General features: G+C 36.2%; 1 protein-coding gene and 7 pseudogenes across 1 annotated transcript; 5 read left to right on the forward strand and 3 right to left on the reverse strand.

Moving 5' to 3' along the window:
* Window positions 1–5616: 5616 nt before the first annotated feature.
* On the forward strand, window positions 5617–10146 carry LOC124229091 (olfactory receptor 5D13-like; annotated as a pseudogene).
* Window positions 10147–25489: 15343 nt separating this feature from the next.
* On the forward strand, window positions 25490–26425 carry LOC124229363 (olfactory receptor 5D18-like; annotated as a pseudogene).
* A 7877-nt stretch (window positions 26426–34302) lies between these two features.
* On the forward strand, window positions 34303–35231 carry LOC124229466 (olfactory receptor 5L2-like; annotated as a pseudogene).
* Window positions 35232–35265: 34 nt separating this feature from the next.
* Window positions 35266–36808, forward strand: LOC124229093 (olfactory receptor 5L1-like; annotated as a pseudogene).
* Window positions 36809–44373: 7565 nt separating this feature from the next.
* On the forward strand, window positions 44374–45306 carry LOC124228680 (olfactory receptor 5I1-like). The gene has a single exon (XM_046643284.1). The coding sequence runs from the start codon at window positions 44374–44376 to the stop codon at window positions 45304–45306; it is 933 nt and encodes a 310-aa protein (XP_046499240.1).
* Window positions 45307–46658: 1352 nt separating this feature from the next.
* Window positions 46659–47585, reverse strand: LOC124228403 (olfactory receptor 5W2-like; annotated as a pseudogene).
* Window positions 47586–57506: 9921 nt separating this feature from the next.
* LOC124229094 (olfactory receptor 5W2-like) lies at window positions 57507–58457 on the reverse strand (annotated as a pseudogene).
* An 11600-nt stretch (window positions 58458–70057) lies between these two features.
* Window positions 70058–72089, reverse strand: part of LOC124229095 (olfactory receptor 5W2-like) — a 17298-nt pseudogene continuing 15266 nt past the window's right edge.

Consider the following 72089-nt stretch of genomic DNA (forward strand, 5'->3'; position numbering starts at 1 on the left):
TTGCTCTTACATATGGGGATTTCTTCTGTCAGTGCAATTTGCCACTAATCATTCTATAGATAGGAGATGACAAATAAAAATGGCAAGCAATAGGATATATTGGAGTATATGAGGAAGCCATTTGGTATAAACCTAATTCAGCCTGACTTTGTTTTTCCAAAAGGACCTGACTGTGGCCATTGAGCATGCATTGTATATCTGCTTAGACATTTTGAGATAAATGTGCAACTTCCCTCCCCCTCCCAACGTTGGCATCTCCTTAAAGATTAAGCATCTTTCTTTAGGCTGGGAACTGATTGCAGCACTCATCTGTGACCACCCAGCTCGAGGCAACAGACCTGCCACCCTGCGGGGTTCACTGATATAGCAGGCCTAGCTGCTGTTTCCATTGCTGTGCTGACAGAGCAGCCTCGTGACTATTGTAAAAGGGACATTTCAATCATATGTGAAACATACTCTTTGAGGGTATATAACCACCCTGTATACCCCCACTTCTTTGGAGTGCTCTGTTCCTTTGTGGAAAGACTCTCTCGGGTTATAATCCTCAGATTTAAGCTTGGAATAAACCCACCCAAATTTTCATTTATAGATTGGTTATGGATTATTTTCATCGACAGTGAGATAAGGTGAGATTTTCTTTGAGCTAAGCTGAAGATTATAACCTGGGAAGGCAGTCTCCACAAAGGAAGAAAGCATTCCAGAGAAGCATGGTTTTTAGTACAGTTTTAAACCTTTTTAGAACAAAGAACATACATTAAACATGCCCAGGATACATATTCATCAAATTTTCAAATATGTATTCAGTTGCAAATTAGCAGGACAGCATGACTCTGATGTCCAGGAAAGGGAAAATATCCTGAGGAGTACTGATAAAGGTGTTACCCATACTCATGTTGTAGGAGGGCAAGTATGTATTCTTACCTTCGAAGAGTGCATTATTTTACTTTAGTTATTAAAGCAGATGTACAATATATGTTTAATAGGCCTAAGTCAGGCTTCTATAGTTCAAACTGAATCAGTTTTAAATCAGAATAGCTACCGTATATAACTCAATATGTGAAAATTTCTTGTCTGTCAATTTTGAGTTAATTGTTGTATGTGGTATGTTGTAGGTGTCAAACCTCATTATTTTATATGTTAATATCCAGTTTTCCTGGCACCACTTATTGAAGAAATATTCTTTCCCCATTGAATGTCCTAGGCACACTGTTGAAAACCAATGGTCCATAGATATATAGGTTTATTTCTGGATTCTGAATTCTATTCCCTTAGTTTATATATTTATCCTTTTCCTAGTACTACTCTGTAGTGTTGTGGTTGAGTTGTGAAATCAGGAATTCAGAATCCGCCAAATTTATTCTCTTTCAAGTTTGTTCCAGCTATTCAGGATCCTTGGAATTCCTTATGAATTTGAGGATCAATTTCCACTTCCACATAATTACCTTTGGAATTTTGATAAGGATTGCATACCACCAATTGTGGTACTATGGTCAACTTAACAATATTAAGTCTTACAAGCTATCGTAGGTCAGACAAAACTTTACTGCTATTCATTTTAATTTTTCAGTTGGGGCTTTTAAACAAAAAGACAGATTAGCAAGAGAAAACCAAAGAGATAATTAATGCATACAGTGCTCATTACATGGGAGGAACCTCAATATAGAGAAACTCAAAGAGAGACTTTAGAACTGTGGTTTAGGTAGCATCTTCAACAAAGAAGAATAAATTTAGAGAGAAATGACAGGACCGAGGAAAGAAGTTTTTGGCTTCGTAGGGCAGCAAAATGTGGGAAGGTAAACAGAGGGATGGAAATCTAAGGAGTAAGGTTTGTTTGCAGATTCCTTTGGTGCATTTGAGCTGATAAGAATCTGCTTCGGGTGAAAGGAGAACTTACATCCTGCTTTTTGGCAGACAAAGGGAGAGTAGAGAGAGCTTTTCCTGTGTCTGCTGCTTCCTACTTGCCTTCAGCTCAAATAATTTTTTATGTCTAAAGGGCATATTTTAGGATAACATAGTCTGGTTTCCTTCACTAGGAACACAGAATATCTTTTCACTTATTTAGATGTTCTTTCATTGTTTCAGCAATGTTTTGTAGTTTTAAGTGTACAAGTCTTTCACCTCCTTGTTAAATGTATTTCTAGGTATTTCATTCTGTTAGATGATACTTAAATGGAGTTATTTTCTTAATTTCTTTGAAGATTGCTCATCTCTGCCTTCTAGAAACACCGCTGATTTTTTCCTGTTTATTTTGTACCATGCAACTTTGCTGAATTTGTTTATTAGTGCTAGTCATTTTTTGTTGTTGTTAATTCTTTGAGAGTCATAGATATAGATTAAGATATACATATAGATACATACATATAGATATAAATATAGATATAGATATTGATGTATCCCTTGAATAGAGATAGTTTAACTTTTTTCAAAATTAGATGACTTTTTCTATTTTTAGCCTAAGTACACTGGCTAGAACTTCCAGTGCAAAAGAGCCAGCAGTGGTGAAACCGCACCCTTGTCCTCTTGATGCAGGGTCAGTGAGCCAAGGAGTTGAAAGAAAGATTTCTTTAACGCTCAAGGTCTGGCAGTAGTGCAATTTTATTTAGAGAATAGTGTGGAATAGCATGGGGATGGGACCCATGGGCAGTAAAGATCTGCTACAAACATGGGGACAGGACCCATGGGCAGTCAGAGCTGCTGCTACTGCTACATGGGTTGAGAGTAGGGCTAAATTTAAGGCATAGTTATATGAGTTATCTCTTTACAAGACAAAGAAAAGAATAGGTAAAATAGTTGTTAAAATGGTATCAGTGCAGGTGGGGTCTGGTTATTGGGTGGTCTTATAACTTTTAGACAAGAATCAAACTGGGTTAAGTAAATGGCAGAAGCCACCACCTTAAATGTTATCTTCAGCTACAGACAAAGGAGGATGTTGGTGGTGGGGGGAGGCAGCTACATGAGGTTACCAGGCAAGCACAATAAACAAGACTTAAGTCCTTGCCATCACCATTAAGAGTTTCTGGAGATCAGGTCACCCTCCCTTCCTCCTGGTGCAGAGAGGGAGACACCCCCCACAGATGGAGACTTCCTTCGCAAATGCAAATGTCACTCATCAAAGGGCAAGCAAATTCCACTCCTCAGAGCCTCCTTCTCATCTGCAGTTTTTAACAGTAACCAGCCTAAAATAATCCTCATCACTCTTACAAATCTTAGTAGACAACTTTCGATCTTTAACTGTTTGTTATGCTACTGATGGATTTTTCATAAATGGCCTTTATTAGTTTCATAATAGCATTTGTTAGGTTGATAAAGTACCCTACTAATCCTAGTTTTCTGAATATTTTTTTTTATCATGAAAGAGTGTTTGTATCTGTCAAATGCTTTTTCTGTGTCAATTGAGGTGATCATGTGGTTTTATTCCTCTGTTCTATTAATGTTGGATAATGCACTGATTGGTTATGTTGAACCAGACTTGTATTCCTGGAAAAATCTCACCAGGTCGTATTGTATAATCCTTTTAGTATGCTGTTGTATTCAGTTTTCTAGTCTTTTGTTGAGGATTCTACCAAACATTTAAAGAAGCATTAACATCAGTCCTTCTTAAACTCTTCCAAAAAGTAGAGGTAAAACTTCCAAACTAATTTTATGAGCCCAGCATTACACTGATACCAAAACTGGAAGAAAAATCACAATAAAAGTATAGGCCAATATATCTGATGAACATAGATTCATGCTTTTTATCTGTAGTTCCTCAAGTGTAGTGTTTCTGAGACTGCTGATTATATCTTGAGCTTGTTTTCCCTCTGTGCTGTGTGAGGTCAGCTTCAATGACATCAAGCTTTTCTAAAGAGGTATTTACAGGGTAGTTTTGTGACTGCCTCTTCTTCATTTACAAAAGGGAACCATCACCTCAGAAACACCATAATGATGGTGAACCCTAAGCAGGAAGAAACCTGAGCCCCTATAATATTATAAGCAGCAGAGCTGTCAATGTCTAGGAATGCATTTTTGGCCTTGCTTTGGTGAGAAATAATCATGTAGTGCATCAAGCCACTGGTAAATTTGATTTGTCTTTAAAAGCGTGATGGCTAGAGTTACCAAAATTAGTGAATATATCATCCTTTTCAGAAACTGATATTTTTAGAAAAGATATAATCCAGAATTGTTTCCCAGGTTCAGTAGCAAATATGGACATCTGAGAGCACTTTACTTACATTTAAAAGGCCAACGCAAATTGTTTTCTATTAATACAACCAGTATAAATGAATAGTGTCAATAGAAAATCATGTTTACAATGTATTACTAATTAACAAAGAAAAAATATACAGTGTGACATTGTTTAGGCATCTCCTTACTTAGAAATATAGGAACATAAATATACCTTCATGAGAAAATAGAAAAATAAATTTGACATGAATTAATAATTGATCTCTCTAGCTATTGTTTTATAGATACTTTTTTCACCTTGCACATTTCTGCTTTTTATATTCATGTAAAGATATATAAAGCCTTTTTTATTTTTCTTAAGATTAATTTAGCAAACTTATAATATGCCTAGTAAAGTTATCACATTAAAAAATAATAATAGTGGAGCTGGCCCTGTGGTGTAGTGATTAAGTTAATGCACTCTACTTTGGTGGCCCAGGGTTCAGAGGTTCAGATCCTGGGCATGGACCTAGCACCATTAGTCAAGCCATAGTGTGGCAGCATCACACATAAAAAAATAGAAGATTTGCACAGATGTTAACTCAGTGACAATCTTCCTCAAGCAAAAAAGAGGTAGATTGGCAACAGATATTAGCTCAGGGCCAATCTTCCTCACAAAAAAAGAAAGAAAGTTAAAAGATAATGATCAAGAATCTAGATGAATATGTTGAGAACATCAGTGACACTAAGTGAGAAAAAACTTTAGTAGGAAAGAAAACACAGGAAGGAGAGAACAACACGTCACAAATGAAACTTCCTCATTTGATCAGGTTGCTATATTGTTTTTAAAACACTAAGCTAATTATCGTAGCATCAGGATAAAATCAATGTAAAGCCTGAAGATATACATGGCTATATTCCCTTTAACATTCATATTTGTTTCCAAAACTGAAAAGTTCTTGTGCAGACTCATAAATGCTGCCTTTGTTATGGTCCTCAATTTGAACATTGTAAGTATAGAAATATAGGTCTAATGCTTTACTTCTTATCCTTCCTTTATAAATATTTGTGCCAAATTTATAATTGTTATATTAGTGCTATTAGAAAGCACAGATCTTCAGAATGATAGAACTGTGAAAGACATACGTTTTCTACAACAATGTGGAATAATTTTCCATCTAACCCTGAGCTTAATTCAAATCTGGCACTCAGGAATAACTTCAAAATCCAACTCATCACTAACAAACTGTGAAACCTCTAACCAGTTCCATAATATATATATGCCTCAGTTTCCTTATGTAAAATATGGGGCTACTTGTTTCACAATTCATAGTGGTATTTGAGGATCTAAATTAATATATTTTAATGTTTTAGCCCAAGGCCTGCCACATGGTAAATGTCATATAAATGTACTATCATCATTATCATTGTTACTATTTTTATCATTATTTTAGATTTTCTCCAACAATAATCATGTTGTTAGCTCAAGGAAATCAGAATGTTGGAGCCACATTCAGCCTCTTGAGCTTCTCAGAATATCCAGACCTCTGGGTGCCACTGCTCCTGGCATTCTTCACCATCTACACAGTCACTGTGGTGGGGAACCTGGGCATGATCGCGATCATGAGGATCAGTCCTAAACTCCACAGCCCTGTGTATTTTTTTCTCAGCCACTTGTCCTTTCTTGATTTCTGTTATTTTACTACAGTTACACCCTAAGTGTTGGAGAAGTTGGTTGTGGAAGACAGAATGATCTCTTTGATAGGATGCATCATGCAATTCTTCTTGGCTTGTATATTTGCAGTGGCAGAAACATTCATGTTTGCAGTGATGGCCTCTGACTGATTTGTGGCAATTTGCCTCTCTCTTTACAGTAATCGTGTCCCAAAAGCTCTGTACATCATTAGTGACTGGGCCCTACACATGGAGTATAGTCTCTTCTCTGACACTCACATATTTTCCTCTGGCACTATCTTTCTGTAGGTCTAACATCATAAATAATTTTGGCTATGAGGACTCAGTCATTGTTTCTGTTTCCTGCTTTGATCTCTACATAGCGAGGTGCTCTGTTTTGTCATTTTCATATTCAATGAGATGAGCAGCCTGGTAGTCATCCTCACTGCTAATATTTTCATTTTTGTCACTGTCATGAAAATACCTTCTTCTGGTGGATGCTGAAAAGCCTTCTCCACTTCCCACGTGACCACCATCACCATTTTCCATGGGGTTATCTTGTTCGTTTATTGTGTACCAAACTCCAAAAACTCATGGTTCATAGTCAAAGTAGGTTCTGATGAATCTTCTGACCTATAGTCTCAGGAACAAGGATGTGAAGGAAAATGTCAGGAAAATAATGAATCATTCAATACAATTTTGTTGAAGATTTGTATTTCCAAAGGAATTTGATTTATTATATTAAGGATAGTTCAATGCTTCTAGTAGAGATAATGATTCAAATTATCTACTCAATTTACCAGATTTTTAAATCCACTGTAATAAACTAGCTATTGTATCATTTGTTTTCTATTAAGTTCGATGTTTAATAAAATATCTGTGAACCATACATCAAGTAACATAATTGTTGTGGGTTGAAGTGTCCCCAAAATATCTACATCTATCAAGAAGCTCAGAATGGGAGGTTATTTGGAAATAGGATCTTTGCAGATGTAATAAAGGTAAGGATCAAGGAGAGATCAAAATGGATTATAGTGGGCCCTAAATCCATTGAGTATGTCCTTGCAAGAGACAGTAAAGGACACATAGAGAAAGAAGGCTTTGTGAAGATGGAGGCAGAGATTGGCATTTGCTGCTACCAACAAGGGAACTCTAGGAGCCACCAGAATCTGGAGGACACAAGAAAGGATTCTCCTCTGGCATCTTCAGAGGGGGCATGGTCCTGCCAGTACGTTGGTTTCAGGCTTCTGGTCTTAAGAATTGTGAGGCAAAAAATTTCCATTGTTTTAAGCCACCAAGTTTGTCTTAATTTACTGCAGCGACCCTAGGAAGTTTACTTAACAGTAATATCAGACCATAAAATCCAAATCTGTTGACTAATATATCGGCATGGTAAATCATTTTTTAAAATATTCTTCAATTCCATTTAACCACTGAGAATGTCAGACTTACAGCAGAATTCTGAAAAGCTGTAGCTGACTAGGAGTGTGAATATGGAGGAATTAGCAATGAGAGCCTGGAAACCTTATAAGATCTGCCTAATTTATTTGATACTTTTTCCCCAAGGATTTCTTGTACTTGTATTAGAGTATAGGAAGTGTTGTTAAACATGATGACTCTGAATATCAAATAAAAATGTTTTTATGTGAATTTCTGGAAGGATTACCAAGGGGACTGAAATGAAAACTTATAATTATTAGTCTCACATATCTCACAATCTGACCTGTCAAACTTGATTTTGTAAGTTCTATTTACTAAGACGGTGGATATCATAATGCATTTCAAAAATAGTTTGTATAATCCTTGTTTTGCTTTTAAAGGTTAATGTATCTTTAATTACACATTTTACCTGCATGGTATAGGTTCATCTGTCAGACAAATATGGCCTGTTTGCAACCATTTTGATTGAAATGTCCTCTTTACTGATCATTCATTTGTTAATATTAACCCTGTGACTGACTGAGTTAGGAAGAAAAATCAAAACGTTATCTCTGTTTATCTCTTTCTAATCATGATTTGTATCACAAAAAGTTCTCCAGAGTATGCACTGTGCAGATACCCAATACTCTTGATCCATGTCACTTTAGTGATTAAATAATAATTGCATCTTCCAAACAAATGTGTTGGCCTAAAATAAAACTTTTTAATTTCACCTTGTACTACAAAGGTATACCACAAAACCTTGTCTTATGTGTCTAAGTACCCAATTATAAAACATAAAATAAACAGACATTTTACTCTTAATTTTCCTTAGTTATAAAACAGAGAGTCCAAATAACTTTACCATAATATTCTGACCAATTATTAATATACACTGGGTTTGTATATGGAGAAAGGTTAAATTCTCTTTGGACTTCCTTTGGAAGGAAGATGATAAAAGGCAACATAGAAAAAGACAGAAAAAATATTTGAGTATGTTCATTTATTTCTTCTTAATTTAGTGGAATATCTTGCCAAATCACAAGAATTTCTGTCAAAGCAAAGGTAATCAAACCCAGAGATTTTCAAACTTCATTATTCATGCAAATCATCTCAGGGTGCTATAAAATGCAGATTTGGGTGCAGCGCAGGCCATGATTCTGCATTGTAACAGACTTCCAAGGGATGCTGGTGTTACCAGCCATTGCACCAGACTCTGAGTAGCAAGAATCTAAACAAACATTTTCATTTTGGGACAAAATTCAGCTGGTGTAGACTCATGTCTAGTTGTGCTTGGAGTCATTAAAGAGCCTGTAAAGTGAATTCCTTATTTCTCCTTTCTTCCATTGGCAACAATTCAAATAATAATGAAAATAATCTTAATTTTCATTAAAATAAAAATAATTTAATTATGAAACTTTAATGATTGCACAAATTTTATAACAAACACAGTTTTTTAAAAACATATAAACCATTTAAATTAGAGAAATAAAGTCTTCATAATACTTGTGGTCCTAGTATACTCCTCATTTCTTTCAATTGTTTAAACTTTTGCAGAAAAAGTTTCTGCAAGAGTGAGCCAAGTGGAAAGCAGTAGGACAGGAAGGCTGAAAGGCAGGGGACATGATCAGCCAGAGCTTTTAGCACTTTTTAAGATCTTTGGCCGTTACTTCAACTGAAATGGGGAAACACTGCAGGGTTTTAGAAGAGTGATATGATCTAAGTTAAATTTTAAAAGAAAAACCCTGGCTGATGTTCAGGTTAACCCATGAGAGACCAGAAAGGGTAGAAATTGGAAACTTGTTTAGGGCCCTCTATAGTTTACAAAAGATGATGACTTCTGTTGTTCTCTCTTTCCTGTTAAACCACAGGCAATTCTTTCAAGAAAAAACAAAAATCTGATTCTTAGCAGTGCTGTTCTGTAACCACTTCCTAACTGTTTGTATAATCACTTCCTTTGTTTTACAGGGTTGCCATGTCTCCATCTAGAAGCTGTGCTCCATCCTTCTTGCTGGATGCTACACCTGGACATAGTCTGTAACCTTATTCTCATTCTCTCTTTGTATCTCCTATGGTGAGTTCAACAGTTAATATATTTTGTATGAATACTTTGTTTCCCTTTGGGGTCCTCTTCATTTCATATAGATAGATTTTTTTTAATTTAGCCAATTTTGATGAGATAAGAATACTCATAGTCATCACTTCCTGGGTTTAATTTTCATCACTGCCCTAAAAATACTTTTTACCTGTGGTCATCATGGAATCTTCTCCACACCCGCCTTCCACCTCACCATCATCCTTTCTCTCTACAGTGTTCCCAACTCCAAAAGCTCATGAGTAGTTGTTCAAGTAGGGTCTGTGTTTTATACCATGCTAATCCCTATGCTGAACTCAATGACTTATAGCTTGAGGTACAAAAGTGTGAAAGAGCCTGTGAGTAAGCTAATAGACTCCAAAGTATTTTAGCATTCAATCTAATCTTAATAAATCTATTCCTGTGAATTATTTATGTGACTATTCTAATATCAGCTTCCCAGAGAGTTTTTTCCTGAAAACCTAATATAAATAGACAGTCACTCCTTAACCCCTTACCCTGATTTATGACTTTTCATAGCAATAGATGATATTTTAAATATATGCACTCATTTATTTGTTTGCTGTTTGTTTCTCCCAGTAGAATATAAACTTCAAGAGGGCAGAAATTTCTTGCATTATTTTTGTATCTTGTATCTCTAATGCCTAGAAAAGTGCCTAGAAACACATCAGGCCTTCAATGAATACTTACTGGGGGAATAAAAGAAGCAAAGAAAGAAAAAGTTCCAACTAAATTGGTAATATTTAACATTATGTTCTGTTTATCTAGGTAAAACTTTGGGTGATAAATCCTCAATGAATAAGGCTCGCATTTGAGATCAAAAAGCCCACAGTGCAGGAATAATATACTCAAATATGACCATGTTTATTTATATAAATGTTTCTACTACTGATTATTATACAGGGGAAAATAATTATTTGTCTTAAGTGTTTGGTTTTAGCTGGATATTCTATAGCCACCTACTTATCTAACAGTTGTCAGAACCACAAAATGATACTTCCGTCATCAACAATATCTCTTATAATTGGGCATGAGATTAATTTTTGAAAACTCGTCATGTTCAACTTAGAGTCTTTCTCTTTCAGAGTTTAATTCAAATTTAAGAAAAATTAAAGAGTTTATTCAATATTATAGTTAATATTTCAGGCAATTTTAGTTCATTTGGATTACCTAGACTCAGAAACTCAAACCTGTAGGGTTCTGGATATAATTGATAAACAACAACCCCAGATTGAATGATCCTGGCTCACCATAATGGGAGAAATTTGTTACAATTAAGTGTCAGAATACTTCTAGATCATTCCACATATTTCTGGCTAAATTATTTTTGGGCACCAGCAAAGTGATGAGTTTTGCTTATTGGAATGATTGAAATAGTATATATCACCAGCATTACTCTTCAAGTATCGCACCTCAAAAATGCTTAGGTTTTAGGAATTATGCACAGTTATTATGCACAATTCCCAATAAAAAAGTACTTGAAATATATAAATACACTGCAATATACTGAAATATATACATACACTGCCAAATATCTGTGGAACTATCTCTGTAAACAATGTATATTACATTAATATTTCTGTTAAGAATTCTTATAAAAGTTGGCCTCTCAAGACAAAGGAGAATTTCTTTATGATTTCAGAGAAGGCAAACATTCAGAAAGCAAAATAAATGTTACTAAATTAAAATTAAAGTGTATTTTACTGAAACCCATGGAAATATTGAAAAGAGAATCCTCAGAATGAGCAAAAAATTTTGCCACATATTTAGAAGTCTAAAGATTGATATTCACAATACAGAAATATCTATGACAAATTAATGGGAAAAGACAGTCAATAAAATAGTGATAAAATTGGAAAAATATATAAAACAAATCATCTTCAGTTTATCCTGTGAATCCCTCACATATTATTTTCTGGGTATATCATGACTCGAAAAATTGTGGCAAATCACTAATCTGGAGAAACTCAAGCACATATGCACATAAAGAGATGTACAAAAATGTTCAGTTGCATATTGCCTGTAATCACAAAAATGGAAATAGTCTAAATATACATAAAAGAATGGTTATAATCATACAATTTAACAAGTTAAAATGATTGTACTTAAAAATATACCAGTTATAAATCTCAGTAGTATTGTTCAATATTATTTTTATAGGTCAAGACTGCAATGAACAATATATATTGATTATGGATATTCACATATAATAAATAACATCATGAGAATGAGAATCACCAAATTAAAGATGAAAGTTATCACTGAGGAAGGAGAACAGAATGATATGGCAGAATGTTATGAAAGTTTATTTAATCCACTCTATAATGTAATGTTCCAAAAACAAATTGGCAAATGTTCATTATTTTTCAATTCAGTCTCTAAGTGCTTTAAAGTTGAAAGTGTAGCTTGGAGCATATTTCATTTGCCTTTTGCTGAGGAAAACATGCCCAGAACTTAGTGGCTAAAACAATTTGTTATTTTTCACCATTCTGTGAGCTGACTGACTGCATGATTCTTCTGCCAGTCCCACTTGAGCTCATCACATGGCTGCAATCATTTGGGAGCTCTGTTGGGACTAAAATGATGCCCAATATGGTGTCACCATCTTGTCAGGTGACTTATTGCTGGCTGTTGGATGGAGTGCCTCAGTATTGTCCCCCCGAGTCTCTCATTTGCTGGTAGTTTACACTGTTTCCTTATGTGGTGACCTCAGAACAGTGTTGGAAGAGACTGGAAGTAGAAGCTCTAAGGCATCTTCGTTCCTATACTCCAGAATCTATTTAATATCACTACCACCACTTTTTTTGGTCAAATAAGTCAAAATTCTGGCTTGACATATCTATCACTATATTCCCTAGTGGAAGCATCACTCCTCTAGACTATGAAATCTCTTAGTTTCACTTATGGGAAGCAGAGGTGTAGCTGATGGATCATTAAGGATAACAGGTGGAAGATCCACTCCTATTTCCACCGTGGGCCCATAAATTCTGGGTCTCATAAATTACTGGAGAAAGAACAATGTATACTGGTTTCAGATTTAGAGCATATAGCACATTCTGGAGGTGATTATTCCATCCCTCTAAAGTATTACCAACAGAGCTTTTCCCATAACTGAGTTTTAAAAAGCCCATTCCAATGTTCCAGGCACACTTTTTGAATTTCTGAATACTAGATGAATTTTCCGTTGCCACTGTCTTTCAGGAACACGCTAAGGCAGTATTGTAATGCTACAAATGTCCACTTTTGTGTAGTGCCAGCATTTCATGCAGAATAGTCTGAAAATAAATCCCAAAAGCTTTCTCACGTATTCAGGTTTTCATAGGGAATACCTCATGACAAGTTCAGGCTTTGAAGAATCAAGTTGTTATAGGTAATACCTCATAACAAGTGCAGACTTGGGAGGAGAAAGGATTACAACAAGAGTATGGACTATGGGCATCTGAACGACTTGCTCATACAATTTACTTCCGTCTTCAGGAACAGGAATGCTGTTGACTGCTGTGCATGCCTAATGTTATTGATTAATGAGATAGCACCCAGTTTATGATGAGAAGTGTAGGTTGCATAGGAACTTAGTAACCTATTGTCACTCAGTCTCTATTAGGGTCCCTTAAAAAGTCAGAAGCTTTTCCTCAAAAGATTAATAGGTACATGCAGAGTAATTTATCGTTTTGCCTTAAAATCCTAAAAGTCTGATACGTAATTCACTATGGGGGTTATCCAAAGTTCTATACACCCCTCATCTGCAAATACACTTTAAGGAAAATCATATACATTGGGTCTTATGGCCCAAATAGCACAGTAGTCAGCATGTCAGACAGCAAATGTTAGAGTTTTCTCTTGTTTTGGGATCCACTCAAAATGGACAACCTTCTGGGTCAGTTAATAAATATTTTGGACTAACTTGCCTGAAACTGGTATATGCTGCCCACAAAATTGAATTTTGTTGTAGATGAGACAGGATTTGAGAAATACTGACTTGCCTTAGTTTTATTAATTCCAGAAAGCATTTTAATTATGTGCAGACAAGGCCTGGTAGTGAGTTTCAAGATGCAATTTTTCTGTGTAATTTCAAGGAAATTCCAGTCATTAAAAATGGCACAAAGGATCTGGCCTTTGCCTTAATTACTTGTTTTGATGCATGTGAGGAATAAGTTACCAGCGATTTTCCAGAGTTTGTGTCCCCAGGGCTACAGAGATGGATGGAAGAGCCTCGGAGCCCCAGTGAAACTCAGATTTCAGAGGAACGGGAGGGGGGTGGTCTGTTTCTCTGTATCAGGTAAGTTTATTCAAGTTTTCTATGTGTCTGACTGCACACCCAGTTGGGTGAGCAGTTTGGGATAGGTTGTGGAGAGACCAAGGAAAAGACCCGGAGACTGCAAACAAGACATAAATGTTTATTGCTAGTTACTTACAGCGAGGTCCAATGGGGGCTTGCTGGACAGCAACATGCACCTACAACCACAGGCAGGGAGGGAGTTTTTATATAGGCAGAGGGCACAAAGATTATACGCTTGACAAGAGGCTGTCCTCGGTACGACTGGCGTTCCCAGGAACAGTAGCGCACACGGAGGAGCTCTGTGTCCCTTTAAGACATGATGTTCCTTAAGTGAGATAAGGTAGAATCCAGGCTGGCCAGTCCCTGGATTGTTACAAATCTCAACAGCTGGGCATCTTGCCCAGAAGAGAGCCAGAAGGACACATGGTTGTGCCGGTTTGTGGGCTTTTGCTGAGCAAGCAAGGCCTCACACTATGAAACAGGTAAGATATTATTTTCCTAATATGGTAACTGAGATCTTCTTTTATTTTTCTTTTTATGTTAAGTCATTGTAAATGCTACCCAGTTCTGACTCCAATAATATTAAAGGAAGAAGTTAACACCCATAGAAGTATTTGGCTTCAAGTCCATTGACAACCATTTCACAAAGAATAGACTAAACTCTGCACCTGGAAATGGATATTTATCCACATCGTCTTTGTGGATATAACTTAAATTGGTATATAAACTTTCACAAGATGGAGAATTAATTAGTTCTGAGGGAATTTTTACCTGATAAACCTTGAGACCCTTAAGAGATATCTATTTGATGTCTGGGCTGTAATAAAAGTTAACTCTTAGAACATAAACTCTAATAAAGTGTACACTATACTCAGAAGCCTTGCTCAACCCCTCATTAGCTAACCTATTCAACAAGAGAAGTAGCCTTTACTGAACAAAAGGTGCTATAATGGGATTGATATATTCTTTCCTAGGTTTCTCTGATATTTTTCTTTGTCCTTATAATAGAAACATATTTTCTTGAAGATTTTATTTGTGTATACAGGCAATATACAGTAGAAATACAAAGTCTATGTTCTTTAGGCAAACACTTCATATTTTTTCACAGATGGTTTCACTAGTTTAAGCATTTATGCAAACATTTCCTATCAGTTATGTGCATGTTATGCTACTAACTACTGTGCGGATATACACACCACAATATGCTATTGCTTATGGAAACACAAATTGCAATGGAAATGTAAAGACATTTCAGAGACGCAGCTTGGTTTGGAAATTCAAGACAGTTGTCTTCATGAGACATGTTCTATATGGAAGAAACTAGGACCAATAACTCTTTCCTCTCATTTTCTTTTGTCTACCATAAAAGGTCATGACATGTTTGTTTGCTGACCTCCATAAGATCTATCCTAGAGAATGTTCCAGGTGCACTTGAGAAGAATGTGTATTCAGCTCTTTCAGGGTGGAGTGATCTATGTATGTCTATTAAGTCCAATTGTTTTAGTTTTTCATTCAGCTCCACTATTTCCTTGTTGATTTTCTGTCTGGATGATCTGTCCATTGATGTGAGTGGGGTGTTGAGGTCCCCTACTATTATTGTGTTGTTTTTAACATCTTCCTTTAGGTCTGTTAATAGTTGCTTTATGAATCTTGGTGCTCCTGTGTTGGGTGCATAGTTATTTATAAGCGTTATTTTTTCTTGATGAAGTGTCCCTTTGATCATTATATATTGTCCCTCTGTGTCTCTCTTTACCTGTCTTATTTTGAAATCCACTTGGTCTGATATGAGAATTGCAACACCTGCCTTTTTTTCCTTGCTATTTGCTTGAAGTATTGTCCTCCACCCCTTCACCCTGAGTCTGTGTTTGTCCTTGGGGCTGAGGTGTGTTTCCTGGAGGCAAAAAATTGTTGGATCATGTTCTTTAATCCATTTTGCCACTCTATGTCTTTTTATTGGAGAGTTCAATCCGTTCACATTGAGAGTGATTATTGATGTATGTGGACTTAATGCTGTCAATCTGTCGCTCATTATCTTCTTTTCCTGTGTTTCTTTTCCTGTGTGTTTTAGACTACCCATTTAGTACTGCAATTTCTTATGCTGGGTTTCTTAGATTTTTCCTTATCTATGATTTGTGACTCTGTTCTGTACTTTATTTTAGCGTCTACCTTGAAGTTTGTATTTAGAATCTCGTGTATAATATAGTCTATTCTCTGGTGGTCTCTTACCTACTTGACCAATGCTGATTTAGATCCTTTGCTCTTCCCCTCCTAAATAATTATTTTCATCTTTTATTCCAACTCGTCTTATTAATTTGTAGTTAGAGTGCTAAGATCGTCCTTGTTTTGGTAGTTTTCTTATTTTTACCCTAATGCTATAGTTGAATATTTGCTATCCTGTTCTGGTTCTATCCATCGGTCTCCCTAGTCTGTGGATTGTGTCCCCTTTCTCCCTTTTTTCTTTTTTCAATTATGAGAGCCTTCTTGAGGATTTCTTGTAATGGAGGGCTTTTAGTTACAAATTCCCTTAACTTTTGTTTGTCTGGAAAAGATTTAATTTCTCCCTCATATCTGAAGGAAATTCTTGCTGGATAGAGTATTCTTGGCTGAAGGTTTTTATCCTTTAAAGCTTTGAATATATCACTCCATTCTCTCCTAGCTTGTAGGGCTTCTGTAGAGAAATCCGCTGACAGTCTGATAGGGGCTCCTTTATAGGTTATTCTCTTTTTTTCCCTTACTTCCCTGAGTATTCTCTCCTTATCATTCCTATTTGCCAACTTTACTGCTATGTGCCTTGCAGTAGGTCTTTTTACATTGACAAATCTAGGAGATCTAAAACCCTCCTCTACACACATTTCTCCGTTGATCCCTAGATTTGGGAAGTTCTCTTCAATAATTTCGTTAAGCACACTTTCTGCTCCATTTTCCTTTTCCATATTCTCAGGAATTCCTATAATCCTTATGTTCTTACTCCTCATTGAATCCATTATCTCTCGGAGATTTTCCTCATTTTTTTAAATTCTTAGTTCTCTTTCTTCCTCTGTCTGGCGCCATTCAGCCTGTCTGTCCTCGATTATGCTAATTTTCTCCTCTATGTTGTCTACATGGGCATTCAGGGAATCCGTATTCTGTTTTATCTGGTCCATTGTGTTTTTCATCTCAAGTAATTCTTTATGATTTCAATCTCTTTTGTGAAGTAACTCCAGAACTCGGCTTGTTTCTCTATCTTTCTCTCTACCTCATTGAGTTTTTTGATTATAGCTGCTCTGAATTCATTATCACTTAGTTTACCTAATTCCAAGTCCTCAGGACTTAATTCTATGTTTTTATTGTGTTCCCTCTGGTCTGGGGCTTTTATAAATTGCTGGATGGTAGAGGAGCGGTTTTTTCTCACGGTGGTAGAATTCAGTTGCAGTTACAGCCTGTCACCACTAGATGGGGGTCGAGAGCGGCATGTTATGAGCTCTCCACCTTGGGGCAAGATGGCTGCACCCACTGGCTTCACTGGGGGGGAGGGGCTGTTACTCACATGCGCCGGTCTGGTTCAGATCAATTCTGTTCTCTGGTCTCCCAAGGCCCTTGATTTATAGGGTCCCTGTGGACGGAAACTTCCCCCCCCCCATCAGCGGGTCTCCACCGAATCAGCGGCAGGAGTCCTGGATGATCCCCTGGTAGCACGGCCCCTCCCCCGCTCCTTCCCGACCCGTGCCGCAGCGATTGCAGACTCTAGGGGAGGGAGCGATGTTCTCTCCTACTGTCCAGTGCCTCCGAAGGTGTAAAGCAAGGTTTATGATCTCCGCCTTCTTGGTATTGTAGGTCTCTAACGAGCTGGCATTATGTTTATTCTCTGAAATTCAGTTCTTCCAATCTTTTGTTGTATTTTGGAGGGGAGAGAATCCCGGGTCAGCTCACCCCACCATTTTGCTCTGCCCCCTCTCCCTAAAGGACTTTAAAAACAGCTTTTTGAGTGTGCCTCCTCATTAGGCAATGTTTATTTTAATATAAAGGATATAAGTAATTATTGAAATATTAAACTAAAATTGCAATCATAAAAGAAGAGTTATATTTCTAAAGTAAAAGAAAGTAAGCAAAACCTTTTCATCTTAGTTTGAAATAGAAATTTAGTTTGAAACAATATTTTTCTCTAAAAATAGTACCACTCGTAAGGATGAGATATTAGCAGTGCACCTCCCTATTCTCAAAATTTTCGGTGAAAGTACATTTTTACTCTCTAAACAGAACCAGAACTTTCTGGAGAAATAGCTGTTTTGAAGTCTGAGGTAGAAATGTAATGAGCCTTGAGCAACTTAATTTCCAGAAGGCTAGAATGCTATTAACGTCTTTTTGGATCATTTCAAAGAGACACAGGAGGCAATTTGAAATGGCTCCCACTGGCTTATGATTAACATTAAAAATGAATATTGCTTTCCATTTTGTTCATGGTTTCCTTTGCTCTACAGAAGGTTTTTAGTCTGATGTAGTCCCATTTGTTAACATTTTCTTTTGTTTCCCTTGCCCAAGTAGACATGGTATTCAAAAAGATGTTGCTAAGACCAATGTCAAAAAATAGGCAGAGGAAATGAACAGACATTTTTCTAAGGAAGATGTACAGATGGCCAACAGACACATGAACTGGTGCTCAGCATCACTAATTATTAAGGAAATGCAAATCAAACTACAATGAGATATCACCTTACACCAGTTAGTGGCTACAATTACCAAGAAAAAAAACAACAAATGTTGGAGAGGATGTGGAGAAAAGGGAACACTCATACACTGCTGATGGGAATGCAAATGGAGAAGAGTATGGAGATTTCTCAAAAAATTAAAAATAGAAATACCACATGATCCAGCTATCCCACTACTGGATATTTATCCAAAGAATGTGAAATCAATGATCCAAAGAGATTTATGCACCCCGATGTTCATTGCAGCACAATTCACATTAGCTGGGATGTGGAAACAACCCAAGTGCCCTTCCACAGATGAATGGATAAAGAAGATGTGGTATATATACACAATGGAATACTACTCAGCCATGAAAAAGACAAAATTGCCCCATTTGCAACAACATGGGTGGACCTGGAGAGTGTGATAATAAGCAAAATAAGCCAGACAGAGAAAGATAAATACTGCATGATTTCACTCATATGTGGAAGATAAGAAATACATGGATAAATAGAACAGATTAGTGGTTACTAGAGGGAAAGAGGGTGGGAAGGGTGGGCTAAAAGGACAAAGAGGCACATATGTATGGTGGTGGATAAAAATTAGATTACTGGTGGTGAGCACGATGAAGTGCATTCAGGAATTAATAAACAATAACGTACACCCTAAATTACACAATATTATAAAGTATTATAATCCCGATAAAATTATTTTAAAAAAACGAATACTGCTTGCAATTAATTTAAAAGCATCATATATGTTTAAATGTCAAAATTTAAATATAGATAATAGGAAATAATGTCATTGGTTATGATTAAAGGTTACTGGAGGTATCAAGCTATTACTCTGAAAAATGGTAAATAAGGAGATAAATATTCTGTCTTTCCTTTATGAATTGCATATCAGGGTTATCAGTTTATCATAGGAAATTCAGAAGAAATAAGAACAGAAAAAAATGATGAAATTAGAAAATCACAATTTTAGAACTCCTAATAAAAAATGGATCAAGGTGATGATTTCAATAGCTATTAAAGTTACTAAGTGAAAAGTTGATGGGGAATGCTAAAAGTGTGTCATCAAGATGACACTGTCTGAATCCATAGATCAGACTAAGCAGCATTGAAAGTCAGACTACTAGTTAACATGTACCTCATAATTTGATGTGACTGGCAGTAGTCAAAACACCTATGACATATTCTTTCCCACAAGAAACTAAAAGAGAGAATTTGAATTAATAAAGTTTATTAATGTGAGTCTGACTTTAAAGGAACTGGTGCAGGAACAAGTCAAATTACACCAAATAAAGCAATATGCCAAATACCGAACATATGGCATTCTACAAATGGTCGAATTTTCCAAAAAATTACCTGAACATACATGTGTGTATACACACTCTCACAAACACACAAGGTATTGTTATACAGTACACAGAATGTAATGTTACATAATACATGGAACTGTTACATTTTAAAGAAAACAGTTATACCAACCAAATTTGTTTGATTCTTGACTCAAACTAACTGTAAAAATATGTCTTCCAGGCAATTGGGGAAATTTAAATTTGGACTTGGTATTAAATTATGTAAGAATATCTTATTTTTGGTAAGTGCAATTTTGGCATGAGTATTTAACCATGTTTCTTTTATTGATGGTTACATTTTTTGTAAACTCCTATTAAGGACTTATTTAACAAGTGGATTTATAGAGAAATATAATATCCTACAAATATAATTACATTTTAAATAGCTCAATTTTATGAGATTGGAAGTCAGGGATTCACTGTCCCTACAATGTGTTGACCATTCAGGATGAAGAGCACCACACATAGTCTTGTTTTCCAGGCTGCACACAGCACTTTTGGCCAAAAATATATGTGGGATAGAAAGAATTCAGTGTAGCAAGCAGTTACTGTAGTTCTTTGTTTTGAGGCCTGTAGCATTGGCTGAACTACTTTTTGTTTTCCTCAGTATCTTCAAAACTCTTGGTTTAAAAGTTACATTGGTAAACCTTTTTCAGTTTTATCATGGCTGATTATTTTGCAGACCTGAAATTATTTAACAGTAAATTATTAATGAAAATGTACTGCAAAAGTACTCCACTAATGTCATTCCATATTTTGTCATTATTCTAAGAAATATCAACATAGTGGCATAAATACAGCTTTAAAGAACACCAATCAATATACCCAGATAGGCTCCCCTCTTTTTCATTCTGCCATAGTGTCATCCTGAAATATTCAAGTTAGATTTTTACAAAACAGATTTAAAAAGCATGAAACATCACAAACTGCAGAATTATTGAGAAGCATAAAAAAAAACCTGTCTGTTTGAAACTCAATTGTATTTGCTGTTCCCTTTACCCCAAATCAGCACCCTCCCCCCATTTATTTGCATAATTTGCTTTCTCACTTTATAATGGTCCATGCTCAAATAGCACCTTACTATTGTCAACGAAAATAATCCATAACCAATCTATAAATGAAAATTTGGGACAGTTTATTCTGAACTTAAATTGTGAGGACCATGGCCTGGGACCTTTCTTCCTGAAGGAAGAGGGAACCAAAAAAGTGAGGTACACAGAGTGGTTATATACCCCAAAACAGGATGTTTCACATATGACTGAAATGTCCCTCCCACAATAGTCACAAGACTGCTTTGTCGGTACAGCGATTGATGGAAACAGCAGGTAGGTCTGCTGTCTAGGTGAACACAGCAGGGTGGCAGGTCTGTTGTCTAGAGCTGGGTGATCACAGGTGAGCTGGGTGGTCAAAGGTGAGTGCAGCAATCAGTTCCTAGCCTAAGGAAAGATGCTTATCCCTAAAGAAATGCTAATGTGGGGGGAAGTTGCACCTTTATCTTAAAGCCATTTGTTCTTACCATAGTAAATGTTTAAAGCAGAGATACAATGCATGTTCAGCTGCCATGGTCAGGTCCTTTTGGAAAAAACAAAGTCAGGCCGAATTAGGTTTACACCAAATGGCTTCCTCATATACTCTAATATATCCTATTGCTTGCCATTTCTATTTGTCACTATGGTCTTCTCTGATCTCCCTATTTAAAATGACAGTTCAATTTTATGTTTTGTCATTTATAATTACTGTAAAATTATTATGTATTTATTTGTTTTTCTGTATCCTCTATTAAATATGAATTTATTGACAAAGGAACATTCTTTTTCTTTTTCCCCAATACTTAGGATAGTGCCTAGCGCAGAGTAAATCCATAATAAATATTTAATGAATGAATGAATGAATGAAAAAATGAGTGATTATATGTCTTCATTATGTACTCAACCTTCTTTCCCTGGTTTCTGACTAGAGAGAGAAAATTCAGCAGAGTGGACATTTGCTTTGGTTTGTTTTTCTTTTGTTTCATTTTGACTGCACAGTTTCAATAATCACTTCTAATACATGCTTATTGTTCTTTGTGAACTGTCTCCTCTCTACACTCAAATTCCTCATAGTTCCAGCAGGTTTGGCTCTACTGCCAGTTCCTTGGAAGGTCATATGGATCATTCAATAAAAATTCATGGTACACTTGCTTTATGCTCATCACTGATCTAGTAGCTTAGAATGTATCAGTGAATATATTCTTTGCTTTCCTGAAACTTTTATTCTAGCAGAGGGGAACAAGCAGTATGAAGGAATGCAATAAAGATTAAAAATATATTTGAACCATGTTAAGTACTTGAAACACTAAGCTGGGTAATGGAGTAGTCCCTGCAGTATAATAGTGTAGGGGAGGAAGACATTTCCTCTTCCCAAATGTGGGTTCATCTGGCCGGAGAATGAATTAAATTCACATGAGACAGAATAGCAAAGGAAATTAAACAAAGCTTTATGAGGAACCATGGCCCGGGGCCTTTCTTCCCGAAGGAAGAAAGGGCACTGAAGAAGTGGGGTGCACATGGTGGTTATATACCCCCAAACAGGGTGTTTCACATGTGACTGAAAAGTCCCTCCCACAATAGTCACAAGATTGCCCTGTCAGCACATTGCTTGATGGACACAGCAGGTAATGGTCTGTTATCTCGGTGGGTGTCAAAGGAGGCAAGTCTATTGTCTCGAGCTGGGCGGTCACAGGTGAGCGCAGCAATCAGTTCCTTCCCTAAGGAAAGATGCTTAATCCTTAAAGAAATGCCAACGTTGGGAGGGGGAGGGAAGTCACTTACAGGAGGTTACCAGACAAGCACAATAAAATGCAGATTTAAGTCCTTGCATTTGGTATGGATTAAGAGTTTCTACAGAGAAGGTCATCTCCTTTCTTCTTCCTGGTACAGAGAGGGAGGCACCTTTTACAGATAGAGATTTACCTTACAAATGTAAACGTGTCCTAACAAAGGGCAAGTTCCATTCCTCAGAGCCTCCTTCCCTGTCCCAGCTGATCAAAAGCAATCAGCCTCAAATCATCCTGATGCCAAAGAGATATATCTTGGGGTGGCCAATTTCAGGTCCCCACAATAGCATGTTCATGGACGCTTTCACTGGAAAAGTACATTTGAGCAAAAACTTTAAGGGAAAGCATTCCAGAGTAGAGAAAAAAGTGGTAGATAAGACCTTAAGGAAGGAGTGTGCAATATTTTTTGAGAAACAAAAAGCAAGAAGGAAAAGCAAGGAGGTCAGAGTAGCAGGAGAAAGCAGAGGGAAGAAAGAATAATAGAATAGGACAGAGATTTACAGGGCCTAGATAATTTTCACAACTTAATATTTAACATTGTAAATATTTCTGCTTTAATTCTCAGTGGATCTTCACACTTCTCCAATATGGTGAGAGTGGATGGTATGGAGGAAGAGGGTTATGCCCTGAATACAGTAGTCACTCAATTAATACTTGATAATGACTTTTATAATTACATAATTTTGATAATTGTAGGAAGATATTGGAGTGATCAGGGGGCTGGGGGAAGTGACTTTATAACTTTTCATATGAAATGCCCCTCATGCTGCCCCAGGTTTTCTAGTACACAAGAATTACACGAGAGACAGGTGATTAATGTTAGTTGTTTAATTAATGACCTCAAGAGAATGGGGCCATAGGTGGCCTCTAGGGTTCGTGTCTCAAAGGTAGTGACTACAGTTGTAAGAACACATGCATCACTCCCAATCCAGATATGTCCTCCCTTTGACATCAGCAGGTTTAGGATTCTAAAGACAGATTGAAATTAATCTCAATGAGGGGTGTGTAGAAAATAATATGAGGAGGGGAATTTACTCTTTGGATCCAGATAGTTCTCGAGAAATATTTAGTCACTGCAAAAGTTACATATCTGAACATGCAAGGAAGAGGATAAGCCCTTATTCTACAGAGCTTTCTATCAGAGAGCCTGACTCAGCTGAGCTGCTCATTAACAGCCACGAACAACAGGTACTGTGGTGGTTGAGAGAGAAGAGCTCTGAGAATTTGAGGGAACGTGCCTTGTCTTGCTTCTATACATTTTTGGAAGGAAAGTCGAGGCAGAATAGACAAATATTTAAATAAAATGAAACAATCAGAAATTAAATGGACCCTCTATTGAAAAAACTTAAAAGGGGTGAGATTTAATTAAGATTATAAGGCAGGAAACATGTGTCCCCTGAGTGCAAAAATTACAACAAAATCGGGAAAAGAATTATAGGAAAGAAGATTTCAGCTGTTATATTTTCTATAAGGCATTTGGGACACAAGAGTCATTATATTAAATATAACGCTGCTTTAAAAATTTTTAAATGCCTTAGCTCAATTAAATGTTGTATTAAGAAAAAAGTCTGATAATTCAAATATCTGACTTTGTGATGGATTGTCTTTTGAGGGTGTCTTTAATACCCAGTTTTATGAGTACAGGAACAGATAGGGACCTTGTGTGTCTCAGTTCTGCATATGATCTGACGTATTTATTGATGAGCCGTCTAAAGTCCATTTCTGTGGGACCAGAGATAATCTTACCAGAAATGATAAAGAGTTTTCTGGAATGGTAGGATGTTAGAAGTGTTGGCAACCATTTAGAGAAATATAATTCTTTTGTATTACTGTTTTCTCATGAAATGTATGTATAGTGCAGAAGTACCTCAAATTTACAATCCCTCTCCCTCACAGGTAATAAATGATAGAATGAATATGTGCCTTATATGTCTTAGAGAAGGAGTATAAAGAGAGAAAGAGAGAGAGAGAGACCTAGGAACAGGAAGTTTTTAAGTCAGAGTCTTTACTATAGTTAGTTATTCAGGGGAGAGAAAATGTCCCTAAATTCCATTCTCATTTTATCTTGATGCTGCTTTCTAGTATAATTCTGTGGCATCATACACTGTCATTGGACTTTTTCCCATAGTTCTAGTGTCTCTAGTTTGTCAATTAAAAGTGTGATGATTTAATAACGGAAATATGTTAGTAACTAGGCTAGAAAATGGGTCAGAGTCTGGTGTAATAAAATGAGTCCAGGGCTAGGAGTCTGGGGATCTGGGATCCAGTCACAGAAGTGTAGATTAGTTCTTATTTGAATGTCATCAGGAAAACCAAAGTTCTCCAGCTTCTGCTTTGTCACCTCTAGAAGTAGACTGGATTATCTTTATCATCTGTTGCAATTTTATTATGCCTCAAGCAGTGAGGAAGGATTGACATTTAGGACTCCCTGAGCTGAGGAGCATACTCTCTGAAAAAAATTAAGATTAATTTTGATAATAGATTTACTGGGTCAGAGTGGAAAACAAAGATTAAAGTGCTGCATGGAATTGCCAATAAAGACACAAAAGTAAAGTGTTAGGGGTGTTCATTCTTAATGTCACAGTATGAATATATGATGCAAAAATCAATTTGTTCAGAAATTTGTCATTTTTGTTACTGATTATAGGGCTGACATAATCAGTAACCATATTGTTCTAGGTTTCTCTTTTATAGACTTATAATATCCAAGGAGAGCTGAAAGCGTTATGGGAGGATTAGATTTAAAATAACCATAAATCCCTTGATTTCATATTTTTATTTGTAAATATTAAAAGAGAACTAAAAAATAATTCAATAATTGCATTGGTTTTACTTAGCAAAAATTTTTAAATAGTTATCATGTTTTAAAATTTTAGACATTTAGCATATCTTGCCTAAAAGTTACAGAGGGAAATTCTGAAAGAGATATTTTTCTTGTCTTCCAGTCTTGGGAAGGGATAGCTAACCAAGCTTCTTTATATTCTCACTCTCCTTAATATTTTTGTTTTCAGGACTGATTCAGATTGGCAAACAGAAACCATGTCAGAGAGAAACAAAAGTGGGGCTACCTTCACTCTCTTGGGCTTCTCAGATTTCCCAGAACTGTAAATACCCTTCTTCTTGACTTTTCTGGCCATCTACAGTGTCACTGTTGTAGGGAATACTGGGATGATTATAATAATCAAAATTAACCCCAAACTGCACACCCCTATGTACTTTTCCCTCAGCCACCTCTCACTTGTGGATTTCTGCTATTTCCCCATCATTGTTCCCAAGACCTTGATGAACCTACTTATAGAAGACAGAATCATTTCATTTACAGGATGTGTAGTACAATTCTTTTTCTTTTCTACGTTTGCAGTAACTGAATCTTGTTTATTAGGTGGGATGGCCTATGACCACTTTGTGGCCATTCGTAACCCTCTGCTGTACACAGTTGGCATGTCCCAGAAACTCTGTGCTGTGCTCGTGGTTGGATCATATGCATGGGGAGTAGCTTGTGCCTTGATACTCACATGTTCTGCTATCAAATTATCATTTCGGGGTTTCAATACAATTAATCATTTCTTCTGTGAATTCTCCTCATTACTGTCCCTCTCTTGCTCTGATACTTACGTCAACCAGTTGCTGCTTTTCATTTTTGCCACCTTTAATGTGGTCAGCACACTACTCACCATTCTCATGTCTTACCTATTTATCATTGTTACCATTCTCAAGATGTGTTCAGCCAGTGGATGTCGCAAAGCCTTCTCCACCTGTGCCTCCCACCTGACCACCATCGCCATCTTCCATGGCACCATCCTCTTCCTCTACTGTGTGCCCAACTCCAAAAACTCTAGGCATACAGTTAAAGTGGCCTCTGTGTTTTACACTGTGGTGATCCCCATGTTGAATCCTCTGATATACAGTCTGAGAAATAAAGATGTCAAGGATACAGTTAGTAAAATAATGGACACTAAAGTCTTTTCTTATTGAGCATATTGTTTTAGTAGAGTTTGTCCCAGAAATGTCAATAAATTATGTCCATAAATTTTGACTTTAAAGATACTTTGAAAGTTATGAAGAGTTAATGTTGTACAATGGAAAGTCATGGACTTTGGTTCAAAGAGACTAAACTTGGTGCTGTGTCTTACTGGGAAATGAAACAGCAATCTCTCTCATCTTTAATTTTTCATGTACAAAATTGAGATAACATAAACTAGCTCCTAATCTGATTGTGAACATTAAGAGACTATATAGATGTCATGTGTAAAACCTTGTATAAACTCAATAAACAATTTCATCTCGTTTCTTATAACATACCTGGTGTAGACTAGACTTTCAATCAACACAAAAATTTCTCTTATAAAAGCGCTAAGAGCAGTTAAATTAACTAGTCTTCATCCTTCAAGGAATGAAAAATCCAGTGTTGACAGCACGGCAGTAAAAAGGTGCCCATTGTATAAGGTAGAAAATAATAAGTATCATAGAGGATTTGAGAGGAAAAAAAAGTTCAAATCCATGTAGAGACTTCAGAGAGATGCCTTCATAATATAAGTGTTGTTTGAGCTTTTCCTTAGATAAGAGAATTGACAGAATTTTAGGAGATTCATATCAACAAGGAGTTTTATTCCAGAGACAAAAGCATGGCAAAATCAAGGAGGTCAGAATGTAATATTGAGTCAATGAGCCAACAAAATTTTTGTTGAGCAAATACTATATTACATGTATGTGTGGGCGTTTGCATATGTGTGTGGGTAGGTGTGTTTTGTTGTGTATACACGTTATGTGGCATGAATGAAAGGTGGATAAGACAGTCTATATCCTGAGTGTATTTTCAAAGGAACTCCAGTGTGGCAGTATAAACTATACAGCCTCCACCAAAGGCTTAGAAATGCTAGATCAGATCTCAGCCTGTCTTATATGCCAAAAGTAAGCATGTGTCTACTCAACCAGTATTTCATGCTATCATTCCGCCTATAAAGATGTCAAAACTTGACCAATTCTTTGTGTTTTTTCTGAAAATAAATATAATTTATGAATCCTTTTCAACTGAACTCCTTTAAAAAAGTTTTTGAAGTTGCTGTAAGTGTTGAAAACTAATTGCCTATATAACCTTAATCAAAATAAAATTAAAACCAGTCAGTTATTAACATCAAGACATATCTAATCTGGCAAATTTAAAATAACAGATCTCTCCAACATTAATAACTCACTTTTGCTTGAAAAATTTGTATACCCTTTTCCTTCACTTTACTTTGTATTTCTATATAACATTCCAAACAAATCATTAACATAATAGAAGAAATAAGTTTCCAAGTGTTTTGGTATGGGAGAAAAAACCAACCTGGGGAAAAAATTTTATTTGGGCTCAGTAAAGTTATCTGGATTGTTCATATTATTTTGAATTTACTGTCATTATTAAAGTGTTTCATTTATATATATATATATTACTTGATAAGGATCAATTAAACAACCATTGTATGTATAAGGATTAAAATATGTAAGAAAAAAGTGTCTTAGATATTGGATCTCCCACGAGGGAATGATATTTCTTCTATTGACTTACTTTTCTCTGGGTGTTCACAAATTTACCTTTCACTACACAACTGGCAATTATACAATTTCTAATTTTCTTTGAAATTAGGAAATTATTTATGTTAATGTTAAATTGAATCAATTAGAGGTAATGCCTCCTTATAGAGATTTTGTTTTACTTCTGCCCAGCTTGGACCAAGGATGATCATGTTTTGTGGTAGAACTAACACAACCCATTTAGCTTTTCCTTTGAGGAAACCAAGGTTCATAACATTTAAGTGACCTGGCCAATGCTTTAAAAGTCATTGTTGACAAATTTGACTCGTATTAGTAGTTTTCACATTTTTGGTCTTATGCTTCTTAATTTTGAAGAGGTATATAACTCAAGAATTTAATTTTACATATAAAATATTTCATCATTGATTTAAATAGCAGCAAAAAATGTAATTTCCTTTGCATAGCATAGTTCATTTAAAGTACGTAAATAAGAACATCTGTAATAGTCAGATTTGTGCCTTTCCTTTGCCTTAACTTATATTCCATTCTACTCCCTCCGTTGAACATTATAACTTTATTATTCACATATGTACTTTTTATTTCTTATGATCATAATGCTTTTGATAAAATCAAAAGTTTTTCTTTCTGGATCAAGTTAACCTTGTAATGATGTAATAATAATTAAACCACTAATTAAAAATATAATTGCATTGTAAATTTCGATAAAACATAATTAATCAAAATTTAAAAAATTGTTTTTGGAAATATTTCATTTTATGAGAAATATTATGAGTAGGTGTTTGGATTTTTTGTTTCAATTTATTACTGTATCCATCTAAAGACATCACTTAATGTTAGAAAGCAAGAGGGTTGAGAATCATTTCTATTTCTGCTTTTTAATAGATGACAATCTATTTTCACCTGACACTATTTGGTCATATTAAAGGTAAACGGGAGCAGAAACTTTGTCAGAAATTGTGCTGTAATAGTAATGTCAATCAACTCTTTCAAATCCAACCAGGTTATGTGCTAATTTCTTACAATGATTTTTCATCAAATTTTATTTTTTAGATAATAATGCATTAAATAAAATTAGATTGCCTTCCAATTTTGTTGAAGTCCAAAATTTTGGAAATCATATCTTTCAAAAGAATTTATTACCCAGTGTGGTAGATGGCAAATGTAGTTCAGATTCTCCAGTCCTCCCCATATCCTTGACTGTTTGCAACTTTTCTGATCAAACGGTAGAAGCAGCTTCTCCACTCCTGGAATGTAGGCTGCTCTCATGACTAGCTTTGGCTAACAGAAAGTAGCTGAAGCGACATTGTGTCAGTTTCAAGCCTCTTGAGAGTCCTTGTGACTTTTTCACAATCTTTTGGAATTTTCACAGTCTCAGAAAAACTGTTACGTGAACAACCACAGACTGGAATATTGGATAATAAGAAACAGAGCCCACACCCCCATCACAAGTGCTGGCATTTAGCCAAACCGTCAGACTTGAATCTAACCTGCAAAGCTAAGATCGTATGCATAGCAAACCAAAACAAGATCATCCATGTCAGGATTAGATCAGCAGTACTAAGTTACTGACTCTTGCAATAGTGACCAGTAAAATAAGTAGTTGTTGTTTTTAACTAATATATTTTGGAATGGTTTGTTATGCAATCGTTAGAACCACTCACTTTCTTAATTTCTGAAAATGTTACCACAAAGACCTTCCAAGCCTTATCATATAATAATTAAGCATATCTGTTATTCTTCCACCTAGAAGCATTTGATTACAAAATTGAATTAAAAAGTTACAAAATTTAACATACCGTTGATTTCATTGAACCTTGCCAATACAACATTTTACTAGAATGATATTTTCGTATGTGTTTTAAAGACATTTAATCAAAAACTTAGAGCTTCAGGGGCCGGCACGGTGGTGCAGCAGTTAATTTCCAACATTCCTCTTCAGTGGTTTGTGGTCCACCGATTAGGATCCTGGGTAGGGACCTATGCATCAGTTGTTAAGCCATACCATGGCAGGTGTCCCATATATAAAGTAGAGGAAGATGGGCATGAATATTAGCTCAGGGCTAATATTCCTCAAAAAAAAAAAAAAGAACTTCATATTAATGTTATTAAATTTATGGATGATGACCATGAAATCAATTTCAATACAATTTTTACACTTAAATTTTGTGTGTTTGGGAGGAAGATTGGCCCTGAGCTAACATCAGTTGCCAATCCTCCTCTTTTTGCTTGAAGAAGATTCTCGCTGAGCTAAAATCTGTACCAATCTTTCTGTATATTATGTGGGATGTGGCCAGAGATTGGTTTGTGCCTGGAATCTGAATCTGTGAAGCCCAGGCCAGTGAAACACAATGTGCAAATTCAACCACTGTACCACCATGCTAGGCCCTTTAAATTAATTTTTAAAAACACCTGCATGTCTTTAAGTCTAAGACGAATAGATAAGCAATGTAGCTTTCCTTTGAGTGAGTTGCCCAGATGATATAAAACATGACTGTCAATGATACTCTTTATAGATAGTCTTTTAGTTTTTCAGTCATGGGACTGTCTCCTTCAGGAGGATACAATTTGTGACAATAGTTTCAGGGTGCATTAATAACAGAAAGAATAGATGTTAAAAAAATATTGTCATCAATTTACTATATATCTGATTTCAAAACATCACTGTGTTGGCTAAAATACATGTCTAATGCCATCATTTTCTATTAAAAGAAATGTGTACTATATGCCAGAGTCATGACAAAAAGGTATACCATGAGTTTGAAGTGTCTTGATTAAAAGAAAAGCTTCACGTTTCATGAAAACAATATTTCAAAGTGTTCTTATATTTTAGGTTTTGGAAGGTTGCTTTTATTTTTCTAATTGGGGTAATTCACACAGCAAATATGTGAATGGATAAGAGGAATCCTCACTTTCGAAAAATGACAGAATGGTGTCATGAGAGTGCTAAGTGGAAAGGAGACCCAGAAACACTCTTCAAACTCAGAAAATTATCAGATGGATCGATTTTAATAAAATTTATATAGGTTGTTGAGAATTTGGAAACTTTTTACCTATAACTAATCATATCTGTGGAATTCTTGAAATGTTTGGTCTATCCAAGGGCACAAACCACAGATGGCACAAACCACAGATAGTGGTTTGAACACTGTTGTTCATGGAGGCATTATATGGTGAGAAAATGAGCAGATTTGGGAGAGTTCCCTGAGGTGATGCTGTTTAATGGTCTCTGGCATTGAGTAAGTATGCCATCCCAGCCCTGTTCAGTAGCTCTGTTCTCCTCATAGGGTCATATGTGTGGCCCAACCCGAAGAGCAGCATATGGTCTCATTCTATCAGTGATTCTGTGTGTGACTTTGGACAAGTTGGACCTAACTGTGCCTCAGTCACCTCATTCATAAGGTTACATAACTGTACCTATCTCATTTATTTTTATAAAGATGAAATATCTTATTAGTTGTATTCAGAATAGTACCTAGCATACAGGATTTGATCAATAAATGTGAGCAATTATTATTATTCTCATAAAAGAAGTTCATTATCCCCACCTCTTTCTGGTATTAGGAAGAACTCTGTTGTGACTTCAGACTTTATGCCCTCCAGGAAGGAGCTTTTGACTATAAAACAAGTAAAGTTTATAAGAATATTCATATATTTCACAATGGTAATGTGATCCTTCGCTAACAGAGCAATGATTAGATGCAGCATACAATGCTCTAATATTCATCATCAACTCTGGAAGGAATAATGCTGAATTATAATAAAATGTACCATGTTGTGATAATATTTCCTCCTGGTTATATCTCATAGAAGTCATTAACTGTTTGAGTCTCAAGGTAGTGCTGTTTTGTTGATATCTTGTTGATGTCTCACAGAGATCACAAAATCATAAAACCTGAAACGTTTTCCATCTTGGCATCTTCAGAAACAGGGGAAACAATGTCTCTCCCCCAGATTGGCTTATTGGACTACACTCTGGTTTTTGGGAATGGATATGAATGGTATTTCCTGGGATCTGGATGCTTGCTTTTTGTTGTTGTTGTCGTTTTCCTCATGTGAGTATTTGTTATAACCATGTGTAAGAGAAGGAGAAATTGTAAATGAGGGCAGTGGTATTAGAAATATTTTTAAATACCTGTGTTTAGCCTTCTCTTAATTAGAGAGTGTTTTAAGAAGTGCCATGTTCTAAGCACTCCTTTATGAAAATATTTTCCCTTTTTTTAATTCAAAAACAAGCTCAATGTGAAATGGGAAGAATTTAATCTGCAGAATCAGGTATCTTGTAACAGCTAATAGTGTGAAAGGGAAAAGAGTGTAAGCGAACTGGGAAGAATGCTTGATTTCTCTCTTCTCTCTTCCTCCTTTCTCACACTAACTCAATCTATGGAATCTTATAAAGACCGCATGGAAATTCTCCTGACAGTCACTCTGATGCTGAGAGTGGCAGTAAGGGGTCCTCAGGATTGCTCATGTGGGGAAACAGACATGGAAACCACCTCTGGAGCAGAAACGAGAGGAATTATTTTGGCCTTGTGCAAAACACCTTGAAAAGTTTCTTGACCTTGCTACTATTGACAATTTGGGCCAGATCATATTTTGGTGTTTGCATTGTGCTGTTGATATGTGTGTATGTGTGGGGGGACTGTCACGTGCATCGTAGAGTGTTTAGCAGCATCCCTAGTCTCTACCCACTACATATCAGTAGCAGCCCTCCCTATTGTGACAACTAAAAATGTCCCCAGACTTTGCCAAATGTCCCATTGGCATCAAAACAACTCCTGGTTAAGAACCACTGCTCTACAAGTAATCAATAGCTTGATTTTTCATCTTTAGACTTGAAAACAGGAAAAGGTTTTTAAAATTACGTCCTACTGAACTCAGAAAAAGACAAATAACTCACTTTTACTGGCTGTTGAAGAGAGAAAGAAACATATCATCAGAATAATTATTTGGTTTCAAACTGGGATTTCTTAATGCACATATCTTTCACCTCTTTGAAATCATTTGAAGAATTAGGAAAATGCCTAACTGCATTGGGTTTTAGTCCAGATTCTCTATCCTCCAGGAGTAACCAACCAGTACCTCTAGAGTCTCATACATATCTACTCAGAGTCAAGATGGACAGGATAAATGAGAATGTTTTCCCCCTTTGTGGGCATTTTCTGTATGTCAAAGGTCTTGAATGAATCCTTCCCTTATTAAAAAAAATCACACCCTCCTTCCCCACTCTATTCCATAAACCTTATGTTTTGTGAGAATTCAGGCAAGTTTCTACATTGCTTTAAAAAAATGATTGGAGTAAGATATCTATGTGTCATGGACGTTGTGAGGATTATATATACAATTCAACTTGTGTAAACATGTATAATATTATGTCTGTGCAATCTGGCTTACTATTTCTTAACTTGCCATTTTATCATAGTCATTTTGTAGGTCATTAAAAGTTCTTCAAAAATATCACTTTAGCTGCATGATTTTCCATAATATATATGAGCCATAACTTTAACCTTTTTCCTATTTGACACTTTATTTCTAAGTTTTACTATCATAAATAATGCTGCAATGCAGCAGCAAGCATTTGTATTAATAATTTCATATTCACATCTTTGATTACTTCTACAAATAGATTTAAAGCAGTGGATTCATTTGTCAAATAGGTCCTTGTAAGCCTTCAGGGTCATAGTTACAGAGGTTTGAATCCCAGTATCAATTCCATGAACAATGGTTGACATTGAATTTCATAATTAGTAAAATCACTATGCTAATTTTATAGAAAAATGCTAATACAGAGTACAAAAGCTGCTTTCTCCATCTAAAACATATTGAAAAAAATTAACACTTGGTTAACACTTAAATAAGCATATTTTTTATCATTTCAGTGGAAAACAGGAAAGGGTACTATGTATTATAAAAAAAAATTATTTCCTGGAATCCCAATGTTTCTAGTACTGATTAAAGGGAAAAAGAGACTTGAACTTCATAAAATAATATAGCTAATTAAACAATATGTTCTGTCTTTCTAATGATTCAGTTTCAAGCTCTCAGTTGTATAGGACTAGTTTAAGGAATAATACAGGCTCTTAAGGATGTGAATGCTTTTGTGTGGTCTGTGAATTACTGTGAGCTCTATACATTTGTATGCGACAATGTCTGAACTTTTCCTAAACTTCACAAAAGTAATATCCTATTTCTTTGCTGCAAAAAGTTAACTATCCTACTTATTGTCATGTCTTTTTTAAGAGACAGTCAAAACTGAATTTGGGATCATATAATGGAGGATAGCTACTAATATTTTTCTCCAATCCCAATAAAGTGGGGACATGGGCAAGGAGAATTGCACTGCTGTGGCAGAGTTCATTCTCCTTGGATTAGTAGATGTCCCTGAATTGGGGGTCTTCCTCTTCCTGGTGTTTCTTCTCAGAGATGATGTCACAGTTTTGTGTAACCTGGACATGATTGCACTGATTCAGGTCAGCTCTCGACTTCACACTCCCATGTACTTTATCCTCAGGCACTTGTCCTTTGTGGATTTCTGTTACCCCACAATCATTGTGCTAAAGATGCTAGCTAACGTCTTAAATGAAGACAAAGCCATTTCCTTCCTGGGATATCCTGTACAATTCTACTTGTTTTGTACATGTGTGGTAACTGAGGTCATCCTGCTGGCTGTGATGGTCTATGACCATTTTGTGGCCATCTGTAGCCTACTGCTGTACATGATCACCATGTCCCGGAATCTCTATGTGGAGCTGATATCTTGCTGCTATCTCTGAGGGACTGTATTTTCTCTGATTCACTTGTGTTTGGCTCTTGAGACCCTGTCTTATAGGTCAAATGTGATTAACCACTTCTTTTGCGATCTACTCCCTCTCTTATTTCTTGCTTGTTCTCATGTCACTATGAGTGAACTGCTGCTATACATTGTGGCCACTTTCAATGGAATCATCACCATCATGATCATCCTCACCTCCTACTTGTTTATTCTCATCACCATCCTGAAGACACGCTCTACAGAGGGAAGATGCAAAGCCTTTTTCACCTGTGCCTCCCAGCCGTTGCTGTCTTCCATGGAACAATCATTTTTGTTTATTGCTGGTCCAGTTCTGGCAACAGTGTGGATACTGACAAAGTAGACATGGTATTCCACACTGTAGTGATTCTCATGCTGAATCCTCTGATGTATAGCTCGAAAAACAAGGATGTGCAAGAAGCTCTCAGAAAAGTGATGGGTGCCAAAATATTTTCCTAGAGAACATTTTCTTAACAGAACTCAGAGTCTCAGAATGGAGGCTGGTGAAAGGGTACATTGATGGGCTTCAGTGTTTAAGTGGAAATAACAGTCAAGCGGTAGGCAGTTGTGGGTGAGTTTTTTGATTCAATTCTCTTTCTGCCTCTTCCATGTACAAGGGTAGGATTTAGCATATTAAAGTTTGCAGCCTACTTCGTTGCTTTTATTTACTCTAAAATGATTTAAATGAGTACATGATTACGGTTAATGGACTGTTAAAACACACATTTAGTTTACTGTAAAACGTTCATAAGTTTAATGAAGAAATCACATCACATTTTATTTCAGCTTCCGTTACGGAAAATATGATTCAGTTCCAAATTGAATTCTTGTTATTTTACAATGAAGAACACACCATTCTCATTCTATACACAGAATGAGATTCCCATATGTATACATATCCTATTTGTTATTTATTTCTTGCTTCCTTTATGATTTTTTTTTGTTATAGCTATTCCCAGTGTTTTTGGAACTTCAGATAGTATCATCTGAAAAATGGAGACATTAGTAATAATTATTTCGCAGAAATCTTGGATAAATTAAATTACATGTTGTGCACAAAGGGCTTAGAATAATCCTTGAGTATAATTAGTTCTCTGTCTCTGCATCTCTGTCTGCGTCTCTCTGCATCACTGTCTCTCTCATATAATATGTTTTATTACATATAGTATATTTATATATATTTGCAATCAGTTAATAACCAGTGATATGAGTAGCAGCATTTCTGACTTACACCTCCTTTTTTACTTTATCTTTCACTTCCTATCTTCATGCTTATTTTACAATATTGTGGATCAAGCTGGGCATGATTGCACTGAGCCAAATCATCTCTCGAATTCACACTCCCATGTAATTTTCTTCAGCCACTTGTCCTTTGGATTTTTGCTATTCCATGATCATCATGCCAAAGATGCTGTCCAATACCTTAAACAAGAAAAAAGCCATTTCCCTCCTGGGATGCATGGTGCAATTCTACTTGTTTTGCACATGTGTAGTCATTGAGATCTTCCTGCTGGCTGTGATGGTTTATGACCACTTCTTGGCCATCTGTAGCCCACTGCTGTACATGGTCTGCATGTCCCGGAAACTTTATATGGTGCTTCTTTCTGGCTGCTGCCTCGGTGGAACTGTGTGTTCTCTGGTTCACTTGTGTTTGGCTCTTGAAATCCCATCCTATATGCTGAAGGTAGTTAACTGCTTCTTTTGTGATTTACCCTCTCTCTTTACTCTTACTTGCTATGAGATCTCTATTAATGAACTCACGGTGTTCACTGTGCTCACTTTCAATGAGATTGTCACCATCATGATCATCCTCACCTCCTACTTGTTATTCTCATGACCATCCTGAGGATAAGCTCTGCAGAGGGAAGGTGTAAATCCGTTTCACCTGTGCCTCCCACCTCACAGCCCTTACTGTCTTGCAGGGAACAATCTTTTTCATTAAATGCCAGCCCAGTTTTGGCAACAGTATGGATACTGCGAAAGCAGTCACAGTGTTCTATACTGTAGTGACTCTCATGCTGAAAGCCCTGATCTAACTGAGGAAGAAGGATGTGAAAGAAGATCTCAAGAAAGTGTTGAGATCCAAATGGCCTCTTGAAAAGCTATTTTGTTAGCTAGACTCGGGGTTTTATTAGAGATCTTTAATGAGGGACTTGTTTTGGGTGGATGCGAACAAAAAGTAAAATAAGGAAGTATTTTTTGAGCTAGGGGACAATGCATGCTTTTTTGTTTTCAGTTGCCTATCTTATTAAGAGAAATCTTATCCCATTTATTGAAGAGTTCAAATGCATCTGCTACCTTTACCGCTCTTCTCCAATCTCTAACTGCCTTGAACGGGTTTTTGGCGTGATATTGCTAGACTCCATTTCTTGGTGTGAGATAACATCAATATATTTCTCACAAAGTGCACATAAAGAGATATATCTTTTCCTTATCCTTAATGCATGCAACCATTCTTATTAAATTGACATCATTTTTTCTACATGGAATGAGTATACATTTGTCTCATATTATCTGATTTTTCTTGAAAATTTGAAGTTAATTTCATATATGTTTATGCATATTTCCGAGTACTATTTTTTAGTTTTTTGGTTAATTTCTATTTTATTACTTTTCCAATTGCAAAGTAATAATTTTAGAACTTTTAAAATCTTCTCTTATGCAAAATAGTTATAATAGTATTCTAATTTTATAATACAACTCTTGTGAAAATTAAATGAACATCTTAAGTTCTTAGCACTATATATGGTATATTATAGCTGGTTAATAAATTTTCTGCTGTTATTGCTGTTGTTGTTTTTACTTTTATCCTTTGTCCTCTATTTTACCTTAAGTCTTGATTAAATAAGTAGATCATCTATTTGATGCCATACCTTTTTACGTTTCTATGCTCTTGTTAATTTTTTTTGCTCTATCTAATACTATTGTAAGCATTCACTATATTTTCTAAACCTCTTATATTTTAAACCAATAGCTTTAGTTTCCCATGGTTCCTGAAAAAAAAATTACTAAAAGTTTAGTGGCTTAAAACAATAGACTTTTATTCTCTTAAAGTTCTTGAGGTCAGAGGTTTGAAATCTATATCAATGGGCCAAAATCAAGATGGGGGTCAATATGTTTTTCTCATTCTCTAACTAGTAGCATCTCAACTTTCTGGTGGGGACCCAGCTTTTCCTATTGTTCTCGGTCTCTGTCTTTGCACCTAATGGGAACTGGGGAAGTGTTCATGGCTAATCATCAAGAGACCCAGTGATTGGTTTCTGGGTGGACACTAGAAAGCCAATGACTTAACTATGAGATTTTGCTGGAATTATTGAAAAAGAAGTGTTTCTTTCTGCTGAGATTAATCCTCTGCACAGATAGAAGCTCATAACTTCTCATATCACCCTTTGCCAGGGTGATATATATATATATATATATATATACACACAAACATAGACACGTATATGTATTTCAAGTATTATCTTTCTTCATTAGGCAACATATTCTCTATAAATCTCATTCCCAGGTCTCCAATCATGCCATGAACTTTCCAAGCTCCATGTAATTGCTCATGCTGTTTCCTCTACCATCTCTCATTCATTATTCTATACTTGACAAAATTATTAGAGTCGAGTCTAAGTTATCCCACTTTTCCCTGTTTTTTACCTAGAACACTACCTGGCACAACATATTTACAGAGCAAATGTATTTACTGCATGAAAACTCTCTGATCTATTCTGGCCTTGAATGGCCAGAATTTCATTTGAAAATAAATGCACATATAGCACTTATCAGAGTCATTAACTTCATTCATAATTGGCATTCAATCTACATGTGGATTTTCAAGATCTTCTAATTCTCAATAGCTAGATAGATACATTTTTGCCTTTTCCAATTTATTCCATGATCCTATCCTGTAGAACAATTTGATAGTTGTTTGATAAATTGCTTTGATCTAGCTAAATCAAATTAAATAGCAAATATCATTATCCAGTTTTATATATAATAATCTACCATTTTGAAAGCCAAATATATTTTTCTTTGAGACATTCTTGGAATCTAGAAAAACACATTACATCATTTCCTTTTTTAAAATTCAGTGGAGCTGCTTAATTACTCAAGTGTCTTTTCCCACTGGGATTTGGATGTCAGGGTGTGTGTGTTCTGGGATCTAATGTGAGATCAAAAACTAATCTCAAAAACCTCAAAGCAAAATATAAAACATCTCTCATTATCCTTAGGAACCACAGCCTTCCTAAGGGAGGCACAAATTTCTTCTATGAAGACAGAAAGCCTACCTAAATGGATTATGGAAAATATTGCAATGGGTCAGTGTTTTTTTAATCTTTAACTGCCAAAATTGATTTTTCCAATGAATATGAAATGATGCTAACAACAGTGTAGTAAGAAAGTGAGTGAAAGAAAGATAGTGATCTGGGAAGCGTTCTTAATATAATCTGAGGATATTAGAGCCGGATGGGATTTTAAGTGCTCATCTTATAGTCGCTAATTTTACACCTAGGAAATTGATGTTTTGAGAATAAATATGCCTAGAATAACACTTTTTAAGTTCTCAAGGTATTTCCAACAAAAACAACAGAAATAACAACAACAAAAACACAATTGACACATGATATTCTTAAGACAATCCTCAGCATTACTGGACTCTGATTCAGAATATAAATATAAACACAATTCTCATTATCTATTATTTCTTTTTAAAAGCTGAGTAGGCTTAGATATAAATTAAATCTGACTCAATCTGTATATTATGTTATTTATTCTCACCTATGCTAACGCATTAGAATCAACAGTTGTCAATATGCACGTAAAATGTCTGGAGTGAGGTTGGGGGTTGGGATTTAAGGGAATAGAAAGCAAGTTTACAAAAGGACTAACCAGGGCTCAATATAGGGAACTTACTGCAGGAATAATGTTTGCTGAACTCTTTCAGAAATCTCCATTTTCATTTTCACCCGTCAATTGCATAGAAGTACAAATGATTTGTCTCACCTTATACTCCTCTTAATTTTTTGTTTCTTGTATTCTTTTATCCTTCCATTGTTCCATCTAGCTTTTATATTTTATCTTTGAATTCTGCAAGATTCTTTCATTATTGAAGCATGTAACATCCTTGAAAGATGATTACAGGTAAATATTTTCTATATAAATTGATTTCTTCATTACTTTTAATTCTGTGATTGAAAATAAGGGGTTTAATACAAAACAACTTCAGCAAAGAAGTGATTATTCCCCATGGCTCATAACCCAAGCTTATTTAAGCATTGTCCCTAAAGATAAGGCTCTTTCTTTGATACCTACTTTCTAATAGTCATTCTTCATAATTACCGAAAGAGACGATGGCACGACAAAGAAACATTTCCACCCACCCTTCCCTTACTATCCACTGGATATAACTTTATTTTTCCCTTGCCTTCACAGCAGCTGTCATTGCTTCACTCCTAGGGCAATTGACACACTTGTCTCTCATGTTTGCAGACAGGTATAGATGGGCTGTCACTCAATGAAGGTTGACATTTTCTAATGAGAAAACCACACCTATTTCGGGAAAAGGGAACTCTGAAGAATTGACTAGTAGCTCAATGATGCTTTTTTTTCTCCACTTTATCCTTTGTTTAGAGCAAAAGGGGAATCCTCGTTGATAATAAAATAATGAATATTAATATCTAATGAAGTTCCAACTTGCCTCAATGGTTGAATATAAATAGCTAATATTTATTAATGTTTGCTATGTGAAAAACACTCTTCAAAATACTTTACATGAGGGGCTGGCCAGGTGGCGCAGCGGTTAAGTTCGCACATTCTGCTTCTCAGCGGCCCGGAGTTTGCTGGTTTGGATCCCAGGTGCTGACATGGCACCACTTGATAAGCCATGCTGTGGTAGGCGTCACACATATAAAGTAGAGGAAGATGGGCACAGATGTTAGCTCAGAGCCAGGCTTCCTCAGAAAAAGAGGAGGACTGGCAGTAGTTAACTCAGGGCTCATCTTCCTCAAAAAAAGAAAAATACTTTACATGTAATAGCTCATTTACTCCTCACCTTTACCCTGAAGACAAGTGTTCCTATAATATGCAACTTACATATCAGAAAATCAAACCATAGAGCTACTAAAATTTTGCCAAAGTCCTAAAAACATTAAGTGGTAGAGCTGGGTTTAAAGCCAGGCAGTCTGGCTCCAGGGTCCACGCTTTAATCACCACAATATACTGTCTCTGTTAGTGTGTCAAAAGAAGCAGCCCTGCCTATTCTACCACATACTCTAAATGAAATTTTAAGTTAGTTTTAAACTAATATCTCTATATCAAATTTAGCACATTAAGTTTTTGGAAAATAGTGTTTGCTCCAATCTCCTTCCTAAATTCCACCGTATCTGACACATTTCCATCTCTGGGAAGGTAATGTTTATTGGAGAGTGCTCTAATCTCCAATCTCTGGTCCTGGCACTTTGATTGCAGTGCTTTGCATCTATGGACTGGTTAATTGGCCTGAAATCATCAGATCCTTTTCAACATGACTGAGAGGCAATAAATTCCTAACACGTTTTAAAAATCTGAGAGAACTAAATTAGATGTTAAAGTACTTTGAAAATTACAAGAGGAAAGTATGTTAATGCCCTATATGCACATCTACCCCAAATTACCTAATTTAGCTGGAAGTAGAATAAAGGTAGAAAATAAACTTTCAGTAATAATCTGAAATCCACAATCATTATTGTATCTATATTTCATTCTCTGTACCAGGGAGTAACTTCCCGGATAGTTACATTCTGCTCATTAACTCTAAATGTATACAAAGTTTTAGTAGAGACATTTAGTTTTATTAAAAACCTGGATGAAACTGAGGAAAGAGTGGGAAGGTAAGATTTTGGCGATGCAGTTAGATCAGGTTCCAAGTGGAGGATGTGAGATAAAAATGGAAATATATGCCAGATCTGAAGGTATCTAAATGTTGAGTTTGTAGAGGACAGGGAATCATTTAAGGGTTTAAGCAAGAGGGAAACATAACACAAAATCTCCTTTATACAGGTAACTCTCACAGAAGTTTATGGACATATTTTGTAGCATATTTGAAAGTAGAGTTGGAATTGACTTGAGCCAATGAGGACAATTAAGAGGTTCAATTGAGGAAAAAGATGGATGGTATTAAATATTGAAATGTCAGTAATGATAAAGAGGAAGTGCTGCGTATCTGCTCCATTTCCAAGATTGAATCAGTGGTTCTTGGTTTGTTTTTAGGCAAGAGAGGTTTCTTATTTGGACCATCAATGTAAGTGGCAGAGACATATACCAAGTTAGGGATCACAGAATAGGCTTAATTGTAGGAATCGATACTAATTAAATTTTGTTTTAGGCATGCTGAAACATACATGTGGCTGTTTGATAGATAATTTTGAGCTTGGACAGATGGTTTCAGAATGGGTATAAGAAAGTTATCACTTATAGATGGTACTTAAAAAAATACATAGAATCATGTAGGAAGAGTGTATAAGGTAAGGAAAGAAGTAGGTCAAGAACAAAGCTTAAGGAAAATGCCATTGTATGTGAAGGAAGCTGGCTAGGGGCATATTGAGATTAGGAGTAAAGTCAGGAGAGGTGTCTAGAAGCCAACAAAGGAGGGGATTGTAAGAAAAAAGAAGTCATCAAAGCCATCATCTGGAGTAGAGAAATAAAGTTTATTACATATTAAAAAACCTTTGGATTTTACAGCTAGGATTTAAAAAAAAACCTTTGGATTTTACAGCTAGGATGTAATTTGGAATGTGGAACAAAAATGGTTCACCCCTTTGTTGGGACAAAAGTCTATCTCGGTAGGCTGAAGTGAAAAAATGGAAACCAGTGTAGATGCCTGTAAGAAAATATGGCAATGAAATGAAGGAAAACAAATGGAAGTAAATACAGGGTAATATTTTTAAAGAAGAAATTGACTTGAACTTTGTTATGTGCTGTACGTTTATGAAAGAAAGATTAGCAGTAATACTATAAGTATCTTAATTGACACAGATGGAATTGAGTGCACAGTCAAAGGGATTAACCTCAGAGAGAATGGGCACATTTTTCCCAGAAAAGGAAAATGGAGAGAGAGGGAGTCACTGAGGAATCCAAATGCTTATATTATGACTCAGTGACGTAGTTTAGGATATACTTATTTTCTATTCTATATTTTTCTTCACAAAATAAAAATCATTTTCTGGCAGTAAGAAGAAGCTCATAGAATGAAACCTAAAAATAAATATGAAGATTTGCAAGAGCTATTAAATGAAGGAAATAGCTGTGTGTAATATAAAATATATATATATAAAACATATGTACATATGTATATAATTTTAAATTGTAACTTTTGTAGAACTATAAAATGAACATGTGTCAAAGATTTTATTTAATCAATTAATTGATGAAGCTGTTATAAATGGTATAAAAGATAATTCAAAGACTAATAGATCAGGTGTTCACAAATAAATATACAAATATATATAAAACACTTTTTCCACAGGGTAATCAATTGTCTGTACATTGGACAAAATGTGCATGTCTATGGACAAGTATCACTTGCATTGCTATCAGGTATCTACACGATATAGATTTGTAAAAAAGGGCAAGGACAATAAAAAGCAGAGATAACTCAGACAAGTAGGTAGGTGAGCCTTTTTCAACATCTTTTACAATTTTTCACTACAGAGGGCATGGAAACATTCCTGGATATCATTATCATATTGCCTGCATTGAATTTAATAAATTGTAAACATGAGGATTCCTCTAGTTGTATTCCATAGCTTGGATTCTAGATAAAATAGATTTCTGGATTGACTCAGAATTGCTATGTTGCCAAGCTTAAAACAGCGAAGGAACAAGATTATGTGGATATTGAGGCTGCAGAAGGAAATTCATGAACGCTTTTAATCTGATGAAAAAGGTAGTTTCATTCTCACATTATAGGTGATGAAACTGAAACTCAGAGATTAATTAGCCTGTCCAAGGTTTCACAATTACTTAGTAGCATAGCTAGGATTCAATCACTTCTATAACTAAATCAGAATCTTTCTTCTTTCTATTTTATCAGTGAATTTCAAACACCTCTAATGAGTTCCTTGTTCCTCAGAAGCAAGATGAGAAATTCAGAACTTCTCCTCCTCTATCTATACAAGACTTCACCTGGAACAACAATGCTTTTATCTGTTGTATAAATAAAAACAATACAAATGGGAACAGAGGCTATTAAGAGTTTGCTATTTAGCACTGTGGTTAACTACAATCACTTGACATTGAGGGGAGATGAGAGAGTTGAAGAAAGTAAGAGTGAAGCTCAGGCTTAGAGTTCAGCAATTGATTTGATGGTGGTGCCATTTAAGGTGAAAAACAATAGCTTTAAGGAATAGAAGTGGAGAGTTATCAATTCAATGAAAAAGTGAAAACCTATGCCTTATACTGCACTAACCATAGATATGCCTAGGTGCTAACAGGATGCCCAAGTGGATTTAAATGTAATGTTTTACTTATTTAGAGCATTTTCTTTTTTATTTTTCTGTTAATGTTGAGGTTATTATTAACATTGCCACCTTTACTCTGTCACAACTTTAGAAATCCAGGAGCACCGCAGAGAATGGAGGTGAAGAATGGCACTGTGAAGGCTGAGTTCTTTCTCTTGGGATTTAGTGACCATCCAGAACTTCAGAGTGTTCTTTTTGCTGTGTTTTTTTTCATCTATTCTGTTACCCTGACCTGGAACCTTGGGATGGTTTTATTAATCACAATCAGTTCCCACTTGCACATCCCTATGTACTTTTTCCTCTGCATATTGTCCTTTATAGATGCATGCTCCTCTTCTGTCATTGCCCCCAAATTACTTGTGGACTTGGTTTCCAATAAGAAGACCATTTCTTACAATGGCTGTGCTGCACAGTTATATTTTTTCTGCTCTTTGATTGACACGGAATCTTTCCTCTTGGCTGCCATGGCTTATGACCGGTACATAGCAATCTGCAACCCACTGCTTTATACTATTATTATGTCCAAGAGGATTTGCTGTCAGCTTGCAATTGGAGCATTTTTGGGGGGCACCATGAGCTCAATTATTCACACCACTAATACCTTCCATCTGTCTTTCTGCTCCAAAGAAATTAACCATTTCTTTTGTGATGTCTCCCCACTCTTCTCTCTGTCCTGCACTGACACTTACAAGCATGACATTGTTCTGGTGATCTTTGCTAGTTTGGTGGAGGCTATCTGCCTTCTAACAGTTCTTCTCTCTTATGTCTGCATCATAGCAGCTATTCTTAAAACAGGTTCTGCTGAGGGAAGAAGAAAAGGGTTCTCCACTTGTGCTTCCCACCTGACTGTGGTCACCATTTACCATGGTACCCTGATCTTCATTTATCTGTGCCCCAGGACTGACCATTCCCTGAATATGGACAAAGTGGCCTCTGTGTTCTACACACTGATTGAACCTATGTTGAACCCCCTAATTTACAGTCTAAGGAACAAAGAAGTCAAAAATGCCTTTAGGAAAGTGATTAGCCAAAAATTGTTTGCTTAAGAAAAGATAAAACTGATTTTGACAATATTTCAACTTGTCTGAACAATACCACTCACGATGACCACTATTAAAATTTTGTTTAGAATATAGTTCCAGTTTATTTCACAGAGACGCAGAGAATCAATACAAATCATTACAGACAGAAGTCCAATAAAATACTGCTTTTCATTTTTTCCCCCAAGGAACACGTGTTTATATCAATAATTTATTTACATAAATAACTCTTCCTTTACAACTTAAACTGTATCAATAGGGCATTTCAGTGTTTTGTTTTTTTAAATTTGTATAATGCTTTGAACACATCAGGGAATTGGAGTCCTTTTTTTCAGTGGCTTTTGGAGAAGTTTCAAGTCCTTTATCCCCAACTTCCATTCATGCAGTTTCTGTACCATTGTCAATAGCAAGATATCTGTTCTACAGGGTGATGGCGAGAAGGGAAATCCACAGTTGGAAGTGAAAACTGCGGGTTGCAACATAAATTTAGAACTGCTGATCCTGGGGATGTCTGCTGATATAATTGAGGCAGAATGTTGAGGAATAGTCTGAGAATATTTTTACATCACATAATCCCTGCCCCAGATTCTCATTTCAGCCTAGGCCAAAAGACAATGATTGCAGATGAGTTTCATCTAAAATGAATATACTTAAATAAATTAAAGAAGAGAGCTCCTTTTGGGTACATTTACATAGGTGCTTTTCTGCATCAGTTTTTCAGGATACACTCATTTGTTAATTCAATAAATAGTTTTCAATGGCATTCTGGAGCTGAGCACTGTAAATAGCAATGCAAAATAAATGGTACACAAGACAGCCAAGGGCTGTGTCTTTATGGAACGTTTAGTTTAGGGAAGGGGCTTTCTTTTACTCCTATTTATTCATGTACTAATTTTCGACTTCTAAGTATTATGATGGAACATTTTTAGGTTGATACTAGTACAGAGGGAAGATACAAACAAACCTAAATTAACCCACTAACACTCCCTTCTGGCTAAGCAAGTTTATTCAACTCTTTGTTTAAAAAAAATTGGGGCCTTAAGGAGGGTAAGTTGAATTGACATGAGGGTTGTGGTTCTATGCCCATTCTGTCTCATTAGGGCATATCCATGAACATAGAAGGGAAATATAAAAGGACCCTCTTTGCAAAACAGCAAAGTGAACTTATTTGCACCATTCCTTAGTTCTGAGAAAAGATTAAGATAAATAACAACTGCTCCCTACACTCAATTTAGGAACAATGATAACTAAGAATAATATCTAGAGTGTATTGGTGAGATCACAGGAATGTATGTTGAAGTACCTGAACTTTAGCTCTCAAAATCTTTAAATAAACACTTTTGGATGAAAACACGATTTCACCCAGAACATACTTTAATGTCAATTGCTTTTGTCAGGGCACCTGTCACATCTTTGCTCCTTAAGCTGTAGATCAGTTGGTTTAACGTAGAAAGTAGAAAACAGAGGCCATTTTTTCTATGTCCATGGAGTAGCTTGCACTAGGTCGGAAATTCATGAACAGGAATGTGCCATGAAATACAGCCACAGCAGCTAAGTGGGAGGCACATGTAGACGAGCCTTTCTGTCTCTCTTCAGCTGATTTCATTCTAAGGATGGTAGTTATGATGTAGCTGTAGGACAGGAGGACAGTGACAATGCTGGACACCACAGCACAGCCAATGAAAGTGAACGTCATTATCTTATTGATGGATATATCTGAGGTGGACAGGGCTAGTAAGGGTGGGATGTCACAGAAAAAGTGCTTGATGATATTGGAGTTGCAGAATAACAATTGAAATTAGCAGCAGGTGTGGATTGCTGAATCTACCAAGCCAACAATGTAGGCAATAACCACTAGCTGGATACAGATTCTCCTGGGCATAGTAATTGTATGAAGAAGTGGATTGCAAATGGCTACATAATGGACATATGCCATGACAGCCAACATGAGACATTCCACATCTGCAAAGGCCCCAAGAGAATATATCTGAATGGCAAAAAAGCTATACGGAATTCTCTTTTGCTCAGATAAGAAATCAGCCAGCATCTTTGGAGAGACAGTGGAGTAGCAGACATCACAGAATGACAGATTGCTCTGGAAATAATACATGGCCTTGTGGAGTTTAGAGTCCATCTTGATCAGCAGGATCATGCCTAGACTGGCAATCAGAGTTATGCCATAGACCAGCAGAAAGAGCACAAGGGGCCCCTGTTGCACATCCTGTCTGTCAGAAAGTCCTGGGGTATATGAAGTCACTACACACACTGCAGTTCTCAACAGTCATCACTCAGGTCTGGAAATCCCTGGTTGTAGAAGGAGAAAATGGAATTGGAGGGTAACATCTTCCTAGCTTAATAGTTAAACTTCTGGTCCTTTCTATTTTTCAGTAACTAGAAAAAGAGATAAACAATGCTAAGTTTGCTTTAGGTAAACTGACTCTCCTGGAAATATATCCAATTTAATATGTCAATAAAATGATAGTGATGATAATATTGCCTACATCTGTATACCACTGTAGAAAGTTTGTAGGACCATTTCATGAAAATTAAATCATGTTATTTCCATACCAACCTAAGTAGTATTTATTATCATTTTTGCTACTTATATCTAGTATGTTATATCTAATACCAAGGTTTGATGTCCTCAGAGTCAGGCAATAGTTCTTGCTATTAGTCAGTCCAGATAGCCCCCATCTTCTGACAAGTTTGTTTGTTTTTTCAGTGTTGTAGGAATGTTGTTATTTTCTGTAATAGTGAAACATATTTAAGTGAGAGGTGCAGGTAGTTAACATATTCCTTTGCTATTCCCTCATAATCCAATACTGTAGAGTAGGCAGAGCTACCGTAGTTTCCTGGATATGGATATGCCTCCATTTCTCTATTAACTACTCAGGTCTTATCCAGTCTCAATAAACAAGGGATAGAGATACTCTGTGATCAAGGACTCAGCGGATCTATTCACCAAAAAGTCCTCGTGTGCATAGTCCCATCATATCAGAGTGAGTCATGTCAGAACTGTGCCCCCATCCCAATATCCAGAAATTAAAATTTTGTTTTATTGTTTTCTTTAATCTTGTTTCTCTTGAGGATCTCTGAAATCTGCCTTCCCTTGATTTAAAAGAGATACTGGTCCTTGGGAGGCCAATTGAATTCTATGTTCCACTGCTGTTTTTTACCCAAACTGGTTATCTTATATATAGTGTCACATATGACCTCCTCTTTTCTGTGAGGATATAAGTAAAGTGGAGTTGAGGGTAGATGAAAAACAGAAAAAGAAAATATGAATAATGATCTAGTGATCAATGTGCAGGTCTCCAAACATTTGGCCTAAACTCACTTAAATACCTGTGCCCAGAGAAACAGCATTAAAAAAAATATGTTCCTTTAGAACTAAAAATATTTGTAAAAATATCTAAAAGTGCAAGATTTAAAATAAGAAAACATATCCAACTACCTGCAGAAACCATCCTTGCATTTTATTATCTTCCCTCATCTCTGTGTTTATGAGTTTAAAACAAATAGATCAAGCAAAGTAATTAAAATAAATGTACAATATTTCATGCCCTCTTTTCCTTTTATAACATGCTTACAGTCAAAGAAGGGTAAAAGAACTAAAGAACTATAAAATATACATCAGAGAAACAACAAAAAATATTAGTGCCTGGACCAGAAATACTCTTTTGTTGCCTGCCGTTCTGTGTATGGGAGGGTTCAGCATTGTCTCCTGCCTGACCTGGGTTATGAACCATCTTTGATCGGTCCCTGGGTGTTGAACACTTTGTCTGTCAGGAATAAGTGTCAGATATAATAATATAACATCATTTGATCTATCATACAGTTAGGGTATCATGAAAGACATACAGAACACTTAAAAAATTTTTTCTTCTGTCCTTCTCTACCAAAAACGTCCAACATTGTGCTTATTTTCCAATAGTAAACTTATTCCAGTCAATGATACAATTTATTTCCAGTTCACCAACTCCTTTATAAGCATTTTGTTTTGATTCCATAAGTTACAAAACAAATACACACCCACTCATGTTCATAGACTTACAGACACACACGCACAAACACTCTCCTTTAAACACAAAATACAGATTTTTGTAAATAAAATTTACACTGTAAATAATTTTTTTACAAAAATAAATACTTTTATAAAAACAGCAAAAAACCATATTCACCCTGCCTGGAGATGACTCAGTTTTCTCCCATATTATTTGATTTTTAATTTTTAAATAAGAATGATTCCAGAAAAAAATATATTCTCTACTAATGGCCACTTGATTTATATAGAATTCTTCATATCATAAAAATTCTGGTATATGTCTAATTCTACCTAAGTAATTTATCATAGCCAGGTATTTATTTAAAGTGAATTCTAACAAAAGGCCTTTCAGAACAAAGAGATTTGACTTTAAATAAAGGCATTTTTGACCTTTTTCCCATTCTCAGTTGTTTTATATTATCTATCACCACCCAGTATCATATGTTTTATATATTATCACATGTGTTCTGAGGTGTCTCTAACAACCTTATACTATGAAACCGAAATTGGAATGCAGTATGATAAATAAACTTCTACAGTCTGGTAAAGTTTCCTTGAATCCATTCCAATTGCCCACAACAGGTTCCTGAATACAGTGCAATGAAACAATTTATCTTAAAAGACAACTCTCTTAAATACTCTCATGCAGTGTTCAAGTGTGTTTATGTTAAAGTGACATATGAAAATTAACAAAATTAGTGACTCATGAGCTCCTAGATTTCTGCAAGATTTGAGAGAGCACTCAATTGCCACTTCTAAATCAAGCATCTCAAGTGATTGACGGTCAAAGAGTTGTGACGTTGGGAGTTAACCTATTTTATTTTTTTCAGCTGGACATTTGAAAATAATGTTGGTATGAAAAAGTGAAGAGGGCAGCTGCATTGCACATTTCCAGAAACCAAATAGAAAATACTGAAATTGGTGCCCTTTTCTGTCTTGCAACCTGACAGCTTTGGGGATAATCTCTGTATTGTCCGTTTTTTGAGTAATATTTTATCCCGTTTGTGAATCGTTGCTCTACTGTTACCAGCATAGGTTGGATGTGTTCTTTAAGTGCCTACAGTTGATTGATATTCCAGGAAAATGTATAATAATCATGTACATTAAGCCGTACAACTTGAGTCTCAATGCAGTTAATTTATTAGTACAAAATCCATAAATACAAAGTTTGTGTAAAAAAAACAACAAAAGAAAGATGTGCAAGGCATGTAACAGGGTGTGTATTTAAACGTTTCAGTTGGTTCCTTTTTCTTCTCAAACCTCAGGTGGCATAGATACACACATAGATTTTGCAGTTATTTTTGTCTCCAAATAATGTGTTTGCCTAATTTGTTGTTATCGAGTTTCCCCACGCTCTCTATAAAGCTGGATTACTCTTCAGGCAAAATCCAATGAAATTCATATATTTTTAATTTTGGGAAAAGTGATTTTAGGGATAATTGTTAATGTCTTTTCATAACGTGTTGCTGCTATTTGTGTGATTATTCCAATACTAAAATACCAAATGTAATCCTGTGGGAGATATTGTTGATGCAAATCTCAAAACACCTAAGCAATTGCCAGTAATTTTCCATCAGGTAAACAAAAGAAAATGATAGATTCATCGTACCTAAGAGCTTTACTGCCATTCTCTGCTTCTCTGGTGCATATTTGGAGAAGGAGGCAGAGTCATCTTTGGTCACCTTCTTCTGATTGCTTTCCACACGCATTTTCCCTCAGGTCTTCCCTGTCTCCAGGGATGCCAAATTTCCTCAGGCTACAGACTGTGTAGGCAGTATCCAGACTTTATTTTCATAAACATGGCTTCACCTCCAGACCATGTGGTCTAACTCCCACTCCTCGTGAAATCTGGAGCATGAGTAGCGATATACTGATGAAAAGTGGATAATCTAAATTACTTCCCAAAGGGCTTCTGCGTTAATAGAGAATAGCTGGTGTCACTGGTGCCTCTAAACAGAATAGCACATAGGCAACTATCTATGTATAAACTCTTTCTTTCGGAAAATAGTTGTAAAACCCTGAGTTATGAACCATTATGAATAACTTCAGGGCATGATAATGGTTCCAAAGAAAACCAGGTTCAAAAAATCTGCTTATTCCTGGAAACAATGTTAGAAGTGCATAAGACGTCTTTGCTTTGGAAAAAAAAGAAAGGCAGCAAGGTTTAATAAAAAAAGAGATAAATATTCTATGATACATTCTATGAAAGTTGCACCATTTGTTTTACAAAAGTATGCTGAACTTTAATATGAGGCATTACTAGAGATAAAAATTTATAATTATAAAGATCTGAAGTTTCTTATAAACTAATAGTGTATACATTTTGCTTTTGGAAAACAATATATAATAGAGAATACTTAAATAAGTATGCAGCTAGATAAATTTTCAAAAAAAAAAATAAATAACACTGTAACCAGGACCCAGACCAAGAAAGAGAACATTACCACAATCATCAAAGCCTTTTACATGATCTCTCTTGTCACTAATCTCTTACCCTCAAGAAGCAATTACTTTTTTGACTTTTAACATGATATGTTAGCTTCTATTTTTTTAAGCACACATAAGTGGATGCCTACAGTATGCACTGTTTCATTTCACAACATACTTGTGCAATCCATCCAGGTTGGATGGATGCAATTGCAGCAGATTCGATCTCATTGCTGTTTAGTATTGTTTTGTACAAATATATTGTTATTTATTTATCTACTTTCATGCTGATAGGCAGTTGTTTTTCCTTTTTCTATTACCAATAATATTAATGTAAGCATTCTTGTGCATGTCTTTTGGTAGAAATAGACACTCGTTTATCTTGCATATAAAATCAGGAGCTGAAATTATTTGTGAGTGTCAGTGTATACAAAATTTAGATTTAGTAAACATTGTCATACAGTTTTCTGTGAAGTATGCCAATCTACACTTCCATTATCAAATTTTCAGTGTGTGAGTCTTTTGTCTTTTAAACATCCTCACCAATATTTAATGTTGTCTTTCATTTTAATTTTAGCCATTATGTAGAGTATTTTATTTCCCTGATGACTGATAAAGCTGGATATCCACTTTTATGAGGTGTTTCTTAATGTCAAAATGCAGAATAGAAAGGAAGTTAAATGGGTTAAGTTTGATGGTGTTGAGGGTCCTGCAACTCACGCTATCAATCTGTCATCATTGACAACTCCATTTGGGGTCAAATGGCATAGAGATGTAATGTTTTCCATTGATATGAATATATTCACTCCCATATGCTATTTTTTAATCACCCCAAATAGAAATGACTAAATGCATTGATACATTTATACTAATATAGATATAAAATGCGATAGCTGGATTTTTAATATAGAATATTCATTTTAAGCCCCTGTTTTGACAAAGTGGAAACTGAGGCCCAAAGAGGAAAAGAGATTTGTTGAAGGCCACAGTTATAGTGAGTTGAGAGTAGCGATTCAGATCCACTCTGTTGTCATCACCTGTTGACAGCACTTTTCTACAGAAGATTTCAAGCTAGGTTAAATTTACTGCTACATAAGAAACAGCCACACGCTTATTCATATAGTGGGAATTGTTACTGTTTTATTTTAAAAATTTTGCCAACCAGCCTTCATCAGTATGGAGCTAGTTGTTTGTATCATTATACATAGACCCTAATTGTCATCACTGGTTGCGTTTATGTTTAGGGATACCAAGGCCTGAGCAGAAATAAGGAACTATGGTAAAAAATTGATCTATAGCACTGACCCATTACACAAATTACTGAAGGAAACGATGTACTTGGAGCCAGAGATGGGAAATGGAACCTACAAAAGGTGGGATGATAGTTTGGTCAGTGGCTGGGGCCTTACCCATGAGGAATATATGGCTGTAAAGTCTGGAGAAACTGCCAAATCTGAATGAAGGTGAGATTGAGTCATGAGACAGGATAAACTAGTGAGGAAGACCTTCCAATAGCAAAATTATATGCTGGATTATAAATTGAAATCACAGCTCCATTTACTGCAGTGAAAACTATCTTTAAAGGAGAGTTTTGTCCATACAGATCAGCGGTGAGGTAGGGCTCTGGCGGATGTAGGCTTTCAATAGGGAAGAATGGAATGGCAGCCTGAGGGTAACGAGACCAAATGTTTCTTCCCAAATACTGAGCAAGTAATGTTCTCCAAAGTGCACGGGTTCATCACAACACATAGATATTTGTTCCTCTGTAGCTAAGTGTGCCATTTCAGCCATGGCCTTGCGATAGGGACACACAGAATAAAATAAAGTGGGATACTTTGGGATTCATTATCTAAACTCATCTTTTGGCAATGTGTGTTCTGGGACTTAGATCAGTAGAGCAGTTTCAGGCATCTGGCTTGGACACGAGAATGGTGTGGCCGGCATGGGTGGCTGTGAAGAAACCTCTAGTCAACTCTAACCAAGAGTGAAGGCAGGGTCAGGAAAAATAAGTCCTAAGGTGGCTGGGCAGAGAGCTCCTAACATGACCTGAGGCTAGGATCTGCCACTGGAATCTGACAGACTGGGTGAGCGGACGCTAAAGTCAATAAAGATTGATCCTGGAGACTCGTTTTCATGACATGATGCCATGAACAATACTATTTTTTTTCAGCACTAAGGATTTTGCGCCTGATGGGGAATAGGCTTTGCATGATCTTAAAGCTTTCTTTACCAACTTCATATATATACTCATAATGCACATATATAATGCATATGGATCCTTATAATGCATATGTTAAACCCATGTTAAAGAAATGAGGAAACAGGTTTAACAAGATTTAGTAATCTAAGTTCACCTAGCTAACAAGTAAATGCTAGTGCATGTTTCCCCTGCTATCCAAAAGTGCACTTTAGGCCAATTTGCTTTTATGAAAGACCTACATTAGCACCTGTTTTCACAAACTGGAAGGAAATTGAAGGAGATTTTTGCTTTAATGAAAAAAGGCAAAAAGCAAAAACAGCGTCAGCACTTGATTTGCAGGGAGCCCTTATGGAGGCAGCAGGCACCCAGAGCAGCGAGAGTGGCACCGCCAAGCTCCTTCCCCAGGAACTACGCTCAGCATGTCAGCATCAAGCGCAATCGCTTTGAATTGTGTCTGTGAGCATCTGGGCTTTATCTCGATTTATTTTGTTGGGTTATTTTTGGAGTGTGGGAACGTTCAAAAAATTTTCCCATATATGTTAATGATAATTACTTGTTCTATTTATACCATTTCAGCTTACAAAAATTTTATAGGGACACTCCAGATCACAGTGGAAACGTATACGGATTTGGACTGAAGTCTGTCTGACTTTGAAGTCAAGTTCTTATTTTCTTGATCATTTTCTTAAACAAAAACAAAAGAGAAGCAAAAACAAAAATATCCTGCTGTTCTGACCTAGTTAAAGGCTATTAAGTCCATGTTTTTAAAGGAAAAGCTATAGAAAAAACAGTGAGATATCTTTTTCCTTAAACATATACATGAAAGACGGCCAGTGAATCCAATTTTACATAACATGAATAGGTATAATTTTATAGATATGAATATATTTAGTATATTTTAATAAAGTAGCTTAAGTGTGGAAGGGGTTTGAACAATGACATAGAGGCCCTAATGTATGAAATATTTTATGAACAACAAATTATTTGAGATTATAAAAAAAGTTATCTAAGGGTAATAAATATTTTTATTTGTCTTAAAACTGTTCAATTATTAATTGAAGATATTTAACTTGCTGAAAATTGCATTTTTTTTTACGGGGTTGAAAGAATTTTCAGTTTATCTTTTACACAAATAATAAAAAGTAGTTAAATAGAACAATAATCATTTGTAAAATACACTAGTATAGATAAAAATTCCTCAAATGTTGGTATATTAATGTGATATTAAGGTAAAATAAATAGTCTGCAAAAACTAAACAGTGTACTTTCTGTATTTGACTCTTTAATACTGCAGTGAGAGTGAGTTTATATGCAGAAAACAGAGGCAATCAGTGGAGATTGTTCTCGAGGTTATATAGCGACTTTGAACCCCACAAAGATACATTCTCCTATGTAGATAAGTTGAAAATCTTCAAGTGCTATGCCCCTTTTGATTGACTATGTCCCGATGTCTCTTTTACATCGATAAGCTTCACCTGTGACTCACATAAGGAAGTGATGAAAGGTTAATTGTGTAGATTGGAGCTGGGCTTCATTGATTTCTCTGACACCACTGATTTCTTGTTTTCCCCAACTTCCCCTTCTCTCTATAGCCCCTCCAGAAAAGTCTCTATCAGCTGTTAAGTATTAACCCACAAAAACCCCGAAAGCTGGGAGAGCGTGTGTTTACTCATGCTAATTAAAATATGACATTGATCATTCACCTGCAATCCAACTAATTGAATAGATATCATTTCTGTCCATGGTTTTGGAGAGATAGCACGCAATAATATTTCCTCTGAAATAAGACAATTCTACTTTGAAATTAAACCATCTAATTGTGGTGAAAGTCTCCGGTAGTGTTCAGTAGCTGGAGCCAGAAGTCACTTCACATTGGCTTATTATGAGCTGTGACAACTCCAAATGGGCAGAAATCAAGATGAGAGTAGAAGCACGCACACCCCGCCCTAGGTAGTTTTTATTCTGTTTCATTCTTATGATGTTTGATGTACATAACACAGCACATTTTATACATGAGAGCAATATATAAAATTACAGAAGAGGATCTAAATGAAAAACCTATATAACACATTACTCTCTCCTCCCAGAACCAAAAAGAGCGACTCCATGTTCTTTTCTTGACAAGAACCTAAAATAAAATGAATAACTTGACAACCTGAAATAATGTTATGTGTTTCATATTTAGATTACTTGTTAGTTGATTACAGTGAGAAAAATATAAGCAATTAAGTCATTGGAACAAATACTAAGATAATCTAACATCCAGATACTCAGCAAAGACCACTGTTAAAATTGTTTTAGAATAGGATTACAGTGAATTTCACAGATACAGAGAGCGAACATAAATAATTGCATGGAATACTAATATAAGTACAACTTTATTCTTTTGTTTTTATTAAACACATATATAAGTTAATAACTGTTCCTTTCAACTTAAATTGTATCAATTGACCATTACAGTTTTTTTTTTTTAAATTTTAACCAGTATAATGCTAGGAACACTCCAAGGGAGATACAGTCCTCTTCTCCAGTGCCTTTTGAGAAAGAAGGTCCAGATACGTACCCCTAACTTCCATTCATGAAGTTTCTGTACAGTTGTCAATTGCACCATTTCTGTTCTCTAGTGTGAGGGCAAGAAGGAAATCTACAACATCATGTGAAGTCTGTAAGGTGTAATATATATCTAGAGTGGCTGATCCTGGGGATGTCCACTGATATAAGTGGGGCAGAATGATGAGGAATAGAGGATCCAAGAAGTTCCCTATGTTAAATGATCCCTGTTGCTGATACTTATCCAGCCTGGCCAAAAGACAGGAAGCACAGATGGATATCATCAAAGATGAACACACTAGAATAAAATATAAGGAGGCTTTTTTATTTTTTAGTAAATTTACAAAGGGTTTTTTGCATAAATTTTGTAAGCGACGCTCATTCATTTAGTCAATACTTTGAATGGCATCCTGGAGTCAAGCATTGTAACTAACAAAGTAAAAACATGAGTGAACAAGACAGACAAGGGCCTTGCATTTGTGGATCTTTGAGTTAAGGCAGGAGTTTTTCATTTATTTACATGTATTAGTTTACTACTTGTATACTTCTTAGTGTTATGATGGAACATTCATAGGGTGATATTAATACTTAGGAAGGATACAAACAAACCTAGCTTAATCCACTAATGCTCCCTTCTGTATGAGCAAGTTTATTAAACTCATTGTTAAAAAAAATAATTGGAACTTTAGGAGGGTAAGTTGAATTGACATGGATAGTGGGATTGCTCTGCCAATGATATCTCACTGGGGTACAACTGTGAACAGAGAAGGGAGGTATAAAAAGATCCTCTTTGCAAGTTAATGTATTACTACTCTTTCTTAGCTTGGAGAGAAGATTAAGATGAGAAATGACTGCTCCTCACACTCAATTTAAGCACAAAGATAATTAATGCAAAATATCTGAAAGACACATTGGTGACACTACAGGAATCTATGTCAAAGTAACTGAATTTTAGCTCTCAGTGTCTTTAAAAAATATTTTTTGTCAAAGACAATTTCGCCCAGAAGATGATTTAGTGCTAATTGCTTTTTTCAGGGCACTTTTCACATCATTATTCCTTAAGCTGTAGATCAGTGGGTTTAACATAGGGATAACAACTGTGTAGAAAACAGAGGCCATTTTGTCTGTGTCCATGGAGTAACTTGAGCTGGGTCGCAAATATGTGAACAGGAGTGTAAGATGAAATATAGCCACAGTGGTTAAGTGGGAGGTGCATGTAGAGAAAGCTTTGTGTCTTCCCTCAGCTGAGTTCATTCTAAGGATGGTAGTTATGATGTAGCTGTAGGACAGAAGGACAGTGATGATGCTGCATCCTAGAACACAGCTACCAAAAGTGAACAACACAATCTCATTGATGGTTGTATCTGAGGTGGACAGGGCTAGTAAGGGTGGGATGTCACAGAAAAAGTGATTAATGACATTGGAATTGCAGAATGACAATTGAAATGTGCATCAGGTATGGATTACTGAATCGACCAAACCTTCAATGTACACAATGGCCACTAGCTGGGTACAAACTCTCCTGGACATGGTAATTGTATAAAGAAGTGGATTACAAATGGCTACATAACGGTCATATGCCATGACAGCCAACATGAGACATTCCACATCTGCAAATGCCCCAAAGAAATACATCTGAATGGCACATAAATTATATGGAATTGTCTTTTGCTTAGATAAGAAATCAGCCAGCATCTTGGGAGTGATAGTAGAGGAGTAGCCAACATCACAGAATGACAGATTGCTTAGGAGATAATACATAGGCATGTGGAGTCTGGAGTCCATCTTGATCAGCAGGATCATGCCTAGATTGGCAACCACACTTATGCCATAGACCAGCAGAAAGAGCACAAAGAGCCCCTGCTGCACATCCTTTCTGTCAGAAAGTCCTAGGAATATGAAGTCAGTAAACATAGTGCAGTTCTCAATAGCCATCACTCAGGTCTGGAAATCCCTGGTTAAGAAAGAAATGAAAGTGGAGGGTAACATCACCTTAATTTCTTAAGAGTTAAACTGCCAGTCCTTTCTATTTTTCAGTAATTAGAAAAAGAGATAGACAATGCTAAGTCTGCTTCAGGTAAACTGATCTCCTGGAAATATACAGTTACATATAAACTGATAAAATAATAAGGATAACAATACCACTTACATTTGTATAGCATTGTAAAAAGTTTGTAGACACTTTCATCCAAATTAAACATGTTATTTCTACACCAACCTATGTAGTATTTATGATAAGTTTTGCTAAATCTATCTTATAAATTAAGAACTCGAATTCCTCAGAGTCATGGCGATAGTTCAATTAGTTGGTCTAGATAGCCCACATCTTATGACATGACAGTGTTTGTTTTCAAAGATCTAGAAATGTTTTTATATCCTGTAACAGAGAAGCATAGTTAAGTGACAGAGGGAGGTAATGAAATATTTCTTTGTTTTTCCCTCATCATCCAAAATCATGGAGCAGCAGAGTTATGAAAGGTTCCTGGATAAAACACACCCACCCTTCCCCATTAATCCCTCTGGTCCTATCCAGCCTCAATTAACAAGAGACAGAGATAATCTGTGATCCAGGGCCCACTGGAGTAAAGAGGGTGGTGGTTGCTGGAGAAGAGGGTGGAAGCGTCTCCGTGAGTGAGGCACTAGAGTGCACAGACCTGAATGTGGCAGGGCTAACCAGCCTCCCTCTGCCAGCTGCTGTCACTCAGGGGAGATTATGAAGAATGTTTGAGACCTAACTGTAGGGATGCTGGTGGCACAGATGACAGAGAGGCAAGAAGGGAGTATGGTTACTGTGTGAGTCCTGCTGCCCTAATCTAGTGGAATCCACATGATTTATTCACCAGCAGGTTGGATGTGTAAGACAGGTGATAAAAGTCCTCCTGTGTCCACAGTCCCATGACATCAGAGAGAGTCTGCACGGTGCACCGTCCTAACTCTAAAAATCGTAGTAATGTTTTACTGTTTTCTGAGATCGCTATTTCTTTTGAATATCTCTGAAATCTGTTTCCTTTGTTTTAAATGAGTTTGTTGTCCTTGCGGGGCTAATTGAATTTTGTCCTACTGTTATATTTTACACAAACCAGTTACATTATATATAATGTCACTCATGACCTCCTCTGTTCTGTGAGAATATAAGAAAAGTGGATTTGAAGGGAGATGAAGGACAGAAAAAGAACATCTGAATATTGATCTAGTGATCAACGTTCGGGTCTCCAAAAACTTGGTCTGAGCTCATTAAAATATCAGTCCTTGTAGATACATCTTTAAACAAATATTTTCCTTAAAAAATAAAAATATTTCTAAAGTAATAAAAGTACAGGTAAGAATCTTAAAACTTTCCAATCACCTCCACAATCCATGATTGCAAATTATTGTAAGCCCTGCCTATGTATATATATTTTAAAAATAAATAAATGGATCAATGGAAGTAATTTAAATAAAAGCTTGTATTATATTTCATATCTTCCTTTGGTTTTATAATATGCTTTCAGTCAAAAAAGGAGAAAAGGACTGAAGAAATCTAAAATATAAATCAGAGGAACCACAAAAAATATTGGTACCTGACCCAGAACTGCTGAATTCTTTGTTACATGCAGTTCCATCCGCAGGAGGGTTCAGCGTTGTCTCCCGACTGACCTGGATTATGTATCTCTGTGTCAGGTCCTTGGGTGTTGAACGTTTGTTCTCTGAGGAATAAGTGACAGATGTAATAATGTGGTTTATCATCTGATATTTCACACCGGCAGGGTGAATGAGAAAAATACAGACCTTTTTAAAAATTTTCCTGTTATTACTATCTACCTTTCCACCCAATATTGTACCTATTCACCCATGGTAACAAATCCAGTCCAATGAATCCAGTCAAAGAGTATTCTTATTTCCAGTTCAGCAATTCCCATATAGGCATTAGGTTTCATTTCTATTATTTATAAAATAAATACACTCACTCACTTATACAGATTAACATACACAAACGCTATCCCATTAAACATATTTACAAACAATGATTTTTGTAAAGACAGGAAAAACTAGTGATAATCACATTGCATAGGGATAATTGTTTAATTTTTAAACAAAAAATATGTCGGAGTACACATACTTTATATATATAAATAAGAGGTATGACTCCTATCTATTAATGTATATTAATTGATTCAATCTATACTCTGCTAGTGGCCATTTGGTTTATATACAATTCTTTGCATCATATAGGCTCTAATAGAAGCAAATTTATTTTTAACGATTGGCACCTGAGCTAACGTGTTGCCAATCTTCTTCTTTTTTTCTCTAGAAGTAAAATTTTACATACATGGGGCCGGCCCGGTGGCCGAGTGGTTAAGTTCGCGTGCTCCGCTTCTGCAGCCCAGGGTTTCACCAGTTCGGATCCTGTGCGCGGACATGGCACCACTTGCCAGGCCACCTTCAGGCGGCGTCCCACATGCTACAACTAGAAGGACCCACAACTAAAATATACAATCTATGTACTGGGGGGACTCAGGGAGAAAAAAAGCAGAAAAAAAAAGAGATTGGCAACAGTTGTTAGCTCAGGTGCCAATCTTTAAAAAATAAGAAAAAATTTACATATGTGATTTTCCATAGCCAGGGTTTTCTTTAAAATAAATTCCAAGAAATGGCCTTGAAGAGCAAAGAGATTTAACTTTAAATAAGGTCAATTTGGCATTTTTATCAGAGTCAGATTTCATATTATCTAATTATCACCACATATTATCATATATTTCATATATTATCACATATGTCCTGATTTTTCTCTAATAACCTCACACTATTATACAGAAACTGAAAACCAGTGGTGATAAGTAAACTTGTACAGTCCCATAGAGACTGTTTCATTGAATCCATAGAAATTTCTCACAATAGATTCCTGAATATAGTGCAATGAAACAAATTTGTCTGAAAAGATAATTCTCTCAAATACCCTTATGGAATGTTATGGTGAGTTCATGTTAAAGTGGCATTTGAAAATTCCCATAGACCCCTGTATTTCTGAGACACCACTCAAGTCCCACTTCTAAACCATGGCAGGACCTCAACAGTGACTTAGGGCAGAAGGGAGCAAATAATTGGAAAAGTTGCTACATTGGGAAGTAATCTGTTTTATTTATATCAGCTGGGCACTTGAACCTTATAAAGTTGATGTTAAGTGAGAGTGATGCACCATTCGAGGAATCAAACAGAAAATAAAGAAATTAGTGCCCCTGACATTGTGCAACCCGGCAGCTTAGGGGGACAGTCTCTGTATTACCCATTTATTGAGTAATATTTTATCATGTGTGAGAATCATTGCTGCACGGGCATAGGTTGTTGTGTGTTCTTTAAATGCCTACAGTTGATTAATGTTCGAAAAAATGTGCAATAATCGCTTACCTTAGCTGTACATCTTGAGTCTTAATGCAATTAATTTAATTTCTACAAATATGTAAGTGAAAAATTTGTGTAAACAGACAACAATAACAGTAAGACAGGCAAGGCATGTACCACATTATACATCCTAACAGCTCAGGTAGTTTTGCATTTCTTCTGAACCATCACCTGGAGTAAAGAAAAGCATAGGTTTGCAGTTATTTTTGTTTACTTATTTGTTTTGTTTATTGTTATGGAGTTTATCCCTGCTTTTAAGAAAGCTGGAATACTCTTCAGGCAAATTTCATTTAAATGAGTATTTTTATAAGGTTTGGTAAACTGATTTTAGTCACAATTTTTAATGCCTTTTCATAGTGTTTTGCTATTCTCTATGTGATGATGCAAACACAAAATACGAAGTGGACTCCTGTGGGAGACAGTGTTGATGTGATTCTCAAACCATCTAAGTAATTGCTAGTAATTTCCCACCAGGTAACCTCAAGAAAATTCTATATTTGTGGTACCTACGAACTTTACTACCATTCTCTGCTTCTCTGGTGCATATTCGGAGGAGGAGGAGTCTTCCTTGGTCACCTTCTTCTGATTCCTTTCCATACTCATTATCCCTCAGGTCCTTCCTGTCTCTTGGGATGCCAAATTCCTCAGGCTACACTCTGTTTACACAGGATCCAAACTTAATCTTCATAAATAATGGCTTCCCCCAGACCATATAGTCTAATTCCCACTCCCCATTAAAGTCAGTGCACAGGTAACAATATGTAGTATTGAGGGCAGAAGGTTGTCATACTGGGAGGGAATCTGTTTTATTAATATTACCTGTTCAGTGGAACATAATTAATGTTGGTGTGAAGAGAAAATGATGTGGAGAGCGGTTATATTGCACAGTATCAGGAAGTAAATAGAAAATAAAGAAATCGGTGTCCTTTGATGTTGTGCAATCTGACAGTTTAGGGGGATGGTCTCTGTATTATTCATTTATTGAGTAAAATTTTATCATGTCTGTGAGTCACTGCTGCACAGTCACAAGCATAGGCTGCTGTGTCTTCTTTAAATGCCTAAAGTTGAGTAATGATCTAAAAACTGTACGATAATCTCGTATATTTTCTGTACATCTTGAGTCTTAATGCAGCTAATTTGCTTGTCACAAACCCATAGATGAAAGATTTTTGTAAACAACCAAGCAAAAACTAAGATATGCGGGGCATGTATCAGTTTATGCATTCTAGCACTTCAGGCATTTCTTCTGAAACACTTCATATTTCTTCTGAAAAATCACCTTGATCAACAGAAACATGGGTTTTACAGTTAGTTTTGTTTACTTATTTGTCTTTGCTTTTATGGAGTTTGTCCTTGCTTTCTATACAGCTAGAATACTCTTCAGCTAAATTCATTTAAATTACTATCTTTTCAATTTTTGGCAAAGATTTGAGTGATAATTTTTAATCACTTTTCAAAATGCATTGTTGTTCTTTGTGTAATGATCCCAACACTAAAACACCAAATCGACTCCTGTGGGAGATATTGTTGAGGTAAATCTCAAAGCATCTAAGTAATTGCTAGTAATTTTCCATCGAGTGAACATAAGAAAATGATATATTTATGATACCTAAGAGCTTTACTACCATTGTTTACTTCTCTAGTGCACATTTGAAGGAGGCAGAGTCACCTTTGGTCACCTTCTTCTGATTCCTTTTCATACTCACTTTCCCTCAGGTCTTTCCTGTCTCCAAAGGTGCATATTTCCTCAGGCTACAGTCTGGTTAGGCAGCTTCCAGAGTTTATCTTCATAAACATGGCATCCCCTCCAGACCATGAACTATAACTCACACACCCCATTAAATCTGGAGCATGGTTAACAATATCTTGCTGAAAATTTGAATAATCTACATTACTTCCCCAAGGGTTTGTGCGTTACTAGAGAATGGCCTTCTTTAACGTTGGGGTGAAGGGACTTAAAGTAGAATTTAAGACATCAAAGACAGATAAGTAAGAAAAAAATCTGTATTTCCATTGCTTTTCTGGTATCACTTATGCCCATAAACATAATACTATGTAGACAACTGTCTACTTCTAAACTCCTTCCAGAAAATGGTTGTCTGGCCCTATGGCACGCCGTTATAAATTCAGTGCAGGATCATGCGACCAGCAAAACCACCTTCACTCAGTCTGCACTTCAGGAAACACAAAAAGCAGTGCCTGTGGGTTATTAACATCTTTGTTTTGTAAGTAAGGCAGCACTTTTTAGGAGTACAAAGGATAATCATTTAAACAAGTATTCTACGAAAGTTGTATGCTTTATTAATTTTACAAGAATATCTTGAAAATATATTGTATACAAGAAACTGCTAAAGATTTAAAATAAATAAAATCCTGCAGCTGCCTGCAAACTGACAGCCTTTATTTTTTAAAAAAATCTTTAAAATTTTATACATGTATATAATTTTTTAAAGCAAATGAATTTTTGAAACCTACCAAAAAACAAAACACAATGAGCATTGCAGAGACTGCCCATGGGCCCTAACACAAACTGATGTCCATCATGATAGATTGCTCTGTGTGTTTTTAAAAACTATGTGGAGGTGAAATCATCCCGTTTTTGTCCGTTTGATGAATAAATTGCAAGCAATAGGATCCACTGGAGTATTTGAGGAAGCCACTTGGTTTAACTAATTTGGCCTGACTGTTTTTTACAGAAAAGCCTCATGTGGCTTGTTGAGCATGCTTTATATATCTGCTTTAAACATTTACAATGTCCCAAATGCAAGAATGATTGCCTTAAAGAAGGGATGTAGCTTCCCCCAAGATTGGCACTTCTCCAGGGGTAAGCATCTCTTCCCAGAAGCTAAGGATTAATTACTAACTTGCTTTAAATCATCTTGTGACCACAGACCTGCTGTGCTAGCAAAGCTTCTTGTGACAGTAGTAGATATTTGTGAATATGTGATTTGTGTTCTCTTTTCTAAGGCGGTATATTACCATTCTGTACACTCTTGTTCAGAGAACTTCCTTCTTTGTTGAAAAAGTTGTCCCTGGTTACAGTGCTCAAATTGGGTCACAATAAACTCACCCCAATTTTGGCTTATAAATTGATTATGGATTATTTTCATCAACATTTTTATGTCTGGATTCTTTCACTCAATATTCTATATAAGAAATCCATCCATGCCATTGCATATGGTGATAATTCATTCATTCTATTTGCTGCGTAGTGTCCTAATTAACAAGCATACAATAATTTGTCAAATTCCAGATAATGCTACACTTTTGCACAAGCTTTGGGTGTGCATCCTCACCATTTCTATTGGATATAAAGCTAGAAATGGAATTTTAGGGCCATCTGTAATAGATACTGCCATATAGTTTTACAAAGTTGAACACCAATTCTGACTTCTATGACAATGTGTGAGAGCTGCATTTGTTCCACATTCACACAAGTACTCCGTATTAATATTGTAAATCTTCTTCATTTTAGCTACTCTTTAGATGTGCAATGGTGTAGCATTTTGATTTTAATTTCTTTTTACCTGAATGTTAATAAAGTGTATGATGATTTCTCTGAAGTGTCTGTTAAAAAGTCTTATTGCAGATGGGGGGCCAGTTAGAGGAGCTGTGTTTAAAAGCATTTCATCTTTCACAGCTCACAACCTGTGTCTAATATCATTATTGATGTGGGGTCGGTGAGCCGAGGAGTCAAAAGAAAGATTTCTTAGACTCTTAAGATCTGGCAGTAGTGCCCTTTTATTTAGAGAGTAGAATAGCATGGGGACAGGACCCATGGGCAGTCAGAGTTTCTGCTGCTGCCGCTTCTGCTGCCCCCGCTGGCATGGGGACAGGGCCCATGGGCAGGCAGAGCCACTGCTGCTGCCCCCTCTGGCATGGGGACAGGACCCACGGGCAGTCAGAGCTCCTGCTGCTGCCCCGAGTTGAGGGTTAGGGCTAAATTTAAGGCATGGGTATGTGAGTCATCTCTTTACAAGACAAAGAAAAAAAAGTTAAAATGGTACCAGTGCCGGTAGGTAGGCCCTACCATTGGGCGGTCCCACAACTTTTAGATAAGAATCAAACTGGATTGAGTAAATGGCAGAAGTCACTGCTCAAATATTATCTTCAACTAAAGACAAAGGAGGATTTTGGGGTGGGGCGTCAGTTACATGAGGTTGCCAGACAGTAAACAACTTAAGTTCTTGCCTTCCCCATTAAGAGTTTCCAGAGATAAGGCCATCCCCCCTTCCTCCTGACACAGAGAGGGAGGCATGGAGATTTCCTTCACAAGTGCAACTGTCTCTGATCAAAGGGCAAACAAATTCCACTCCTCGGAGCCTGCTTTTTATCTGTAGTTTTAAAAGTAACCAGCCTAAAAATCCTCATCATAAACCGTTTTAAAATTAAGCAGCCTAAAAATCCTCATCAATTATTACCATTCAGATCAAATGAGCCTAGAGATACAATGCGATTCTTTCGTATGAAGATGAAGTCACTCTTTGTTTTGTTTGTTTGTTTTTAAATATCTCCAATAGTGGGGATAAGTTTACACAGGAGTAGAATCACAGATGTAAAGATGGATTTGGGCAACTGGAAAGAAACTTAAGAGACACTGTAGTGTGAGGCCTTCCTTTACAAAGAGGGGACTGAGGTCTATCAAGGAAGAGTGATTTGTGAAACAACACAGTATTTACACTTGCATAGGGTACCTGGTTCATAGTATTTTCTAGACAGGAATTTCCAGAGAGGTTAAAAGTTACTGCCTCTGGATTCAACATGCAGCCTCCCATATAGTAGGTTATTGAGTTTACTACTGCTGTATTCTAACGAATGTAGTTATACAGCCTACCACCAGGATGCATCTATCTGTCCACAGTATTACATGATGTTATATTTGGGTGTATGAACCTAGTGTATCATCACTATGTCATTATTATCTTTAAAGACAGATTTCAGTGCCAAGTCTTAAAGAAAGCAGTCCAGATATAGAAACATGCATATTCTATCAACCCACTTCATACATTCATTGGTAATATTCTATTTGGACAATAATAGTTTCCCTCAGTCCCTAATGGAAGTGTGAGAATGGTATGATATAATGATGCAGAGAGTGGATGAAAATGTTTGGAATTGAAGTAGATGAGATAGAATAGACCAAAGGTTTTGATATTCTATTTTCCCTATTTCTTTTGTGGGGGAGGAAGACATTTCCTCTACCCTCTATGGGTTCTTCTGGCCAGAGAACAAATTAAATTAACATGAGACAGAATAACAGGAGAAAATTAAACAAAGCTTTATAAGATGTATACATGGGAGAGGCTCAGGCAACCTGAGCAACTTGCCAAAATGGCTGAAGCCACCACCTTAAATACCATCTTCAGCTAATGACAAAGGAGGATGTTGGGGGTGAGGGGAGTCAGTTACAGGAAGTTACCAGACAAGTACAGTAAACAGGAATAAGATTATTATGCAGATTTAAGTCCTTGCCTTCTGCATTGATAAGAGTTTCTAGAGATAAGTTCATCCTCCTTCTTCCTGGTACAGAGAGGGAGACACCTTTGTAGATGGAGATTTCCTTTACAATGTAAATGTTTCTTAACAAAGGGTAAGTAAACTCTGTTTTTCAGAGCTCCTTTCGTGTCTTCAGTTTATTAAAAGTAACCAGGCCCAAACAATCCTCATGCCAAAGAGATATATCTTGGGGTGGCCAATTCCAGTCCCCCACACTGTAGAATCCCAACATGGAAAGGTTAGTTCAGCCCATTGGTCCCAAGTTTCTCTTTAGTCATGAATGAGGGGGAGTAGAATACATGACCCCAAAACATGTCACTTTGGAGTGTGGATTATTTCAACCTGAAGACAAGCAAGTCTCGACACACTAGGAAGTGCTGTTTACCTTCCCTTTAGCTGCCTAAAAGAATCTAGATAGAGGGCCTGCACCAAGAAAGAGCTAATTCCAAAGATAACATTTTATCAGAGAGACTTCTCTGAATGGCATGGCAAATATTAGTTTACAAAGCACTTGCTCTTCCCATTTTCCTGTGAATTGTCCTCCTCCCCTTTGAAGCCCAAGGCACCTACCCACTTCTCCTTATCTCAGGGTGGCATCTCAATTGCCTGACTGTCTTTGGGGCTTCAGTAGGTATGAGATTTGTTTTTCTCCAGTTAATCTGTTTTATGTCAATTTAATTGTTACGTCAGCCAAAGAGCCTAGAATGGAAGAAGGGAAGAGTTTTCTGTCACTCCATGAACCTACTATGCAACATGCCAATAAGTGACTTTTCACCCTCTAACTGCATAAATTCAGGGAGATAAAGCCTGCAATTAATCAAATTACTTTTTCCTGTTTTATTGAGCTTTTGCTACCACATTTATTGATTTTAAAATTTACTTCTTGTTTGTTTGAACTCATTATATATGATTAAAGGGGCAAATAAGCAGATCAAATCGATCTTTACATGATACAATTGTCATCCATCATATGAATCAAAGATGTTGTGTATATAGCTTCTGAATCAGTGGCAGTCCACTGACCTTTTGTTTGGACTTTAGTATATTTCAAACAACGTTTTCTACCATGTTGCTGCTATTAAGAAAGATTCACAAAAATGTATCAGTCAATTGAAAAAGCATGGCCTAGGTAGAAACCCTTACAACATGTTTTACATAAAAGCATTAACTATAAATTTTTCAACAACTATGTTTTCCCCGAATCTGTCACTGTATCACACAAATGCCACCTTGAATCCTTGAATAGCAGAGGAGCTTCTTGGTCTTTACTTCCATTTTGAAGTGCTTTCACATAGGACATTTAGATTTCTTTAAGGGGTGCAATTCTGATAGATAATTACAAATGCCATTGTCTTGTGTGATCCTTCAGATAGATAGCTATATTTTCTTCACAAGCTTCCTTCAGTGCTTTGACATCAGAAAACTTGAGGAAAGACAGATGAAGCAGAGCATATCAAGAAGTAGGCAGATGAATGCTTTTTACTTCCTGGGTAATTAAAATGTCTTTATAGATTTATTACTTTAGCATCCACAACTATTTTGGGTACTTTCTTAAAGGCTATAAACTATGTATACAGGACACATATCATATGCTTATCTAATTTGTTTTGAATGATATCTAATAAGCACTCAAAAATGTTTTTTGGTATGTAACTTTTATTATCTGTTTTTCCATTTTGTGTTCCAGATACATTGTGGTTAGTGGATTAACAGGAATGATTCACTCAACCTTGAGCAAAGAATGCTCACAGTCTCATATTGGAGTCAATGCTCTAATCAACAGAATGAGAGAAACAATGATACTTTGAGGTAAGTATCACTAAGAAACCACAAAGAGAACATTTCAGCAGGACTGAGGAGGGGGAAGAGGGAAGGAAAGCTGAGTGGAAGTGACTGAGTTGAGAGTTTCAGCTCAAGGATGCATTTCACCAGGACCATCCCCTTTGCTCTCTATCCTTCCTATGGTGGACTGCACATGCTCTAAAAAGGCGTTGTCTGCCCACCTCAGGATCTCTGATTCCCAGCCTCTCTGTCTAGAATCCTTTCTTCCCCCAGCATCCATTGTGTTTTTATACATTGTTTAGATCTGAAACTGAATTTCAAAGACTCTTTCCTTCTCTGCACCCTAGATTGAGATATTTTGCTTGATCTTAGAGTATCTTGCCTTTTTACTTCTGGGTCATGCATAGTTTATTGTAAATTATTTATAAGATTAAATAATTAATGTTTTCCAGTTCCACTGTATTATAATATTATTAGTAAAAAAGATTACTAGATTCACCATCAAATGCAGATCACCTAGTAGCATAACAGGTGCATTCTAAATTCTAATAGCTCTTATATAATTAATGCATAAAATAAGCATCAAACAAATACAAAATTGGCACACTAAAATGAAAATTGGAAAGTTTTCCAAAAATAGAGAGCACCTTATTTAAATTGAAGGCATATGATAAATTATAGCATATTTAGGAATCTCCAAAATATTGGTATCACTATGGCTTAGTAAAATACTTATTGTATTTATTAAGGTATTTGAAACAAAGTTATAGTATAACAAATTATTTAAAAAACACAAGAACATGTTTGTATATCTATATGTATATAAACAGATGTTTATTAATAGTATACACCTATTTACTTAAAAAACAAACTTTATATTATAGTTTTCCCAGGAACTCTTTCACATCCTTGTTCTGTAGATTATAAATCAATGTATTTAACATGAGAATCACAAGAGTGTGAAACAATGAGGTCATTTTGTACTGATCTAGGGGGAAGGAAGAACACAGTTTTCTGGAAAATTACAACAGCAGTTAAGTGGGATTTGCAGGTGGAGAAAGCTTTGAATCTTCCATTAACAGAGTGGATCTTAAAGACTGATAGGTTAGTATATCAATAAGAGACAAGAACTCCTAAAATGGTACTCAGTTCAATGAAGCCAAGAAAGTTAATTCATTGACCTGTGTATCTGAGCAAGAGAGCAATAGGAGATGAGGGATATAACGGAAGAAACAGTTAATCTCGTTTGACCCACAAAAACATAAGTAGAATGTTAATGTTTGTGTTTATCAAGGTATCTGCCATTCCACCAGATAAATCCCAGCTGTGAACAGGGAGCACAATCTGCTGAACATGTTCACTATACAGAGTGAGTTGTTGCTAATCACCTTGTACCTATTAAATGCCATTATTGCCAGGAGTAGACACTCAGAATCTGCAAAGACACAGAAGATGGAGAATTGCAGAGAACAGCCAATGATGGGAATTGATTTTCTTGTCAAATAGGTCCACCAGCTTGGTGGGGCCCAATTGCTGTGGAATAGTAGATGTCACACAAAGAGAGGTGGCTGAGGAAAAAGTACACAGATGTGCGTAGCTGACAACTCATTCTAGTTAAAATGGCCAGACCAAGTTTTACTCAGAGATTAATGAAATAAACAACCAGAAACCTGGAAAATAGGGTCACTTTGATACGAAGGTTATTGGTAATTCCCAAGAGAGGGAATTCAGTCAAGGAGGAGCGATTTCTCTTGGCCGTTCTTCTTTGTTTCTGTTCTAAAATGCTACAAAAATGATCCGGGAAGTGATAGATCAAAGAAATTTCTGTAATGCAGAACCTGATCTGTTTCTGTAAATTGTCTTTCTTACCATCAGAAAATACAACATGTCACTCTAAAGAGGTATTGTCTTATGAAAAAAGCAAAAGTGTCTGGGATAGAGTGTTGATAATCTTTGATTCTAACTATATATGTCATTCCTGAAACATGTGTTTCATCTTGGCATCTGTCACTCAATGTCAAGTAGTAGATTTGAATAAAGTGAAAGCTCATTTTAGATCCAAAGTAATATATAAGAAAAAAGAAAGTTAGTTAGAAATGGCTGCCGGGGTCCCGCCCCGGCGGAGTCCAGGTTCCTGAGGGATGGACGGCGTCGGCGCGATGAGGGAGGGGGAAAATAAGGGGGACGTGAGACTTGGGTTGGTGTTAGCAAGTCCGACTTTACTGTGCACAAGTGTCGTTTATATATTTTTCAGGATTAGTACCGAAATAGTTCTACAAATATTCTCAGAGAGATAAGGAAATAAAAAACGAGCACAAGAATATTTATTAGCATTCTATTCTATAGAGCATAAGGTTAATGGTAGTCTTCTCCGCAATTAACTAGTGTTCGTTGTCTCTAAGCTAAAGGAGATAGGTACCTAGGCATCTGTTGTAATTCCTGGTAAAGTTAAATCAAAGAGAGAAGGTCCAGGCCTCCGGACAGGACAGCAGTCCGTCTGGTTACATCCTGGTGGAGCCATCCCTGCCTCCCTCAATCATTTACGTCATTAGTGTAGATGGTTAATGGGAACAAAAGGCGACTCCAGGGTGTCTTATCCCCAGGGCTATCTGCATTCTCAGCGGGCAGTTAAACATCTTTACTTTTGCGCGCCCTTTAGAGGGTGGAAGCATTCCTTTGTCTTTTAGATTGTAGAGCTAACAGTCCCTTAAGTACACTGCTGGAGAAAGTATCACTTTGTTAGTAAAGGGCTGAAAAGCTAAGCTAAACTGTATATCTTCAAGAATAAAAAACAGAAATAAGTATAGACATAACCTTGATAGAAAGCATGCGTATAATCCAGAAAATATCAGGGGTGTCAGCCGGCCATTCTTCACCGAGGGGCATCCCTGCACCCCTCAGCCCTTCTAC

This window comes from Equus quagga, chromosome 17, assembly GCF_021613505.1.
Source record: "Equus quagga isolate Etosha38 chromosome 17, UCLA_HA_Equagga_1.0, whole genome shotgun sequence".
Taxonomy (NCBI): Eukaryota; Metazoa; Chordata; class Mammalia; order Perissodactyla; family Equidae; genus Equus; species Equus quagga.

What these genes read in the sequence shown, in the direction of transcription:
- LOC124228680 (XM_046643284.1), top strand. Translation starts at nt 44,374, where the DNA reads ATGGAGGTGAAGAATGGCACTGTGAAGGCTGAGTTCTTTCTCTTGGGA.